The 72,089-nt window shown below is 36.6% G+C and overlaps 1 protein-coding gene across 1 annotated transcript; it reads left to right on the forward strand.

The window, feature by feature from the left end:
• The first annotated feature begins 20,481 nt into the window (after nt 1-20,481).
• LOC149202122 (endochitinase 4-like) lies at nt 20,482-21,823 on the forward strand. The gene is made up of 3 exons (XM_089399902.1): nt 20,482-20,871; nt 21,013-21,127; nt 21,279-21,823. The coding sequence occupies exons 1-3, from the start codon at nt 20,535-20,537 to the stop codon at nt 21,562-21,564; spliced, it is 738 nt and encodes a 245-aa protein (XP_089256028.1). The 5' UTR covers nt 20,482-20,534; the 3' UTR covers nt 21,565-21,823.
• Nucleotides 21,824-72,089: the final 50,266 nt, after the last annotated feature.

Below are 72,089 nucleotides of genomic sequence, written 5' to 3' on the forward strand. Positions count from 1 at the left end.
GGCAAGTTGGTTTCTATACATTGTTGTAAAACTTTCTCAAGATTTTGTAAAGAATTGTCAAAGGAATTACCATATACTGAAAAATCATCCATATATACCTCAACATTCGTGGACCAGATCAGCAAAAATTGCTAATACTACTCTCTGAAATGTTGTTGGAGCATTGCACAAGCCAAATGGTGGCACACTGTAAGCATACCTGCCCTAGGGACAGGTAAATGTTGTTTTGTCTTGGTCTTATGAGGCTATGTTGATCTTATTGTAAATGCTAAAACCATCCAAGAAGGAAAATGATATTTTTCTGGCTAATGTATCCAAGACTTGGTCAATAAATGGCAACGGAAAATAGTCTTTAAGGGTGGCTTTATTCAGTTCTTTGTAGTCAACACATACTCGCCACTTACCATTTTTATTGGGGACTATTACTAGTGGGGATACCCACTGGCTATCTGAGATGGGGTAAATGAAGTTGACTTTCAATAGCTTCTGCAATTCATCCCTTACAATTTCTTTAAGCATAGGGTTCATTCGTCTCTGCGGCTACCTTACTGGTTGAATACTAGTGTCTATATAGATATGGTGAGTGCAAGTTTCCGGGTGAATCCCCTGCATTTTAGTGTAGTCCCAAGAAAATTCCTTTTGGTATTTGGTGAGTAGATCAAGCAAATTTTGTTCTTGAGATGTTCCTAAAAATTCCCCAATGTTCAGTGTTTTTCTTGGGCTGATTTCTATAGTCTTTCTTTGTGTGTTTGTAATGGAGTTGATTGGAAAGATATCTTCAAATAAGTTTTTCACAGAATACATGGTACAAGTTTCTTGAAATCTTTGTGCCAATATTTGATCTGAAGTAGTGTATTGTTCGTTTCTCAACTCCTCTAAAACATCAGGTTGAGAGATAAACATTTCAACTAAATCTTCATTGTTGTCCTCCCCGAAATCATACATTTGATTGATGCTTAAAACAGACTATATTTCTTCCCTATCATTATATTTGTCATCCAGCCATAGGTTTTGTGTTACTGTTGGAGCTTGTGCTGATGGATACAAGGTAAGTTTCTTTTTCTCTGTGCCTCTAGAAATGATCATGTAACCAGATCTACACCCAATGAATGCATCAACAGTTGCCAACCATGGTATGCCAAGTATGAGTGGGTGTCCTCCTAAGTTTGATTTTGGCTGGAGTACTAAGAAATCAATTGGATACTCCCAAGAGTCCAGTGAAACAATTATATCTTCCAGTATCCCTTCAGGAATAACTTTAGAGCGATCTGCTAATTCCAAAACAATCAAAGTTGACTGTAAATTTGTTAGCTACAAAATTTTCATGGTGTCTAATTTCATTACATGTATTACAGCTCCTAAGTCAATCAAAGGGTTTGGAATTGAGATTTCGTTGACAATTGTTGTGACTCTAGGTATACCTAGGCCAGCATGTTTTTCCATGGAAATGACACTTGACATTAACCCAACTAAATTGCCAATAACATGTATTGTTTGTGGATCAAATTTTTTCTTTGCAAGATTTTTAAGACAAAGTTATTTAATGGCTTTGGTATAAATCGGAATATCCTTGATTGCTTGGAGTAATGGTATTTTGACATACACATTTCTCAATTCATCAAGAAAATCGAATTGTGGCAATGGTGTGGGTAATTTTGGTTGAAGTAGTCATTCTGGGAATGGAGGTGATTGTAGTGTTTTGATTTGTTTACCCTGTTCTAGATTGTTTTGCGTTAGATCATTTTGTTTGCCATGTGTTGGCTTTTCTTGTTCACCAATTTGAATCTCTTTTTTTACTGTGTTGGAACAGGTGGAGGTTCTTTTTGCAGAATTCGACCTGACCTTAGTTCAATGTTTTGCAGTGGCAGAGTTGGGTACAATGGTCTCTCTTCCACGCTATAAGCTAGTCTATATATTCGGTTGTTTAGGTTAGCTATGGGTTGAGCTGGTAGCTATGTGGGTTTGGGAGGTTGATTGGATGGTGATTGTAGCTGTGGTGAATTTATTTGTGGAGGAGCAAGTAAGATTTGCTGAGGATTTTGTTTTTGATAAGAAACTGGTTGTTGAGGGTATTATTGTGGATATGGCTGAGAATATTGTTGCTGATAGTGTTGGGGGTATGGCTGAGGAAATTGTTTTTGATATTACTGAGCTGGTTGTTGAGAAAATTGGTGAGGATAGGAATATCCTTTCCATCCTTGTTGTGGATAAGTCTGCTGCTATTGATTAAACCAATTTTTCCATGGCATAGGAACATTCCAAGAATTTTGAACAAACATATTATAATTTGTTGGATTTGGATTTTGAAACATACCTCGAGGTCTTGGTTGCCATGGCCTTCTAGCTCCCATGAAATAAATGTTTTCCATTTCTACGTTGGCTTCCAAATTATAGTTCTACAAAACTTTCATCTTTGTGAAATCCTTACTGTCATGATATTCTGTACAAAACCCACAAATCTGCACATTATCTAAAAGACATTATTTCAAAACATATTTTCGTCTACATTTGGGATAGTATATAGATAACTCTTGTTCTTGTTCATCTTGTCTTTTCTCTTTTTTTAAAGTGTCTATTTAATTCCCTAAGCTGCTTAAAATGTCTGTTTTGAAATTTTCAAATAGATTGCATAGTTCAGCTCTAGTAATATTTCCTGTGGCAGATATAGTGATCTTAGATGTCATAGCTCTTTTTCTGTTTCTTGCCTACTTATAGAGTACTTCTAACACAAGTCAACAATCTCATCAAAAGGTAAATTAGAAATGTCCCCTTTACCCATGAGATTGAGGTCATCTAGATACTCATCCCATATTCCCTTAAGAAATATTGTTCGAATAAGATCAACAGACATGGCTCTATGTTTTGATTTTTGTAGATTATTTGAGAATATTTCCATGTATTCCTCTAAGGTCTCATCTTCTTGTTGATTCATTCTAAAGATGTCATATTTAGAATCTTTTGATCAACAGTAAGGTTGATACTTGTTCAAAAATATTTTTCTCATGTTATCCCAGTTAGTGACTGAATGTTCACCTAATCCCATGAACCACCTAAGTGTTGCTACTTTTAATGTAGCAGGAAAAAGTAAAAGTCTATGTGCATCATCGTTATATCCATAGGTTCGGCATACTATGTCAAATTTGAACAAAAATGAATCAGGGCCTTCAGATGCCATACCATAAAAGTTTGGTAATACAGATGGTGGTATATTTTTCATTTTAATTTCCTCATCCATATACTTTCCTCTATCTTGAATTGGAAATTTAAATGTGGATTCCTCTACCTCTGGTGGATTTTGATTTCCTCCAAATAGAGTATCATTTTCTTATTTTTCTTCATTTTCTCTTTTTCTTCTCCTTTCTTCCATTTGTCTCTCATACTCTCATAGTTGTTCTGTAGTAGGTCCCGTGGATCCTCCGTCTTCAGCCATTGTGATATGTGACTTGTCTAAGGTTTCTATTTCTTCTTCCTATTTTAGTTCTTGAGGGACAATCTGTTGGATTTTTGCACTACTCTCTTTTAATTTCCCTACTGTAGAAGTCTCGGGTATATATTTTTTCTTTGACTCATGAGCTAGTAGAATTTTTCTTTCAACGAGAGTAAGTCTTTGGCCTAATCTTTGTTTTTCCTCAAGTTTTTCCACAGTAAATTTTCCAGTTGGTGTTGTGTACTCAATCCTTTCTAATGGTTCTGCTCCTAATGGTGGGTTAGTTGTTGGTTTGGGGGTTTTTGTGAATCTCCTTTCTCATCCCTAAATCTAGACATAAATAAACATGACTAAAAATTGAATTTAATTCTATGTTTTTGTTGTTGTTGTTGTTGTTTTTTTTTTTTTTTTTTAAATCTTTCTAATTGTACCTCCTCGGCAATGGCACCAAAATGTTTAGTCTTTACTTACTAAGGTAAGTTAAGCTCTAATTTCTTGTCAACCTGAGAAAGTACACTTCGAGGTACTATAGATCTAGGAAGATTTAGTGTTTTGATAATAGCCTAGTGAAGTGAAATTAACAATCCTCTCTTCCAAGAGGTGTCTCTTTGTCTTTTCAAACACTAGATTATAGATTTAAATGAAAACAAATCTGATGTGAATCTGATTCCCTATTTGACAAAACAGAGTATTAATGACTGGTTAAAAATCCTATCATTCCCTTACAAGAATCTTGCTCAATAGAATCATTTCCAATCTTTGGATCATAACAATTCAAAGCAATTTCAACACCTAACTAATCCAAGAAACAAATAAGATAACTTTCGAAACCAATGGCAGTTGAATCCCTTACAAGAATCACTTATCTAACTACAAATTGAATTTAACAATTACAAATTTGAATCATTTGGAAATCGAACCATGAACTATCTTTGAAATTAAAGCCAAAAAGCAAATATCGAAATTATGCAACAACAAGCATATATGTCAATCTTCAAGATTGGTATTGGTTGAGTCCTTTTACAAGGCTCTTTCACAACGAATGCAAATCATTTCCAATTGAAAACTTCAATCACATAACCTTTCTTATAACACATAAAATAACCTCTGAATTTTAAATCTATCTATGCAACTAGTAAAGAAACTTTAAGACAGAGTGTACCAACATAGTGATGAGGCCCCTTCAACACTTCACAAGCACATTGTAAAATGATTTAGAAGAATATGAATATTGGATCTGAAGGCATAAACTCGATAGTGAAGTCTTTATTAAGTCTGGAAATTAAAAATTCATAAATTGTACTTTCATGTGTCAAAATCTAGAAGAAACATAGTTTTTTCTCTTAGGTTATTTATCACAAATCCCATAACAAAAGAAGCTATTCCTGCTCCATATTAACCTAAAATAATTCTATTAATTACATCCCACAAGGTCGAAATTGGATCATTTCCGTCATTAATGTAACAATTCTCAAAAATAGAAATTATTTTGTTCACAAAATGTGGAAATTCTTCTAAAGTGGCCAGGTTTGAACAGCGTTGACCGGCCACTTATATGTGCCAAATCTGGAAGTGGATAGGAAATACACCATCCTTGTACATTTAGGTTCATGCCCATGATCTCCAAATTCGCCATCATTTTAGGCAACATATCAAATGATGGAGCCATTACAAGAAGTTACAACATCCTGTAATTTTCTGAAAAATTTCAATTTTAACACAATAATTTCAAAAATTAATTTCAAGATAGAAATCATGACTGTGACATTCTAACATTCAGTTTCTAAAGGTTATGAAGGAAATATAATGGTTAAAGGGTGAAAAATCATGACAAAAGAGGATTTTAGGTGAAATAATCAGTCATAATTTTGGTACCAACAGTAATTCTGCATCATATTTGACGATTCATAATAGAACCGATGGATGGATTCATTTCTTCATAGAAGTAAGACATTCAAGTTGACCATATCTATTCTTTACGCTCAGGATTATCCTTCGAAGAATATATAGGTAATTAATGTTGTCATGTCACTAATTGTCAACACTCTTGTGTTGAAATAACTGATTTCCATGCCCTAGGCAATTGAATCTGACTTGAGTGCTTCCGTTACAGTGATTGTTGATGACTCCTTGGCTCTCTAATTAGTGAAACAATAAGAAAAATCAATTTAGGAACAATGCTACACTATGGCATCATGGATGAGAAAAGGAGGTAGCTTGAAGAAAAACAAACCATCAGTGGGGTGAATGCCATGAGGGAAAGAAGGAGTCTAAGAGTTTAGTTTCACCCTCCAATACCACCAACCAATGCAGGATTTCGTGGCCCGAACTCAAATGTTGTTAACATTCAAAAGAGTATTTTGCAAACAATTTAATGAGTACATATGATCATCTTTCTATTGAGTGCAGACAAAGGACCCTCCATTGATGATTGTTCAAAGCCAGGATCTTCACATTCCCTATCTAATAACATGCAGCAACAAAGAATCAATTACTCTCACATTTTCTTGGGCCCTCCCATAAGGAGTTAGCCTAGACCTATTAGCTCTAATACCAAGAAAGAAATTAGAGATGCAAGCACAAACAATTATTTTTCTATTACACAAAATCACTCAATTACATCATGTATTTATTCTATTAAGGAGATCCAACCATTTCTAAAATGAGGGATTTTTGTTGAGAAAATATCTCAACTGTCCAATCCACTCAACAAACCAATCTTCTAATTGCAAACAAAACATTTCTTTTAAGGTTTAACGTGTTAATATTAGTGACAATTTCTTTATGTTGACATTAGTTGTGCAGGACTGTGTGTTGATTTCAACTTAATGAATTTTATCAATCTTTATTACATAATAATTATTGTCGTAGAAAATTTTCACTATAGAATATAGGATAACATATTAACTTAAGGTAGAAACAAGAAAGCAAAGTACTTGATTTCTTCCTAACTCACTTTTTCACCAATGTTTTTTTAGAGAGTACATATATCAAATAGCACATCTCTTGGTGAGCACTGTAAACCTAGGGAGAAAAGTAAACCCAACAAGCAAAACAAATCCAATGATCATAATTATGAGCCAAATGGAAAGTGGTACCCACCAATGGTAGTTACACATGGTATATTTACCCATGGTATTGAATGATGTAGCTCAATAAGGAACGATTCGCCCACCACAATGTAGTTGTAAAGGATTTATCCATGCTTTCTCCTCTTCTATCTACATTTATGGCTCCTAGATATTAGCTAGGTCATTGGTATTAGAACATGTTACAACTCAATGAAAATCATAGTTTTATAATGATTTCTAAGGTGGATCCATCGACTTACTGCAATAAATTTTTCCGTATGCAACATTGTTGGTTACATCAAATATTATGTGAATTAATGTGTTTTTTTAATTCCCATGATTGTAAGCATGAGTTTTGGGACATTTCTTGTCTCATTAGTCCCCTTCTAGTGACCACTGAATTTTTAGGTGAAGAGATGGTTTTGGGAAATGGAAGATTCTCTACGAGTGAATATTGTAGTAACCTGATGTGATGTCTCCTGGTTTGCACCTCAGGTCTAAGAGAATGGACAAAGTGACACATGCAAGTCCCATTATAAATTATTTTATATGTATTGATGTGTTTTTCTATGTGAGGCATCATATTTTATTTCCCATCATTTATGTTTGATACTACTACATAATATATATCTTAGGGGATGCTCGTCCATGGAAGGGAAAATCAAAATCTTTTGCTACAGAAACCCCTGGTGCTGAAACCCCAAGCACCAAAACCTTTCCTGAAGGCCCTGAAAAACATAGAAAATAGTAATGACCCATGCAGTGGAAGGTATATTTATGTTCACGATCTACCCATGAATTTCAATGAAGAAATTCTCAAGGAATGTCGATAGCAGAGTCCATGGACAAACACGTGAAAGTTCATGTCAAATTTCGAGCTTGTTCCTCCCTAAGAATACTGACGGGGTTTTCTCAAATACTAGGTGGTTTGGAATGAATTAATTCGCTATGGATGTGATTTTCTATAACATGGTGAAGCAGTACAAGTGCTTGATGAATGATCTGTCAATGGACGTAGTTGTGTATAATCCCTTTTATGTTTATCTCCATATATTGAGACATCTATACGGTTACAATATATCTATTAGGGATGTTTCTTACCTGCAAATCATGGATTGGTTATCTAGCAAGATGGAATGGGAGATCAATAAAATGCATGCCCATTTTCTTGTTGTGGAGATAATAACCTAGGATCTCAGGAAGTTGACTGATTCTGAGAGTAATTGGGGCAACAAGATCTATTTTTGTCTATTATGAAAAAAATGATCCTACTAGTCATTGAGGAAAATCATTGGAATCGAAACGACATGGAAATCCCTTATCCCACATACTTCCATCATGCCAAGTATTCTGATATCATTAAATGCAATAATGGGATGCAGAGCATGGATTGGGCATCATTGTTTTCATTTGTTCACACCCCTTGCCCCAACATACCAACATTGATCAAGGGGTGCACCATGGACCAGTGTAGAAAATTAAATTTAGGTAAGCTCTTGGAATGTGATCTCAGTGAGAGAAAATGTTACTCATCGAGTACTATCATGAATATGTTATAGGATTATGTGTTCTTCTTGCAACCCTTAGGTGATTCGTATATGTGCATATCCTTTTTCGGCTCCATGTTGGGTAGTTGTATTCCAATCTTCCACATTGACGTAGGTAGTTTGTAAAATTATTGTCAATTTTGATGAGATGATACAAGAACTTTTACATGTGGGCTCCATGTGAACAAGATCTTCACAATCCAAAAATAAATCTTATCATCGTAGTAGGTTCAGAACTTTATGCTTTGAAATGTTTCTATGCTCTTTTACAATGAAAATGGGAGTAGCTATTTATTTTGTGGAACTGAGAGTGGGAACCCCTCCTCAGAAAGTTCTCATGCTTTTAGACAGAGAAAATGATATTTTTTAATTGAATTGCAATCCCAAAATTAGATCTACTACTACAAATCCCCTTCCCACATTTGAACCCAATGAATCCTCATCTTTACAATATGTTCCTTATAATTCCAAAGATTGTAGTGTAGTTTTCATAACCTCCTTGACAGCATGTTATGGTTCCATGAAGGCTTGTAAATATATCCAAGGTTACATGGATAGCACCACCACCACCATCCCTTTTATCCAGGAAAGCATAGCCTTGAAGTCCACTAATAATAAATCTAAGTTATTGGGAGCAACAAGGGTATTGGTGGGATGTAGAATGGAGAACCAATCTACGGGTTCACCTATGAGCTCTAGAGGCATTTTTTATATGATCTCAAGATTTCACTTCATTTTCTAAAAAAACTCTTTGTTTATATGGAGGCAAGTTTTTTTTTTCTTAAGATAATATTTAGATCCCTTCATAGTAAAAAAATTGCTAGTCTTCAGAGATATCCTCCAATAATCCTCAAAGTTTTTAAAGAAGTCACTTTAATATTTTCCTCTTCTCAAAAGGAGGCAGATTGAGTTATTATGTTGGAATTGAAGGAATTTTGATGATTGGAAATAATATTCCATGTCTAGCAATGATTTGAAGATGGATAAGACTTCTGGCAATGGAAGAGACAAATATTTATCCAAAGGCTTCCCAACAATGTTGGTAACACCCATCTATTTACTTGTAGTAGCATTTGGGCAGTCATGGAGTCCTCTCAAATGGATTACATTGAGTAAAAAATTTCCACTAGAACCCCAATTCATTACACAATCCATAACTCTCTTTGTGAACATTCTTTTGAAATTTTCAATTGCACAAGCCTTCATATACCTTTCATGTATGTTCAAGTAGGGAATTTTCCTATTACATCATACTCTCGCGTGTGGTTTACTTATCAAATATGTTACCCATTGCACCTGGGTGATATTAGAGGAATATGTGTTTCCTTGTATCATTGTCATTTCTAGGGGTTCCCATGGTGACTAGGTTATATTTTATGACTATCATGAAGAATACTTGTGGTTGTGACAAAATACCCCTCATAATGCCAAGGTAGTGTTATGGTGGGACTATAAAATTATAGCAATAAGAAACAATAATTTTAAACTTGAGTACTTGGAGGAAGCTATTACAATATCTAATTGGATAATTTACAAAGATAAGTCACCATATTGATGAGCCTCGGCATTGCAACAAGAATGTTGCAACTCCCAAGGCTACTGACTTTAATTATCAACCCGGGATTCGTACAAACTTAAGAGGTGTCGGCACTATATGTGCGGCATACAATGTGTTCTTCCTTTGTTGTCATGATGTAATGGAGTGCATGTACTAAATTCAAATCCTAAACTAATTACAAAAAATGAAATGTTTGAAATGGAGCCTTAACCTATTGCAAGAAAGAAAGTACAAGGAAAGAGATGGAAATTCAATGCTAAATCACACCATTTCCTAATTAACTGCCAAGAAAATGTGCTTTGAAATAATGCTAAATTATCATGAAACAAGTGATACTATCTAAGCATGGAAGTAAGAAGCATCAAACATCACTAATGTACAACTAAAGGGATTGAAATAAATCTATTTTTGTCTTTTCGTCTTTTCATGCAAAATCAAGTATGCAAACTAATTTCTTTTGGTGATGTGGCCGGTGAATTAAGGATGTTGGAGGTTGGATGGAAGGGATAGGAGATTTTTGGATGGTGTGGGAAACCCTTGGGATGCTTTTGGTGGCTTCCTAGAGGTTTTCCATCAATTCGGCCTCAAAACAGGCCATTTCAGGAAAACCTATAGGATGTACTAAAAACCTACAGGATGATCCTGTAGTAATTACAGTAAACCTACAAGATACAGCCAAGAGAGAAATATTAGGTGTTGGAGGTAATGGAAGGCTTAAGGAAGGTGATAGATGGGTGAAATGGAGTGAGAAAATTCCTAGGATCACTCGGAACTCAAAACCAAAGTTGGGAGATGGATGGATTTGCTCAAAAAACTTGGAGAAGTTTCCTTGTGAAATGATGAAATTGGTGAGGGTTTAAAAATAAAATCCAAATTGGATGGGACAAATTTTGTTATTAACTAGGATGTATTAGGTCCCTATTCCAAGTGGAATCACTCAAAAATACCTCTGTTAACCCATGCAAAAAAAAATAAAAATAAAAATATTACTAGCCGAAAATCTAGAAATTCAAGAACTAGTGAGCTAGTAAATATAAAAAATGCATAACCGAATCAAGTGAAAATGAAATGGGGTGATTCTTGTTATGAACTAATTTTTTTTTTGTGATCTAATTCTAGTGGAATCAATTCGATTGAATCTCATTAGCATGCGCTAAAAAATAGCAAAAATTTACTATTCTTTGCTAAAAAGGAGGCCCAACAATCTAGATTTGGGAATAAGAAGAGCAATCCAAGCAACTAAATGATTCCTATGAACTTCCAAAACTTTTCCAAGGATGAAATAATGCTTGTGATCCTGCAAAAGAACTTACATCAACTATTTAACTCAATCCTACAACAAGAAATCATTAATTGTAAATGCAAAAATAGAAAGAAATAAAAACAAGAGATGCATGTGAATAAGCAATGAAAAGAGGGAAAGAAAATGATACAAAAGGGCTATGAGGTTCCTAGGATGGCCAAGACCAAGGAAATTCAGAGACCTATGGAGGAGAACAAGATTTAGAAGCTAAACATGACACCAATCTTCATTATTTTCATCAATAGAATTACATCCCTGCAAGAAAATACAATGGAGCTGCAAAATACAAGCTCTCTCCCCAATAACACTAATGAAAATATATCCCTCTAGAGGGAAATTCAACTTGGTACTTATACAAAATGATTAGGAATCATTCCCCATGAATGGAGGAAGCTTTCCCCACCAAAACCCCTTGATTAGTGGATCTAGTACCCAATACTAGGAATTTGCATTAAATGGCAGGGAACACATTCCTAGACTTTCTCAATCATTCCCTAGAGGAAAATTTGACTTGGTGCTTATAAAAAATGATTAAGAATCATTCCCCATGGATGGAGGAAGCTTTCCCTTGACTAGTGGATATACTCCCTTGATTAGTGGAACACATTCCTAGATTTTCTCAATCATTGGAGTTCCACAATTTGTGCCATAATTCCATAATATCTTGTTGTCTTATTATTTATTATTGATCCTCTAGTAGTAGGGACTGTGTAGCAAAGAAGGGAAGGTTGAGGATGGATTTTTTTTTGTCATTAGCATTTCTAGATGAAATCAGATGCACATTAGGAGTGTGACTAGAACAATGAGTTGGAAACTATTCGTTGAGAGGAAAAGTGGCGCAATATTGTAGCATTGGACATTGGATGTAGAATTTGACTTTGCAGTGGATTTTGGACTTCCTAGTAACGAGGAGAATCTGGGTATTACTTTGAGGGTTGAGGTGTGAGCCTCTATATTCCCTTGTTGTTGATGCATGCATCATATCCTTTTGTTTGTTGGTTGAGAAAATATGCATATGTGTGTATGTGTGTATTATGTAAATACTATATCGAGCTCTATTTATAAAGCTCCATAAACAATATGAATATTTGTTGGGTGAAGAAAATGTGTATGTGTGTATATGTGGTTATTATTGTAAATACCATAATGAGATGTGTTATAAAGATCCAGTAAATGATATGTTTGTCATGTTTCAGTAGATGGTCATTGTAAATACTACAACGAGCTATGTTATAAAGCTCCATGGGAAGTATGTTTTCTTTTCAATGGTCTTGCTGGTTATAGGTGTCATTGAACACCAATCATGGTGTTCCCCAAAGGGGGAGGATTCTATAACACCTCCGATTAAAAATCCATGTAAAAATATATAAGCCCAAGGTCATGGGACATGTATTCCAAGATGAATGTTGGGAAAAAAATCATAATGGATGTTCATTATGGCTAAGGAAATTGGCAAAGGAAATGGCAAAGGTTTTGGAAAGGAAAAATGGAAATTTGGCACATTTATTTATGAAAATAAAGGAAATTATGACAAAAGGAAGGTGAAAGGTCACAGGTTTTATGTGAGGAGGAAATTGAACGAAAATAATGGAAAATGAAGAAAATAGAGGCCTCATTGATAAAAATTCTTTTGAGGACCAGTTGGAAAGATTTTTTGGACATGTTTTGGTGGAAATCTCATTATTCTCTCTCTCTCTCTCTCTCTCTCGCTCTTAGATACTTCGAGTTTTCTTGGAGCATTTTAGCATTGGACCAAGAAAGGAAAAGAAGGCAAGAGGAAGGAAGGAGCAAGCAACGAAGAGCATGAAAAAGCAGTTACAAAAAGATTCTTTGTAGGTATCGATTTGCATGTGTGATTTCCTTGCTAGATTTGGCATGAATGGTATTGAATGTGGTTCTTTGTTTTATGGCATGGGTTTTGCCATTTCTGGATAGCCATGGTGCGATGGCGTTCTCATGTTTTGGTTGAGCTAGATTTCTAGATGGATTTGAAGTCGAGTGAGGTGGATATATGAAATAAATAACACATGCCCTAGTGATCCCTGAACTGGACTTTCAATTGTGGTAAAGCCACTAGCTTAGTGACCCCAGAACCGAATTGTGGGTTGTGGTAAAGCCAAGTATTGTGTGCCTCGGTGGGCTAGCAATCCTCGATTGGTGAATGGCAGGATATATGGTAAAGCCCAGAGGTGAGTGGTCTCCATAAAGCTTAGTAGTCTCGGGGTGGGATGTACTGTAAAGCCTGGAGAGTGGAGTCTCGATCAGGGTCTAGTGATTTGAGATGGATTATGGCAAAGCCAAGAGACTATTGTCTCGGCTATGGCATAATCATCCTTGGATCAGACTATGGATTCTAGTAAAGCCTAGAGACTAGGAGACAGGAAAATTCCTCATGGTGTAGGTGGAGAAATCTAGTGGAATCCATGCTTATTTTGGCCTAGTGATGTGGTGGAGATCATGGTAAATCATCTTATTACATGTTCATTATTTTGGCCTAGTAATATCAGGATGGGATGTATGGTAAAGCCTGGAGAGTGGAGTCTCGGTCATGGCCTAATGATCTGCGATGGATTGTGGTAAAGCCGAGAGACTGGTGTCTGGGTTATGGCATAGTGATCCTTGGATCAGATTGTGGATTCTGGTAAAGCCTTGAGACTAGGAGGCAGGAAAATTCATCACGGTGTAGGTGGAGAAATCCGGTGGAATGCATGCTTATTTTGGCCTAGTGATGTGGTGGAGATCATTGTAAAGCCTCTTATTACATGTTCATTATTTTAGCCTAGTGATCTAGTGTGGATTGTGATAAAGCCTGGTTTCTATTGATGAGGGTCAGGTGGTTTAGCCTCGAGATGCTCTAGTTAGTTCTTTTGGTTTGAGTCCCACATTCATGTTTGGAATATGCCACAGAGGTGATTGGATGAAGAGATATTTGGCTCAGCCAATCTATGGTCGGGTGGAATGTGGTAGTCCCATACTGGGTTGGCTTTTGCATTCATTAATAAGAGGTTCTTTCCTTGGTATCTTATGTGTAAATGTATTGGTTTATATGTGAACTCTATGGCTGATGTATCATTGATATTTTTGTGGTTATTATGTTGGTTATAAGCATGTATTATGACAATGATGATGTATGGCTCTCCTCATGTTTTGATTTGTAAATGAATTAACAATGTATCTATGAGCTAATATATGATAATTCAACTAATGATATAAGGGAACAATGCTTCTTAGCGATTCTAAGATAAGTATGAGACCCCTACACTTAGATATGTTGTTTAAACCTGTAGATTACATATTTGTGACATGTTTGGTGAATATCATGTCATGGCTAGTAGGCATCTGGTCTAGTCCTTGTTGATTTTTTTTCAAATATATCTTTTTTCTACTATGAAATTTCATTCCTGAAGGTGTCATTGAGTTCTACGCAATGACTTGGGCTATGGGCCTGAAAAAGTGGCACAAATTTCAGAGACACTTGAACAACACTAGGAAAAAAGTCCCTGTACGCACCCATGCCCTTGTTGTGGGAGTGTCCAAAGCTTTCTAAATGCACCATTTCGCATATCAAGGGAGCGTCAACGGGTTTAATGCACTAAAAATTTAGTTGGTATCAGGGGCTCACTACCAGAGTGGTTGGGATGGTTCTTGGGAGTTCTATAATTGATGTGGAAGGTCTGTGTGATGTGTTCCATCGGTTCCTGTTCCTTAAATCTAACATAGGGAGTCGAATCATATCATAGTAACTTCTCGTTTACCCCGATTGGATGGTTACTTGGGTAGATGTGGGAGGACGCTGTTACAACTTCAAATTCAAAAATAAATATTTCCTTGTCCTATGATATTATACCATCGAAGTTGCGAAGTATACATGAAGAGATGTTCTTCATATGAAGATTTGTATTAGTATCCTGAATGGGAAATCCAAAAGGATCTCCATTTTTTTCATGATTTTCATCCATTTCTTGTACCTCCTCTGCCACCTCTTCCACCTCTAGGAGGTGGTCTTCTTCTACTGGCAAAAGTAGAAATCCATGATGTGGATGGTGATGTTGTCCATACTACACCATGTGATATAGTGGGGATGGAACGTGTTATGCAATTGAAGTTCTTGAAGTTTGTTCTCTAATGATTCTACCTCTAAAATTCACTCTAAAATGAATGAAATTAAACTTATGCAAATCAAAATGGATACAACTAAAAATGAGATGCAATTCAACAACTAAGGTTAGGAGAAACCTCATATTGTGATGTGCAGGTTCTTACAATTTTTCTTACCATTTCTCCTTTTCAAAGTTGCGTAAATTAAAGAAAAATCTAAATTCAAGGTTAAATCCTATGTATACTTCCCCAACGACAATGCCAAAAATGTCAGTTAATTTAATTATGTCGTAAATTTTGTTACATTAAATTATTGATCAAAGTAAGTAATTAAGTAAGTAAATTATTGATCCAAGTAAGTACAAACACAATATTTGTTAGGATTTTAACTTTCAATTGTAATGGAAATAAATTCCAATAAAAGAAATTTCTTCTCTACGAAAATGAGTAAATTATATTCTATGAAAGCGAGTAAATTGACATGAAAGGAGCTATTAACTTATGAAAGAAATAGAAATCTAATCTACGAAAGCAATAGAAGTCTAATCTACGAAAGCGATAGAAATCTTAAACTAGGAAAGAAATGGAAATTTAATCTAGGAAAACATTGGAAATTTAATTTAGGATAACGAGCAAATCTAATCTATGAAAACATATAAAACTAATCTCTAAAAACATGTAAATATATGGAAAAAAAAAAAACATAAAAAACAAACTCACTTAATCAAATGTGATTCAATAATAAGGTTAACTATCACTATAGTTGTTTCGGACGTCAATGATCTAGATCAAATCCTAAATTAAGTGATCACTATAACGTAAATTATTTCTAAACTAAAAAATATTAGTGAATTGTTAAAGAATTGTTATGGCTTCAACAACTATAATGATTTTGGTTCAGAATGGGTGATTTCTTCTTTAATTTGATGGAAAATTCAAATTATTTCTCCTATCGTTATATTTGTTGGCCGCAACATGAAATTTGGGAAAGTAAATTTTAAATATCCAACCATATCTCCAAAATCTTATAGTGTTCTCAGTAAATTCTCACAATTATCCTAAATGGGTTCATTCTGAAAAAACCCATGTTTTACTTCTTTGAGCTATGTCTTAGTTTTTCTAGAAACCACATCAGAAGTTGACTACTAAAAAATTGCTGCTAATCTAGATCACCATCTTTGATCAAGTGTTGAAAGCTCACACTTGCAACACTAAGCAAAGTGATATTGTTGATTCGAAAAATAAACTAATTTAAAACATAAGATAACTAAACTACATACATTATAAAACTACATGAATTATAAAACGACTTCTTGTAAAAGAACAAGAATATAAAACTATAAACTAAATAACTCAAGAACTTCTGAAATGTTTTTTATTCCATCATAATTTGGTGTATGCTCCAAGAGTTCCTCCCTTTTGAATGGAAAAGAAACGAAAATCTATGCAAAAACTAATATAACTAATTAATAAATTTATATCCATAAATCTCTCCTAGATCACCAAATGTTTCATGTGGTTACAACCATGTGTTAATATCCATAGCAACCAATCAAAAAGCTCTAGGATTTAGATAAAAGCCCATCTAAAGGCTAAGGAATTTTTATATGACTCATGGAGTTTTTAAATGAAAAAATAATCATATTCTAAAAAGCATTTGAAAATATCCACATTTTAAATATGAAAACTATGATCATCTTGCTTTAGCTTCTCATAAATTTATATCCGCTAACAAAAAGTATATAGGTTTTACTAAATATGTACATGATCACATATTTTTTTGAAAAATGAGTACAGATGTCAAATAAATTTATAAAAATACATTTGTTACAATTATAGGGATAAAATTATTTGGTACATGCAATCAAAATTCAATAACAATTAGATCATGATAAGCATTATGGCATGTTTTGGGATTTCGGAAAAACCATGGTTCTAAAGTATTCCTATCATTATTTATTTGAGAGTTTAATTGGTTGATGAGGAACTTGAAATTAAGATTGGAATTTCAAAATTTGAGAGTTTAGTTATTTGGTGAGGAATTTGAAATTAAGATTTCCATGTTATTGTATTGCAAATTGTGATAGTTAAAATGGAATATTGAATAAAGTTGTTTGAATTTGATAATATTTTATTTATATTATTTTGAAAAATTATTTAAATAATTATATAAATGTAAATTAGTAAATATATTTGAAATTTAGCTTTCATAAAATTATTGATTCTTAAAAAAGATTGAAAACAAAGATCATAAAAAACAATAAAAAAAAAAAATATTTTATTTCACAATCTTAATAGATATATACAATTGCAAATACAATGAGAGTAATTACAAATATTATGTTAGATAAATATCATTTTTTTATATTGTAAACTTAAGTTGAAGCTTACTTATTAATAAAAAAGGAGGTACATTATGATTACATATTACCCAACAAGTTACCAACCCATCCAGAAGAACCATGTTAGTTGTAAAAAACACTAGTACCATAAAAAACTAGGATCCATCAGCAAGCAGGGCAAGAGTATACAACATAAAATAGTAACCAAGACCAAAAGCTCACTATTACTAAAGCCCACAGGGTGAGAGTAAATAGAGTATAGACAAAAAAAAGGAGCCTATGTGAATACCATCAATAAGTCAGCCAATTGCATGCAGCTGTAAAGACCTAAAGAGGAAAGTATCAAAGAGTTGCCACCAAACAAGAAAATCTAAGAACAATAACTATGGTACAATCTTGCCACAAGAACCCAAAATACCCATTAAATGCGCATAGATTAACTTGACCCTCTCATTGAAACTATCATTCGAACAAAAAACAACCAACATCCATCCATCGATAGTCAAAATGCAAAATAGCATGGTGAGAACTCCAGAAAGAGCCTGAGAATGAACATCACAATATACCATACCAACAAGAAGGGGAAGGCCACTAGATAGTTTGCATTTAGTAACAAAACATAGCAACCAAACTACAATCGATATAGTCAAAAAATGTCCTTGAACATGAGCTTCTAGAAGTTAATCATGATTTAAGGAGATAATGGTGAGATTTTACACATTGTCCATAGGATAGTCAATATAATCACGAGGATCAATAGGAGGGTTTGTGAGATCTCCAGACGCTGAATCTAAGACAAGAAAACCGTCAACTGGATCCATTCAAGAATCCAGATTATCAAGACATCATTGTTGATGACCTAGTATACACTTAATATCTTCCAATCTAGAGAACAAATTATAACTTTCAACCTGTTTATCTTTAAAAATGAAATGAAGCAAAGTGTCCATCTACTAGTGTTACAAAACAAGGGAATACAAAAAATGCAACCTTTTTTAATCTACATGGGTCTGGTATCCTCTTCAAAGTGAAACACGAAAACCGAAGCTTTGAATCCAAATGATAAGGATCCTCTTCACTCACTTTAGCCTCCAAGAGAAGAATTTCTCTACGAACTTCGAGAGGAACCAAATTGAAGAAGGTACTAACATAATCAAAAGAAAAAGGACAAGTACTTTTAAAACTAGTGGAGGTCATACCACCCCTCCTACTTTGCATTCTTGAATGAGGAGGCATGGTGCTAAATCAGAGAACATATCAGACAAGGAAAAATCCCTTGACCAACAAAGTAATGAGATGGGCACACAACTAAAGCTTGTTCACGTGAGTGCAAAACTAGAAAATCATCACCCTAATGCCACAATAGAAGGCTGAAGTCAGGTACATAGCCTAATTCCTTACAAGTAAGAGGCATACAACTCAAAAGTCCTCACCAAATCCTAAGCAAAATAAGGAAGAAAACAATATCTGACCGCCCTTTGCGAAAATAGTGGGCTACTCACCTCGAACAAGTTGAAAGCCAAGAATCAAGAACATTTCTAGGATAACCACCTAGAATTCTTGGACGCAATACCAAAGATTAATCAACAGAAATAACGTTGAGACTACACAAAAGAACAAATGCAAATGCACAAAAGAACAATATGTAAATGTAGGATAAAATCTAGATGCACCAAGGGAGTAAGCCAATTTAAACCCCACTAACAACCACAAAATAACAACCAAAGTACAATTCTCCAACACACCCATCAAAAGTTACACTACCTTGAAGAGAAATAGACCTAAAACAAAGAGTAAAGCAATTAATAAAAAATAAACCACAATATCTCACTTGCCAAAGCACACCATTTAAAACAAACACCACTGATATACAATAATTGAACACCTTGATAAAACCAACAATTATACCCACACCCCCAATTCCCCATTTGATATACAATAATTGAACACCTTGATAAGACCAACAACTATACCCACACCCCCACATAAGCACTAGCAACCACGACACCAGCTAAACCAAGGAGGAGGCCAAAGGAAAAGCAACCTCACCACCTTTCACACAAATTACGTACCCTTGACACAGAATATGAGCTTACATTTAATTGTGCAACATCGAATTACCGCTGCCCATTCTCTACCACGCATAATTAATTTACGCCATTTGTTAAGGGTCCACGCCTCACAAAGCACTCGCATTAATATTAGTGCTATCACCCCCGTCGTGTAAATAGACAAATACCATCACAAATACAATTGATGATGTGCGGCGAGAACACTTATTTTTGATCAATAAAAAAACGAAAACAATTACAAATACAATTGATGAGCTGCAGTGAAAACAATTACAACTACAATTGATGAGCTGCAGTGAGAACACTCATTTCGATAAATAAAAAAAAGTAGTGTCACGAAAACAACACTTATTTGATGAATATAAAAGAGTAGTCTCACGAAAACAACTACGAAGTACTCCTGCACTTCGTAATTAAAAAAAAAAAAAACAGAATCCCACTAATTCCACACAAAATAATGAAAACATAGAAAATCCATAAAGATCGAAAAAAGAATGTGGAATTCCACATAAAATAATAAAAAACGTAGAAAACCCATAAAGTTGATTGGAAAAGAAATTGTCTTATTCCACATAAAATAGTAAAAACCTAGAAAAATCATCCACATAAAATAATGAAAACATAGAAAATCCATAAAGATCGAAAAAAGAATGTGGAATTCCACATAAAATAATAAAAAACGTAGAAAACCCATAAAGTTGATTGGAAAAGAAATTGTCTTATTCCACATAAAATAATAAAAACCTAGAAAAATCATCCACATAAAATAATGAAAACATAGAAAATCCATAAAGATCGAAAAAAGAATGTGGAATTCCACATAAAATAATAAAAAACGTAGAAAACCCATAAAGTTGATTGGAAAAGAAATTGTCTTATTCCACATAAAATAATAAAAACCTAGAAAAATCAGAAAGATATTAAAAACTAAAAACTCCTTAAGATTGCAGAACGGCGCAGGTCGTCGAGCATTACATGAGACTGTAAAAGACAAACAATCTGGCTATAAGGCTATATAAGGAGACAATGTCTTCTCACTTTAGAGCAATGCGCTTCTGTTTGTCTCTAGGTCTGTCTCACCTATAACAAAAGTAGTGATCGATATTAGCCTCCAATATGGCAACTTATCTCGGGAGTGTTTTAATTCTATGGCTTGCTCTTGCGCTTTATGTTGTTTCCATCTGCGAAGGAGATGTTGGGGATATTGTTACCCAAGATTTCTTCAATGCATTATTATCTGCTGCTGATGATGTTGGGGATATTGTTACCCAAGATTTCTTCAATGCAATATTATCTGCTGCTGATGATAGTTGCGCAGGACAGAACTTCTATACATACAATGACTTCATCAATGCCGCCAATGCCTTTTCTGGCTTTGGCACAACTGGGACCGCTGATGACAACAAAAGAGAACTAGCTGCTTTCTTCGCCAACGCTGCTCACGTGACTGCCAGTACGTCTCACATACCTTGTCTTTCTATATATATATATATATTCTTTAGTATCATCTCTGAATTGGTTGTTTATTATTCTTTGGTATCATCTCTGAATTCGTTGTTTATCTGCGTTAACATATATAATGACTGATTGACAGGTTTATGCTATGTCGAGCAGATAAGCAAAAGCGACTATTGTGATTCCACCAATACGCAATATCCTTGCGCAACTGGAGAGCAATATTATGGGCGTGGACCCATTCAACTCTCATGGTATTTGTTTTTATATGATTTCCTAACAATTACAAGGGTCAACTGAAACTAATTACAAATCTTTTGAATCTTATGGTATTTAGGGAATTTGAATCTGTCCTGAATGTTGGGTTATTGACCATTTGAAGTTTTGTCGTGAGTGTATTTTCAGGAACTATAATTATGGTAAGGTTGGAAATTACTTGGGCTTCGATGGCCTGAATAACCCTGACATTGTAGCTCAGGATGATTCAATCTCATGGAAGACTGCTGTCTGGTTTTGGATGTTGGATAGCAATTGCCACTCTACTATTACATCCGGGCAAGGATTCGGGGCAACTATTCAAGCAATGCATTCCGGAGATTGCAATAGCTCTGGTGCAGTCTCCCGCGTGAAATATTACATCAATTACTGCAGCCAGTTTGGCGTAGATCCAGGAAGCGATCTTAGCTGTTAGGATTACTTACTTAGCTGCTGCCTCTTTATCTCCATCAAATAAATGTATTCAAAAGAGTTCGAAGAACCTACATTCTGTCGCAGCCAATAAACAGATTGAGGCTAAATATAATAGCTACTATTCGCGGAGTAAGTCTAAAGCTAATGTTGTTTCATATTTAAAATCCAAGAAGCTTATTCTACGTTATTTCCAAGGATATGTTGCCACCTAATATTGGTGGTTTTGTCAAATTAATATAGACAAAAATGCTCATATTTGGACTGCAGGACTCTTATTCTACATTATTACTATTTAAATGAAATATTGCCCATTAAATTGGTCGGTCGATTCATCATCAAAATGACCTATACATGATTTTTTTCCACACCATGATATTATTTATTTTATTTGTAAATAAATATAGAAGCAAAACATCTTTTCTCTCTTTATCAAAGCTATAAAGTACTTCAAATTCATTTTATTCGGATGTAATTACTTTATTTCAACGAATATATACCTTTGATTGAGAAATTTTAATTCGTAGCTGTATATATATATGATGATGAATTATTATCGTGGAAATTTCAGAGGTATGTTCAGCATGTATCTCTACCATGCCGTTGACGAGAGCGAAGGTTGTTGGGATATAGTATGAATATTTAAATAGTAAATTTATTTATGGTATATAAGTGTACTCTAGATGTTTTAGGTTTTGAGATTAGTTTTTAAATTTAAATATATTTTTTTTAAATTATAAAATTTATTTATAATAAAAAATTACTATTATATTATTAAATTTAAATGAAAACATTCAAACCGTTAAAATATACTCCTGATATATACGATTGAAATATTTAACGTCAAATATAACATAAAAAGTCATTTTAAAAACATTAATTAAAAAAAAAATTTATTATAGCGACTTTTTATAAGTAATTAATAAAAAAAAATATTATAGTGGAATATTTTAATATAAAGATGTTTTGAGGAAAAAAAAAAATTCCAGCTATTTTACATATTAAATAAAAATATTAATATTTTACTATTTTTAATAAACAATATTTTTGATATCATTTTTTATAATTTAAAATAAAATATGAATTTTTTTTTTTTATTTTAGCGAGTGAATAAAATATGTGAACATTTAAATTGCAATCTTTTATTTCAATAACCAAAGTGTAAAATTCTAAACTAAATTTAATTTTAGTTCATGCATAAATTATATATTTTCTTGACATTTTTTTTGTTGGTCAAATTTTTTATAATTTGTCAAATGATATAATAGATATTTATAAAGCTCATGGCTTTCTTGGCTTTGCTTTGATCAGGTTAGGTTGGCTAGTTAGAATAGCGATGCAAAAACTAAAAAGAAAATACCACTTTTTACATGATTGCTAGAGACAAGAAAGCTAGGTAAACTAGAAAACATGTAGAACAAGAAGACAATCAACGGTTAGTGTAGATCGAGGCGAAAAATCGGTGCATGAGCAGCACTCAAGGCCACAGAAGGACCAAGAACCCTATGAGCATAGAATTCCACATGAGTAAGGCACACCTTCAACTCCTGTAGATGTTCATTAGATCATCATTGGCTCTAGTGCAAGGACGTCAAGGAGTCCAGAATGTCCTACTAATTGTATTAAAGGCCATGTTAGAGTCGGTCTTGTAGCCCTCCATCAGCGATCAAAGCTCTTTGCATTTGCATTAGTAGGTGTCTCATCAGTGTCAATTTTTGCATTCCATTAGGCATGCCATAACCCTGATGGAGGAGCTGGTGTCTTTGTCCCCCTCTTGGCATTGCTGGATCAGGTCATTCTAGTTATTAAGCTCTTTCAAGCTTGTCTTGTCTTGTCTTGAGGTCAATTTCCTAGGTCTAGGGTTTTGGTCAAGTATGTTTACAAGGTCATGTTCTGAAGGTCAATAAGTGTTCAGCAAGCCAGAGGGATGATTGTAAAGATGTTTGTTCGAAGTTTTTATCTTGTACAGTTAATTTTCACCTTGGATTTAAAAACTCTGTTCTTAAAGCCAAGGTCATTTTTCAAATTTTTGTAAAAAGTGATGAAATTTCAAAAGACTTCAGCGGACAGTATGCAACCCTGGTCCCCTTGCCAAGATCCCTCAGATGATCTCCCTGCAAAAAGAATCAAGCCAAAGCACTAAATGAGTCAATTTCAGGACAAAGGAAACCAAAAAAGTCAGTTTTATAAAGTGTCAAAGAGAAACATTAGAAAGTGGGTTTGAGCATGAAATTTATTCAAATGAAACCTATAAAGACCCAATCTCCCTCCTTTTACTCTCATTGTGCATCCAAGACACTTGCAAGAGAGTTTGGGCGAGTGATTGAGTGAAAGGAGTGAAAGTTGAGCGAATTCGGGCGTTTGACAGGCGCGCGACCCGTCAGGCCAGGCGCGCGACCCGTCAGGCCAGGCGCGCGACCCGTCAGAGGAGCGCGACCCGTCAGAAGGGTTCCCGCAGTGTATTTTTATAACGGGCGCGACCCGTCAGGCCCGCGCGACCCGTTGGGTGAGGCGCGCGACCCGTCAGCGACCTCCCTTCCAAACCCTTTGCAAATTTGTTCAAGCACCCTCCAAATCATCAAATTGCTTGAGGTAGGTTCTCTAAACTTGGAAATGATTGCTGGTTATGCTTGAAGGACATCATGATTGTGTTTTTAATGATCAAATTTTGCAAGAGAAAACGCTCCATATGGCTGTATATTAAATTTGTAAAAATTTGCTAGGGTTTTATGCTGTTTCAATGGTTTTTCCCTTGTAATCATTTTTCCTCATTCCCATTTCATTTTCCTTGTATTTCCATGTAAATTTCCCTTTTAAATTTGTAAAGAAAACAAACCCTACCCCTTTTCCCTAAAAAATAAAAAATCAATCCCTAACCCTACCCCTCATAATACCCATGTAAACACATGTATTTAATATGCAGTGATGTTTGCAGTGTTTTTCCCTAAATTCCCTGTTGTATACATGTATTCCCATTTTCCTTTTAAAAAATGTCCCTCCCCTAACATTCCCCTCATGTTCCTTGTCCCCTTGAAACAACATATAAATCAGCATTTTACAGGCAGAAACAGCAGTACATTTTGTCCACTCTGCTCCTTAAACAATGTCAGAAACCGAAACCTATGAGTAGAGTGATGACCAGGCATCAGCTTCATAGATTGAGATACAGAGGAGGCCTAATAAGGGTGGAAAGGGTGGTCATCATAGGCGAGAGGAGCCCACCTCTTTGACAGGTTTACAAGCTTGTCCTATGGCAGTCTCATGTTTCCAGTACATGTCTTGCTATGAGTTTTGTGAGAGGATCTCTCGGATTCAACACCACAGAGAGTTGGCTCGCCTGTTTGTTTTACACTTGCATGATGGACATGTCAACCTTGCCAGGGTGGACTTTACATTGACACCTGAGGTGATTGCACAGGCTACAGGGATACCTAATGTTGGAGAGGTGTGGAATAAGTGCAAGGTGTTGGACAGTGTTCATTTTGAGCCTTTCGTTAGACCAGCACTCATGAGACACTTGACAGGAGTGTTTCCCTTCAGATTTCTCAGGAGTGAGTATGCTCCCATCATGAGGCTCATCATGCTCTATTTTACTTGTGAGGGCAGATTTTCACAGGTATATTCATACCATATTCGCCTCTTGATGCACTTCACCCGAGTGAGGATGATGAACATCCCTGTTTTCTTCTATCATAACATTGAGAAGATGGTGTCCATGATGCAGAGGAAGAGCCCGACACAGCAGTACAGGAGCCTTTACCATTATGGTTTGATTCAGCTAGTGGTATTACATCAGTTGGCTCAGCAGGGCATCTCATGGGAGGCGTTCATCTCTCGCGAGTTTTTCACAGCACCATCACCGCCACATCCTGAGGTTATTCATGAGGAGGGAGGACCATCACAGCAGCATGACATCCCCGTCACTAGACATGTCAGCTCTTCACCTTTGGTTACTTATCAGAGAGGCCAGAGGGCCTTATTTGCAGCAGCCAGGCGAGTACTTTCTCCATAGCATGTGGAAGGGGTCTCGCCTTCTTCATCGACTCAGCGAGTGTTATCTCCACATCAGGTGGAAGGGGCCTCGCTTTCTTCAGCAGCACAGGTACCAGGGAGGGGCAAGCAGCCCAAGATTGATGAGGGACCATCAGGTGTTCCGGATATAGAGCTTATTGATCTAGATGTCAGTTCTCCTAGCCGAGAGGAAAAGGAGATCATTCAGCACCTCAGAGCTGAAAATGATGCCTTGCAGAGGAGATTAGAAGGTGCACAATGGACAATCTCATACCTAGAGCAGTGCAACAAACAGTTGGAGGATGAGAAAACTCTTGATGAGTTGTGGAGGATTCGTAGTGACCGAGTCTTGAACCGAAGAAGACCTGGTGATCCATTGCCCGCTGATCGAGAGTCCATGCTCATCTAGGTAAATGCAAACTTGGAGAGGCTATTGGCTAAGGCCAACCAAGAGAAGAAATTGCTGAGGAACATGAAGAACCATTACTGGGCAAGAATGCATGTGTGCAAAGCAAAGATGAAAATGTTTCAAAGGCGGTTGACCAAGGCACTAAAACGGAGAAAAAGGCCCGATCGCCTTCATATCTTGGTCGAGGCTTCACTGAAGGACCAAGGCACTAAATAGCCCAGCCACAGCACAAATCCCAAGAAATTTTGAGAATTTTGGGTGAATTTTGGCATTTTCAGGAAATTTGCAGGTTTTTCCCATTAACAGGTCTCACCCCCCGCGCGACCCTTCATCATGGCAACTCCATTTTGAAAAAACTCAGCATTTCTATATTTTTCATGCAAAGTTACACATACTCATCAATGGACTTGAGATTTTATGAAGTTTTGGGCCTCCAGAAAGTAAAAAAACTAGCAAAAAATGACTTTCTGCCACTTTTTTGAGTTACAGAAAGCAGTCTTGGGAGATTTGATGTTTGACAAGGAAAATGAACTCCAAATTCAGAAATTACAGTTGGGTTGGAAAGTAGACTCATAGACCTTTCCAACAAGCCTACTCTTGCCCAATTTGGACACCTGCAAGTGCCCCAAAAGTGGCTCCAAAGGCGCGCTCCCTGTCAGGCAGATTTTTCGAAAATTCACTATACAGCTCAGAAAATCGCAGTTTGACCCTGTTTGACTTTTTGGGCTGGATTATGATCCTCTTTGATGTAATTATTGTACTTTTATGACACTTTTACTCTTATGTAACTCTTCTAGAAGATTCATTCATGAAAAGGGTGAAAATTAAATGAATGAATTGGTTTCCTAGCTTATAGAGGCAAGTTGTTTTGAATGCCTAGTTTGTAGTGCTTAGTTTAGAAGTGGTTGAAACAGCTCCTAGAAGGATGAGCTCGAACCCTAGAGGCAAGGGAAGAGGTTGGTTTACCTATATTATTTATTTTCTCAATCATTTTCAGGGACTGGAAGGTTGGACCCTTGAGGGAGAAGCTATCATTGTATTATTCACTGTATCTCTGCAATTTTTGCTTAAGGAAGACCAGGGTTTTGCAGTCCTCTTTGGGATTCTTGTGGACCTATGTGTTGATGGTGTGTTTCTCAATGTACTTGTAAGCTTGTTATGTGACTCATTTCCTTTCTTTTACTTCTGCACATTAAACAAATGAAGTGTTAAAGTAAGAATTCATGCTTGCCATGCTCTGCTTTTAAGTTTGTTTAATTTCAATGTTTTCTACTGTCTAAAGAGAATTCAAAGTTATTTTTTGCTCTCTTTAGCTCCTCACCTTTCATTCCTGACCATCCACCTCAATCAAAGGCATCAATACTATCTCCTACCTCGCCCCAAAGAACCCCCTGCAGAAACTTTGTCCAATCCCCGCACCCAAAATTGCCATCCCCTCAATTTGCCACCAAAACCCTAAAAACCCCAAATCAACCTTTTTGATCAGTTTACTAGCCTAAAATCAGTGTTACCCTATTGGTCATCTCATCTATTGAAGATTTTACCGAGATAGACCGGAGAGAGCCTTCTCCTGCCTCGTAGGGCTAGCTACGAGGCTAAATGGTTTGATGTTGCCTTGAGGTTTGCCTTTCTCAGCCTAAGGTGAAATTTCAAGCGCTAACAGGGCATTTAGGAACGCGACCACCTCATTTTTGTTGTCATATCACTGCTACCACATTTCCACTAAGGCGACTGATACACCTCTCAGCTACTTATCCAAGGACTCCATTATTGGTAGTTGCTCCACCTGACCAGATGACTGGGCCCGGTCTTGGGCCACCTCGTCCACCAATTCAATAGCCAAAACCCCATCTTCAACCGCTACTCCTCCCCAACCAAACCTTTCCCCTTCTTGGCCTTGAGGCCTTACTCCTCGTCGGGCTCTTCCATGTTGTCACAACATTACCACCAAACCACCACAACACCAGGAAGGGGACTCCGATGCAGGTCTAGCGGACAACCAACACCCACCCACTCCTTGCTCCAGCACCCATGTGAAAGAAAAACCAAGAAATAGCTCCAACTTACACAACTCTAGCTTACATGCCCAATACTTCAGGATTGTCCTTGCCCTAAAGGGTGGTGTGAATTATCACCAAGTCCATAAGAAGGAATCCCAAAGAAACCCCAATGACTAATATCAAACCTAATTCCTCCATCCCTATGCCTCGACTCAAATATTCACAGGAGAAAAGAACTCTCCAAGGGGAGGAACAAAGTAGAGCACACCAAACATATCCCTACCAGACAACCCAAGTAAAACTCAAACCAAATAGGAGGAACAACGCTTACCATGTCACCAGCAAAGTCTTGGTGGGTTAGCCAAAGACTGTGCTCCTCTAGTTGAACCAACACTACAAAAAATCTAACTCCCATTGCAAAATGGCACTTCGTTCTTTTACGAACCTTCTCCCTCGGATCCCACACTACTCTAATAGTCATCTGATCATACACATTCCATGGTGGATCCCACGATCCACTAGTAGCGTCCAAAACTGAGCTACCTAAACAAATGAGCATGCACATGTTGGCAACTTGTGCATACTTAGCGTCGATATTACCACCCTCTCTATCACTCATGCCAATAATCTAGTAATGTAAGAAACAACTTAGCACCTTAGGTTTATACCTTCTCTTCAACTTCTCGAAACTTCCATCATCCTGATGCCACTTGTCATGGATGCTCCACATCTTTAATTCACGCGACCTTCACATGGACAACATCCTCCTTGAGCTAGGCATCATACACTATGTTCACCACCCTCCATCAAGGTTATATTTTCTTGTCATCTACAAAGGTCTACTTGTTATTAATAATTATAATAATTATTAAAAATTATAATTATTGTTAGAAATTAATTTACGGACCAATGAAATACATAAAATATTATGGAAACAAAAATAGAGAAATGAATAAAACAAGAGAGACATAGATATACGTGGTTCACCCAATTTGGGCTACGTCCTTGGAGAAACAACTAGTCCTTCATTTTATATTATCCAACAAAATGAAGAGATGCAACCCACAACATATCCATTGTAATTTCCTCTTCGCTCTCACACATCCTCCTCTCTCTCTTGCTCAGAATAATAATGCATAGTCACAATAAAACTCCCTCATATAAATCGAGGGTTTCCTTCTAGGGAAAAAAACCCTAAATTAACATAACTTCTAACCGTCAGTTCATCTACCTAACAAGCGACCTAGATTGACTACGAAATTACAATATTTTACAAGGAATATTTTCATCTATTTTTAGTCGTTGCCCCCCCCTAATCACCGTTGATGGCTATCAGGTAGGCGACGTTGTCACCCTGTTTAGGAACTAGTGTCCAATGCGATTGAAACATATGAATCAAGAAGATAATTAGGCTCCACACCCAACAATTATTATATATGAATGATCTCATAATTTAATGTTAAAAAATAATTATTTTAAAATTAATGGCTATAAGTTTAGATTGTCATTCTTACTTCTAAGATTCATAAATTATGAAAGGGAAAAGGGGAATCACTATTGTTTATGAATGATTATATAGTTTAAGATTTGAAAACTAATATCTCTACATTTATGTTCTCATACTTCTATAATAAGTAAAGTATTAATCTAGATCCATCTTAACTTTGGATCTACCATGTGTCAATAGAGATCAAACCTCTTTTCACTCTAAACGAGGTTTGCAACTCACAAGATTCCCTCTTGACTCTTGGTAGATTCAAAGTTAAGATGGATTTAGGATGGTTTAATTATTAATTATAATTATAATCATTTTTTATTTTATTTTATTTTTACTTTTATGTAATTTGAGAGAGTCAAAATGGTTTAATTAATAATTATAATTTTTATAATTATTTATTTTATTTTATTATTGTTTGTTTTTATTTTTGTGTAATTTGACCAAATTAAAATGTTTACATACAAGATCTCTTACATAGTTTGAGAGTTGCTCTTATGATAATTTCACCACTTATGTGAGATAGTGAAAGGATGATCATCTAAGTTGGTGTGATTTGTTACATGTGAAGTTTTTAGATGGGATACAGATTAATTCATATCATATTGCTTGGATGGAGGCATATAAGGTTAAAAGGGATGAGAGGTTTGAGGCTTAGCTTCGGTTACTAGTTGGAGAGAATTTTCCTTCCCTATAAAACCTCCAAGCTATGAAAATTCCCTAAGGATTCAATCTTCAAGCCTTCACATCTAGGGCATGAGTTAGATAATTAGGCTAGTGATAAAAAATGTCTAAATATTATTTACAAAGTGGAAATAAGTGATATAGATAATTAATGAATGATGTCAATTATAAGTGAACATTAGACTAGTGATTTGGAAAAGTAATTCCTATAGAGGAATCATAAAATAAATTTTCACCCATGAAATGTGGGTTCAAATCACTTTATCATAGGTATTTTCATGAAAAAATATGTTGTTTTCCATTAAACATGATACACAAACATGGTACCACCCAAGGAAGTTGGTTTACACTTGGTGGTAAGAAACTAGGAAGGGTGGAACCTCTATTAATAATTTTCAAATGGATTTACCTTATTGATGACATTACAAGAAACATCCTAACTAATTATGTGCTAGGCCAAGAGGCTGGATCGCAAGCATAACCAAAACTATTTGTAGTTTCCCCTAGCCTGAGCACTAAACATTTAATGAAAGTTGTATATATTGAATAAAACAAGGTGATTCAAGGAAGATAAATACAACACATAAAAATATTTACAAATCAAGGATAAGAGGTAACCATGCTATTATATGACATTAAATTATCAATCCAAGCAAGTAAAATTGTGAAGTATACAACATTGTATATGGTAGGATTTTAGCTTTCAATTCTAATGGAAATAAATTACAATGAAAAAAATTTGTACTCTACGAAAGTGAGTAAATTGAAATGAAATGAAATATTAATCTATGAAAGCGATAGAAATCTAATTTAGGAAAGAAATGGAAATCTCATATAGTAAAGTGATAGAAATCTTAGTCTAGGAAATAAATGGAAATTTAATCTAGAAAAGCATTGGAATTTTAATCTATGAAAGTAGGAAAATATAATCAATGAAAACATATAAAATTATTCTATGAAATCATGTAAATATATGAAAACCAAAAGCATAAAAGAAATTCACTCAATCAAATGCAATTCAATAATCAAGCTAACTATCAATACAAATGTTTTAGACATCAATGATCTAAATCAAATCCTAAACTAAGTTATCACTATAACGTAAATTATTTCTTAACTAAAAGATATTAGAAAATTGTTAAACAAATGTGATGACTTCAAAAAATATATTGATTTAGGATTAGAATGAGTTATTTGTTCTTTAATTTGGTGGACAGTTCAAATTTATTCTTCTATTGTTACTTTTATTGGCCACAACATGAAATCTAGGAAAATAAATTTGAAATATCCAAGCATATCTCCAAAATTGTGCATCGTTTTTATTAAATTCTTGTGAATCTCCTAAAGGGTTCATTTTGTACAATACCCATTTTTTAGTTTTTTAGATTTGTCTTAGTTTTCCCAAAACCTATGTCAGAATTTGACTTCTTAGAAATTGCTAGATCACCATCTTTTATCAAGTGCTAAAGGCTCAAACTTACAATGCTAAGCAAAGTGCTACTACAATATGCAAAATAAACTAATCTAAAAATAAACAAAATAATCGAAACTAATTATATAACTACATCGTATAACAAAACAAGAATATAAAACTATAAATCAAATGACGCAAGAACTTATGAAATGTGTTTTATTCCATCATTATAGTTTAGATGTATGCTCCAAGAGTTTCCCCCTTTGAATAGAGAAGGAACACATATTTATATAAAAAATAAGATAACTAATTAATAAATGTCAATCCAAAAAATTGTCCTACATCCACAAATATCTTCTAGATCCACAAATGTCTCATGTGGTTACAACTGTGTTAATACCTATTAAGTAATATATCTACAAATCCTCTCACAAATATCTAAAATATTTGATAAAAAATCTTATCAAAACTTTCATGGTTCTTCTCCATCAAATGTGCTTGAATGATTATCTCAAATCTTCCTCGAATATTCAAGGGTTGAAGAGGATATTCAAATTTGAGGCTAAGTGGTGAAATATGGATTTTTTGGAGCTTTCACATATGCCTACAAACATCAAGAAACTCTTTCAACCTTTAGATATAAGTGCAAATGTGTTATTTTTCTGATATTTAATCATGAACTCACTCAAAATACTAAAACAAACACTTTCAAAATAGTAATTCTAAACCCATATATAATCACAATTTTTCTTTCTTAATGTAAGGTTATATGATAATGGAATATGATTAAAAGTGAAGGAAAAGAGTGCTAAAAATATGACGTTCTGGAAACCCAACATTTTCCCCCAACCAAATATGTTGCATGTCCTCATTGAAACATTCACTAATTCTCATAGGATGAAGTCATCTCAATTTATGTAGCCTTTTGTTTTCTTTTATGTAGAATTAAGGAGTGAAATATTTTGTTTTATCAACAAGTCATTTTGTGACTTTAGGTACATCTCCAAGATTTTCATCTTCTGAAAAGTCTTATTTAATTATTTCTTTTTCTAAAGAGCTTGTTATTGTGGAGTATTTTTTGAAATATATCTAAGTGGCAGCTCTTGTGGCTGGTTCTCTTATATGGAAACCATAAGTATTGCAAGTGTCGGTCCTTTTGTGGTAACACTTTTCTTTTACTCTTCTTCTTGCTACAAAAAATAATACTTCGAAATTAATTCAAAATGAAGACCCATTCATATATATATATCAACTGATCCTTGCTCATAATCTAAATCATTTCAAATCTGATTTGAAAATGAGATCTTAGATTAATATTAAGGTATTATAGGCTCATGTGCAAGATTTGCCTATATTACTTAGTGCAACGGATCGAAAAGATTGCAAATAATATAGACAATGAGCAGTTAGAGAACACAATAGACACACACACACATAACAAAGCAAATAATCAAGGAGTTCACCCAAAACTCTTGGGCTACGTCTCCTGGTCCAGCTTTCAGTGGTGACCTCTCTATTATGTCTTCAAGAGGAGTTTTTACAAATGTGGGCTCAAATTGAGTCTCAACACAACAGGAACAAACAACATGGTTTTGCTTGAATCCCTCAAGTCTTTCTGAGTACACATACTCTCCCTCTCACTCTCTATCTTTGTTTTTTCTTTGTCTCAGCACCACCTGTCCCTGTTTCTGACACTAAGTGGATTTTAAGCCTATCGAAATTTGTATGTTTGTTTTCCCATCCGGGCTCTCTAGCTCTCAGCCTCTGTCCGCTCAATTCCACTCTGAGCATTAACCAATCATGTTGTAATGTCTTCAGGTATGGTGGCCACCTGTTATGAAATGGAAAGGACCACTGGAGCATTAAAATCCCCAAAAATATCGTTTCTCTTTTTACACAAAGAAATACACAGAAACACTGTAAAATCTACTAAAATAAACGTCTATTGGACTTCAAATATTATTAATTCCACCTTAGACTCCATTGGTCCACCTTTGTGTTTCTATCGCAAGTCGCTAGTCACAGGTTCGTTTGTATTTGGGTTTATAATGAAAAACCCCAAATACATAGGAAAACTCGTCAAATGGCTGCATATCAGACTTCAAATATTATGTATTTGCATCTATAAATCCCATCAGGTCTAGTCATATCGCATGCCGCATCTCCTTCTAGGTCTCCAATCGTTGATTGCGCTGATCAGCCTTATTGGCTATTGGCACATCGTTATTGCATGATCATTGGCCTCTTGGTATCACCCCTTATATAGTTGCAATGCGATATTGTAATGTGATACATCACAATCGCATATCACCAAGCCTTCGAGCCACGGGTTAAGTCCTTTCCTGTGTTATATTAGTGATGCGATATTGCACAAGTAGATTTGATCTGCATGCTTGATCAACGGCCCTCGTTTAATCACGCTGATCGATATCGTGATTTCCATAAGGCTGCTTCCGATTAACTCCACTTGCCACCTCTGATTGTGATATGCCAATTAGATCTGGACCATTGATCAGCCAAATCCGACAGCTCCTATGCAATGTTGCTTAAGCCTCCGATAGACTTTATTTTCACCATTTCTGGGTGTTTTCTTATCCGATAGTGTTTTCTGCCATTCTTGAAGGTTTATCCTTGGGATTAGTTCTTAAGTATTGAAGACTTAGATGGTTTTTAGGATCCATTTTGGATCACACCTTCCCACTGAAAAGCTTTTGGACCACCAAAAGTTGGTTTTTAAGCATTGATCAAATGAGGATACAACTTCCTCACTTGCCCAATGTCTATCCATTGTGCACTACTTGGTTTTGAACCTTTGAGTCTAATTCTCAGGTACTCAACATCCCCTCTACACGTAGTTCTCACCTTCCTGTCTAGAACTGCGTCTTCCTGCAACTCATTGAGATATTCAGGCAGCAGATCATCAATAGATGGCAACTGACTTTTCTCTTCAGGAACTTCAATCAATCAAGGTTCATACAGTCTCAAGTTCTCTGCATTGATTGAATAGATATGCATATAAGCTGGCAAATCAAGGCAAAAAGCATTTTCATCAATTTTCTCAAGTATCTTGAAAGGCCCATACCTTATTGGTTTCAACTTCTTACCTTCACCTTACATTCTATCTTTACTGATGTACATCCAGACTTGATCACCAACTTGGAAACTATGCTCAATTCGATGCTTGTCATGCCTTGCCTTGTACTTGGCCTGGCTTTTTTCTAGTTGTTCCTACACTGCCTGGGGAATTTCTTGGATCTGTTCAATGAGCTTAGTTTCTTTATCCACATCACTATGTCCATCAACTGCTATGTCTTTACTAAAGACAAAATCCAAGGGAGACTTTGGTATAAAACCAAAGCAACTCTCAAAAGGAGATCTCCGAGTAGAAGAGTGCTTAGCACGGTTGTAAGCATGTTGCACATAAAACAAATGTTCATCCCAAAGCTAATTTGAAAATCACTCATGAGTGACCTTAGTTAATTAATTAATAAATGAAGGTATTATAGACTCATGTGTTGGTGTGTGTCTATGTTATTTTATGCAATAGATCGATCAAATTGCAAAATACACAGACACTGGAAAATGGAAAACAGTACAAGAAAACATAGTAAGCAAATGTAAGAACACAACAATTAATAAGGAGTTCACCCTATTTTCCAGGGCTACATCTCCAGTCCATATTTCAGTGGTGGCCTTCTTTTATTGTGTCTTTAAAAGCAGAGTTTTTATAGTGAATAGCTCAATTTGAGTCTCTTGAAACAGATGATGTTTGGTAGGGTGGTTCTTGGATTCCCCAAGCCACTAAAGTGCACACACTCTTTTCCTTACCAAATCTCGACCTCTTTGGTCTTTAATGGGAGGAGCCCAATGTGGTACTCAATTCCTGATAGATCCTCTCAGGGATTGCTTGAACCTCTCAAGCTTTTTGTCTACTCGATGCTGCCTAAGGTCAGCTCGGCTCTCTGTTTTCTACTTCATGATTCACTGTATTTTATTTCTTCCCTCTCTGTCTTTGTTCTCCTCTTTTCCTCTTCTCTGCTCACTCTTCTCCTCTCTTCTTCTCTGTCTGTTCATGGTTTTAAGCTAATTTGTCTTTGACTGTTCGCTTCCTCTTCTACCCCTTCGGTTCACCTGCTACTATTCACTTGGAGTTCCCTGCCTCTGCGTCATTACCATCGTCCATAGGGAAGTGGCCACTTGTCCTCTCACAAGCTATGCTAGCTCTTCCTCGATGGTTTGGATTTTTAGTTACACTGTGGAATGACTCATCTGCCGACTCAGTGGTCAAATCAGACGTCAAAATTTTCTATGTCATGACTTAATTCCCCTGTCAAATCTGGTTTCTTCATCGGGCGCAATCTCTACCGTCAGATCTGGAGCCCCCAACGGTGTTCGCTCATTTCACCCAGTTGACTTGCTCGATCGTTACCAGACGATGAGAGGTGGTTTTCTCTCTCATATGCCAGACACGCATCGTGCGCTGAATGGAATCCCTTGTTTTCTGCCAATTCCACTTACCACTCGAGGATGCCTCTGATATACCGTTGGTTTTGGAGTATGGGACTCGCCTTTTGCCTTAGGAATTTCCCCATGGTTTCTTGGCTTCCCATGCGACTGAGGGCTTTGGGGATTTTCCTTCTTGAGGGGTTTTTCCTAGCATTAGAAATGCCTCCATTTCCTGACCCAGACTTCCTAACTGCTAGTTTTGATCTTGGGGGTCTCTCCCCCCAAGATCTGAAAGATTTTAATTGCCAGAAGAAAAATAGGAGAATGCCTAATAAACAAAACCACAAAGAAACTTTTTATTAAAACTGATAATAATTGCAAAGGCTACATTGTGGCGGACAATCTCTCCTTTTACAAAATGTGACTTGTTACTTCTAGTATCTTTCAGTTACAATACCACGGGTCAATTCCATGGGTGAATGAATACCATGGGTGGATTTTACAATATCACGGGCGGATGCCGTTTACAATACCATGGGTAAATTCCATGGGTCGATGAATAATATGGGTGGATGAGTACCATGGGTTGATGCCATTTTCCATTTGGATCAATCGAAAATAGTTGTTGCCCCCCTGGATGCCTTTGACGGCTATCATGCAGGTGACATTGCCACCCTATTTAGAAACTGGGATCCAACGTGATTGAGACCTATGAATCAAGAAGATAACTAGGCTCCACACCCAACAATTATTATATATGAATGATCTCATAATTCAAGGTTTAAAAATAATTGTTTTAAATTCAATGGCTATAAATTTAGATTGTTATTCTTATTTCTAATATTCATAAATTATGAAAGGGAAAAAGGGGAATCACTATTGTTTATGAATGACTATATAGTCTAAGATTTTAAAACTAATATCTCTAAATTTATGTTCTCATACTCACTTCTAAAATAAGTAAAGTAATAATCTAGATCCATATTAACTTAGGATCTACCAAGTGTCAATAGAGATAAAATCTCTTTTCACTCTAAAAAGAGGTTTTCACCTTACAAGATTTGATCCCTCTCGACTCTTAATAGATTCAGAGTTAAGATGGATTTATGATGGTTTAATTATTCATTATAATTATAATCATTTTTTATTTTTTAAAATTTTATTTTATTTTTATTTTTACTTTTATGTAATTTGATAGAGTCAAAATGCTTTAATTAATAATTATAATTTTATATTTCATTTTATTAATTTTTATTTTTTGTTTCTATTTCTGTGTAATTTGACCAAATTAAAATGTTTACATACAATGAAAGGGGAATCGAAACATAAATTATCAAAAAGTTTCAATATAAGGAAAGAAAAATACTTTACAAATGCAATATACACATAATTTTCATCGTTTTCTCTCCACAAAATAAGGACAATATCCATAATAGTTCTTTAAAGTATCATAGACAATGTATGCGGCTCATACTATGATACAAGGCTTATGAAGATAATATTTCTCCTTTCTATGGGATATGGACATTATTTCAACATATGTCCTACTTTATGGATTTCTATGGGGCATTGACATTATTTCAACATATGTCCTACTTTATGGATTTAAGACGAAACATAGAAATATATGTCTATAGAGCTTCTTTTAGAATACATAGGCCCTACACAAGACCTTAAGTCACCATATTGGTTGGGTATATTGCACTAAATAATTCATCAAGATCTACACTCTGACCATCATTAGAATCCCTTCGATACATTTATAGGGTTACATATTGCCACTTTTCATCACTATTAGACATTCCCTATCATTTGGAACATTTTTTATTTTTAGAATGTCCATTATTAGTAGGGTTTCCATCTATGATGACATATAGTGTTGAATAGACATTCGTTTAAGGATAACATTGATAAGTCTACTCCATAATTTCATACTACCTCATGCATAGGACTTCCTAGAGTGAGTACACATTCACTCCCTACTTGGTAGAAATCAACCAAAATTTTTATTTCTCCTCCCCTTGTTGTTTGACATTTAGTCCTATTTTGGAGTTTAACTAGTGAGTATTTTGTGTGTAAGAATGATTAGTTATTTATAACTTATTTCTAGCTTTGCTTACTTTCAATTTACTCCATTTTAAGATATTTTGTTAATTTTTGGTTTCCGAATCTAAATTTGACTTGCCTGCCAATTAGGGAAAGTTCTTTTGAGTTATTCTAAATGCGTGCACATGGAACCCCAACCAAATTGTAATTGGTTCTTCCTCCTAAAGAGTCTACACATTGTATTTATATTCTACATTAATAAATCATCATATTTTATCAATATTTCAATTTGTATCATTGGTTCATTAGTCAATATCTTAATAGTTTTATTCCCTATTCTTTCTTATTTTGTAAGTAGCTTGTTATAGACAATTTTGTGCCTTACAGCAACAAGCATGAATTGTCAATAATCCAAGGGATCCAAAGTTCCCTAAACATGATGTTCCTACCCCTAGAGGAACAAGGTCAGCAAACCAACAGCTCTCAGATCAGTTCTCCACCTGAAAACACTCAAAATCAAGCAATCTTGAAATCAAAGCAGGTGCTCCACTGGGTTTCTGCGCTGAAACACAACTTCTCCATGGTGTACCTACGTTGCAAAGTAGGCAGAACAAAGCCCACCTGCGTTGGGCGAGTTTGGACATGTGGCAGAGTGAGTCATAGCTTTGGAATCTTCCAAAATTGACACTTGGATCAGGTATTTCGCCTTGTGATGAGTCAGAGGCTTTGTTTCTCCAAGTGGAAGCAAGGTTCACCAAGTGGACTCAAGAACTGAAGATCAACTAAAGATTAACTGAAGAGAGAGAGGACACAAGGCAGCTACACATCAGTTGCAAGCTGACTCATCCTTTCTCAATTCATCTATATATTGAGCTCTCTCCTATGAGCTCAGGGGGCTGGAATTTTGTGCAAAGTAATGATATGCTGTTGGTTTCATCATTGAGCTATTGGGTGATTGTTTGAGAGAGGTGAAGAAGAGCAATTCTTTCTGCTGGGAGGTGTTGCTGGGTTGGAGCCTGCAATGGTTGTAATCCTCTCAGAACCTTTATTTCTTCATTAATAAAAGCTATTGAGGTTCTTCTATGTGCTTTTGTTCAATTATATATTGTAATGATTGCATGTTTGGTTTACACTAATCCATGAACCAGTTATGATTGCATGCCTCTTGTAGTTTCCTTCTTTGTCATTATGCAGGATCTCATTGTAGCTGGGCGAGCAGAAGGACAAAGAGCTAGGAGCAAGCGGCCAAAGAGGAGAGTTTGGATTCGACATTAAGCGCAAGGCAACGGTTAGTGCTCTCTCCATCCTCTTTTGCTTTCATAAAGAAGTAAACCTTCAGTAGTTTGTTTTACAGTTGTTGCTAAGGAACTGTCACCCTTAGAGTGGGTTAGGGTCATCCGAGTCGGATACTTTTCCCTACAACAAACTGGCGACTCCGCTGGGGATCATATCCGTTTGATTGTGTTTGTAGTATTTTTGCTATTCATTTCCTGAACAAAAGAGTACCAAATCGAAAAGCTTTTGACTATATCAAAAGCGAAGTAGAGGGGCTGCTACTCTTGCTCATTCTCTGAGCAGATTCATGATTTGAAGAGCTGATCTACAAAGATCCTTGTAAGCTCTTAGTGATAGCTTTGCACCTTCTAAATCATCCCTTTGAGTATGCTTGACTGAATGCTTCTGATTTGAGCAAAAACCGTGCATTTTTGAGAAAATTGTGACCCGGAGACTGTGAAAACGCAACTCTCGTTTTCCAAAGCAGGTAGTACACAGGCTACCTGCTTTGCAACGCAGGTCCCGAACTGACTACCTGCGCTGAGAGCCAGTTTAGCTGTGCAGAGCCTGCGTTGACCCAAATTTGCTTAGTGCATTTGGGGTTTCCTCTTTTCTCTTGCCTGTTTTCACTTAGTTTTGCTGCTAAGTGTCAGTCTTGTACCTGTTTTGAAACCAATATTGCTTGCCATCATTCCGCCTCTGTTATATAACGAAATTGTACTTGTTCTTTGTATTTCTTATTCATTTACAATTTCCCATAACGAAGAGTAAACTAGTCATGTTTTTGGCCTCTTAGATCTGAACCTGTGTTAGGCGTTTTGCTGGTCTAAAGAGTTAGCTTGTTTGCTGTCCATAGCTGATTAGTCATTTTACTTTCGTTAGTTTGGTTTGATTTCATGTATTTCCAGTGATTAAGCAAGTGAATCTTAAGGTGTCTTTTGATTTTGGACAAACTTGTTTACTTTCGCTTTAAATCGAAATCAAAGTTATATAACCACTTTCTTTTTGTAATCCATCCACATTAAGAAAGGGAAAAGAAAATACATGCATTGTGCATTTTGCATTTGAAAAAGTTTGCATGATGATTTAGGAGAAAGTGCATTAGTTTGTGCTGTATGAACTGTGTGAAAAGAATTTTCTTTTCTTCTCCCTCAGTAGTTAAGATTTTCATCAGTCAAAAAGGTTTGAAAAAGCTTGCTTCTCATCTTAGGCTGCATTTAGGAATTTGTCATATACATCTCGTGGTGAACCTTGAAAGGAAAACTTTAAAAAGATCAACTTAAAATATACTGAATGAACCTAACAACGCATTTGAAACATAACGCAAACATCTAGAGGTCTAGGTAGAGATGTGTTCCGTCGTCGTTAAACATAGTGACTGTCGATCTCTACGAAGGTGGGTGATTCCTCGTGAGAGTCGGTGGCACTAATACGGACTTGTGCTCCCACGTACCGTCGAGTATATATTGGGAGACCCCTATAGGCAATTATCCTTTATCCATAGGAAGCTGTGTCGGCCACCCTACTAATCGCGATGCAGTGAACACAGCATTCACGAAGATTGACCACCCGTACCGTAAAACGTATTCTGTGGTTTCGCGAAAGGTTTGGCACACCCTCTGCCTAGATCTCCAGAGCAGTTTCTTTTGGCCCTTTTCAAACTCTATAACTGAAAAGGTCCAACCGAGCATTTGTCACTTCGGGCTCGTTAATACATCGAAGGCGACTAGAGTCATCTTTAGCTTTTTCTTGACTCTTAAAACATGAAAAAGCAAAGTTATGTTTAAAAGCGTCTAATAAAATTCATTCAAATCGGAAACACAAATTTTCCCCTTTATATTTTAGTTGATCGAGTAATCCGCAATCGTGGAATAAAGTCAATTGAATATCCGTCGTTCTCGGAGGCTTGCGAGTCAACCGTCTTTGTCTCCGGAATTGAAAACAATCCGGACAAAGCGAGCTCGTCGAACCAGTTCAAAATCTCCTTTAAAAGTTAGAACAAGCGTTCCAACAACATCTGAGATTCTGGTCACTCCAAACATTTCCGGAAACCCTGCCTCTATAGAAGAAGTTCAACCGCCACAGAGGGACAGTAATACTGATCCTAGTCTGGGGGAAAATACTTGTATGACTGAACCAGTTCCATCTGTAACCGGTCCAGAGAGTTTTGTTCCTCAAACATCCGTCGCGGTCGATACAACCCCTTCTTCGGCACCGGAAATCTTTTACGGACCTGACGGTCTTCCTCTTCCACCTGGTCTGATTGCGATAGAGGAAATTATAGAAGAACCGCAAGTATCCACTCCAAGTCAGTTTGGAGTAGGGGTCGCTCTATTTCCTGCTACAACAGAAGTTTGTCCATCACCAGTGGAAGTTCTTGTAGAATCACTAGGTGATCAATTGGATAGACTAAAAATGACTGAACAACCGTCGACATCTAGGACTGTGTCGAATGACACGGCGACGGTAGAATTACCTGCTGCAAATCCAACAATGTTCGCCGGCATACCATCTGTCCCAACTAGCTCGCAGTCGCTAGAAGGAGTCCAGCAAGAGACTATCTCGACAGTATGGTCTGTTCCTGTTTGTTCTGGAGTAATGTCTGGTAACTCTCATGGTGAGGCTCATCAAATTGACCCTTTTGGGAATCTAATTAGGCCATCCAGTCCTCCAAGGCAGGCAGTTGCCTTGAGTTCTGGGTTGCTACCGTATGGGGGGCAGTACCCAACGGGAGCTCTCAACCTTATTCAAGTTATGGCGGAATTGCAATGAGTAGTTGGGTACCTGTGCTATCCCAGCCACCGAGAGTTGTATATTCTATGCAACAGGGTGTACCTGTGACAAACATCCCAACTACACCTGCTATTGTGACCGTGTCGCAAGTTCAAACAATGCCTGTTGTGTGTCAACCTCAGATTGCTCAGGTTCTCATGCAACAACCACTTGACCCTGCGACCCAACCACAATCACCTACTGGTGGGACAACACAAGTACAGTTGGGTACAACTACCCCACATCTTGGTCCAATGGTTAGTGCAGCGCAACAACCCATGGTGTCGCAACCGTGGATAATGCAATACCAACAGCCGCAATTCCAACAAGTGTACCAAGGTTCTGAACAGCAAATATTTGCGAATACTGGACAACCATATATTCAAAATGGTCAAAATCAACCACTTTATAGTGGTCAAGTCCATCAACCGTATTCATCATACCAACATCAGCTCCATTATGCTGGTATGCAAAGACCGACTGTTCAGGCGATTCCATCGTATCCTGGTTACGCTTCACCTAACTTGAACCAGCAGTTACCATTCGTGGCGACTTTAGAGTTGCCTGATTTACATCGGTTAACAAACGATCCAATTTCTTACGCCCCTTGGTGGCCAGTGATTCCGCACAAACTTCCATCCGACATTCCTAAATTCAATGGAAATCCAGGTGAAGACCCGTCGAATCATGTTATGACATTTCATCTATGGTGTTCGTCGAACACTTTGAATGATGATTCGATAAGGCTTCGCCTCTTTCAGAGGACATTGACAGGTCCAGCGGCAAAATGGTATATAGAATTGCCTAGAGCTTCGTTCGACAATTTTGGCTCCCTTGCCACGACATTCTTAACCCACTTTCAATTACCAATAAGGTATGAAACAGGAACAGAGATATTGACTAACTTCAAGCAGACAACCGCAACTCATATATGAGATCATACACATGAGTGGCGACGTCGACGAAGAATGGTTAAAACATACGTTCCTGATCAGCTTTTAGCTGAGTGGTTTATAAAGTCATTACTTCCGGCTATAACGGAAGATGTAGCAAAGGGAGGAGTCGTAACAGAAGAGCAAGTTATCGCTCGTGCACAATACTTGGATTTAGTATATACTCAGTCCGGCACGCTCTATGACAAAATACCAGACGCCCCTAGACCAGATTTTTCAATCCCTCCTCCTCCTCCTAAATCAAACAGTGACTCTCACGCCGGCGACGGCGTGATTGGCATGGCGAACACGAATCCGAAAAGGACCAATCAAAAGAAAGCCCGTAATGATTCGAATCAAAATGCGCATGAAGAAGTTCTTGCTTCGGAAATAAATGCCGTATCGACAGATAACGGCAAAGAAACCAATCAACCAGGAAGCAAGAAGAAACAAAACAAAGGGAAGAAGAAGAAACAAGGAGAGTCATCTCCTCAAAGAACTTCTTCAAGCCCTCCTCGAGATAGGAAGCCACCTTATGGGTGTCAGATATGTGATGAGGATCACTGGACGAGAGAATGTCCATACAAATCTGATCTAAAAAGATTCTTAAAGAGTTCGCAAACTCCAGCTGTGTTAACTGATCCGTTTCCCGATCGAGGAAAAAACCTGGTTGGTAGTGGAAATGCTTCCCCGTCGCAAGTGCTTATGTTATCAATATCGAAGCAACAGAATGATGCTTTGATTTCGACAAGGAACAAAGATTACGGGAATCCACAGGTGTCGAACGATAAAGGTAAAGATCAACCTAGCAGTTCGACAACAACTTCGGCAGAAGTTGTACCCCCCATCACACATGAATTAACAATAAAACCGCCAAAGGGAGTAGTACACAAGTCGACATTTAATCCTCGTGCCAGAGCGGCACAGCATTATAATATAGTGGAAGATTTGGCGCAATCGCCATCTCCTATGTTGACTCTTGAAGTACTACAAAATTGCCCATCCCAAAGGCAGGCATTGTTATCAGCAATTGGTGGGGTGGATCCTAAAGATTCCAATCTTATATCCTTTGATCACAAAGGATATGATCCTCAGTTACCAGCTCAACTAGCTTTCCTCGTCCAAGTGAAAGCCCTCAACAAAACTGTTCATCGAACAATTATTGATGAGGGGGCATCGACATGTATTATGTCGATGAGTTGCTGGAAAACTTTAGGATCTCCAACCTTGTCGCGATCATCGACAACATTAAAAGCATTCGACGGAAGGACATATACCCCTTACGGTATCCTTAGTAACTTGAAAGTTGAACTAGGGGGCAAAACAGTAGAAATAGATGTTGAAGTCATCGATGGCAATCTTGACTATAACATCCTACTGGGAAGACCATGGATTTATGCCATGGAAGCTGTTGTGTCGACCTATTTTAGGAAAATCGCATTCCCCTTTCAAGGAGGGATTACGATCATTGACCAACAAAATTTCCTCCCTAATGGTTCACAAGTTACAGGAAGCGTTCCTATGATCCATGGAAGCGACCATTCGTTTCAAAATATCAGAGTAGGCCTACTAAAAGATCCTACATTAATGGGAACTTTCGCCCTTCCGCCACCATTCATTGTGGGAGAAGTGGCGACGGTAGGGGCCTGCAATATGATATCTTCCGCACAAAAGATGTCAGAAAACGATATCAACATGGATCATGTAAAGGTTTTGTCCCCAAGCCCAATGGAAGTATTGTAGCAATCAATTTTCTTGGCCTGGGGGGCAACCCCAAATCAACGCTCATCAAGCGTTTGGATAGATAGGTCTAGAGAATATGGCACCCCTTCATGTCCTTGGTCGCGAGTGCATGGAACCGACAAAGGAATAGTCCAATCAATGGTAATTGACGGGGCACCATGGAATGATTCCCACCATTGTTCCCTTCTCCCGGGTTGTGGAGAAGATACTCAAGATGACCTTTATCATCCTTCAGTTTTCGATTTTCTATCGAATACTGTAAATACAGTGGGCTATGAGGATAGTTCTTTTACTATGTCAACCTCATTAAAAAATGAAACAATCCCCTTTCCAGATCTCAATGGTAAACCTTCATTCCAACCAACAAAGTTGAATGCAATGAAGCTTGGGGGGCATGCACCTCGATTTGCGTTATTATGCCGGGGGCATGCAAGCGTAAGATCGAGCAGTTTTAGCAATGTTCATGCTCGTTAAAAAATAAACGCAAGAATCGAGCAGTTTTTGTGCAGAAGTTCATGCTCGTTAAAAAATAAACGTAGATTGTGAGCAATCTTTCCCTAGCAGTTCAAGCTCATCCAGAAAAAATGAACCAGTAAACAACCTCGAGAAATGTAACCTTTGGAAGCCATATTAAAAGTCCTTGGTCGTGTTTATATGCCATCACCTCCATCTGTTCATTTGACCAATCGTTCACCTCCATATGTTTGTTTACCCATTTTGAGGAACAGCTGCGAAGAGTGATTTCACTTAGCCATCCTTGTGACACTGCCGTGATTGGAGAATTCCAACCTGCACCTGGAATCTGCTGCTATCCCTGTTCATCACTCGTTCCTCAAAAGACGAGTCTTCTTTGAGCTCTTTTCACTGACTCGTAAAATATGAAAAGTTTGCCGAGTTTTGGCCTTCCAGCTCGTTAAAGCGACCGAAAGCTATCCCTCCTCTAGATTTTAATCTTTTTGGACCTGAGGGATTATTGCACAAAAAGATCGAGCGCTTGTTTTGTTCGGCTCGTTAAAGCAACCGAAAATTCATCCCTTCTGTATTGTTTTATACTTTTTCGGACTTAAGGGATTAGATGACGAAAAAGGAATTTTGGAGTTAACTTTTCGTACCTTTTCAGACTCTCTAAAAATGAAAAGGACCGAGTTTTCCTTGTCGTTAGACTCGTTAAAATGATTAAATAGCGACAAACTTGTCTTTAGACGAGAACGAGTTTCCCTATCGCTAGGCTCGTTAAAACATAGCGATAGGCTTGCCCGAAGGGCAGGTTATAGAACAAGCATATGTTATCCTCCTCAAGCTTGACAAAAATAAAGAGGTACTGGTCAGCAATGACTGGGGAAAAATTGGGAGAACCTCACAGTATTAATGGTAGCAAGTCGCTCTTGAACATGACACTTTGTCCTCCGTCCGCATCGGGTTGGGTTGTTTCATTCACCGGTCGCAGAATCATGGTCCTCGCCACACCATCCACAATTGGGGTAATGCTACCAATCCATCACATCAGTGTCGTTATATGTTCAAGAGATGTGGTTCTGTAAAGAGTCAACCCTGTTCCACCCACTGCCATACATTATCCTTCATCCACTTCATGACCGCCACCCTGAATCATACATCACAGTTTGTTTTCACCTCATCATAATCACTAGCTCCGTTCCGTGTCACTGATGTGGGATTCATTAAGGCCCTCCTTTGACGGATCGCTCCTTGTCGACATCAGCTCATTATCCAAGGAGTTGATCTAGGAACACCCCCCTCAGTACTTTGAAGCTTGCATGCCTCAATGGCAAGTTTCTCACTTCCGGCGACAGGTATACATCAATGACCTTCGACCAGAAGATTTTGCATGGTGGTCGACGCCAAGTCCTTTATTCCCACCATGTAGATTGTACTGTCGTACCTTGAGGGTCATCATCCTTATCGGTGATTCCTCTCGCGCTTGTTAACGGTTTACATTATTGACCGGTAATCAAGCGATGTCTTTCCATGTTCGACTTCAAGAAATTCTCACATGGATCGACTTGTACATCGAGTGAAGATCGGAAGAGATTGAAGACCCCGGATCTAGTTTCATCCATCCGGGCTACGATATATATTCAGGACATAAAGACATTTGATATGTACATCATTGCAACAGATGATCATCCTTCTCAAAAGATGATAAATTCGGCAGAGAATTATCAGTGAAGGATGATAAATTCGGCAGAGAATTATCAGTCTAGCATCAGACGATCGCCTGTTCTATGTACCGAAATGTATTTATAAAGCTGAGCATGGGAATGCCCGCCTCATCTAGATCATGAAAAATGAATGAAAAATAATGTATTGTATTGTATCTTATTACAGGACACTTCTCAGCAGATTATATGAACTTCGGATCCTCTCAATAAAGCATTTCACCCGATAAACGACCTCATACTTTAGGGGGCATCTGTTATAGACAATTTTGTGCCTTACAGCAACAAGCATGAATTGTCAATAATCCAAGGGATCCAAAGTTCCCTAAACATGATGTTCCTACCCCTAGAGGAACAAGGTCAGCAAACCAACAGCTCTCAGATCAGTTCTCCACTTGAAAACACTCAAAATCAAGCAATCCTGAAATCAAAGCAGGTGCTCCACTGGGTTTCTGCGCTGAAACACAACTGCTCCATGGTGTACCTGCGTTGCAAAGCAGGCAGAACAAAGCCCACCTGCGTTGGGCGAGTTTGGACATGTGGCAGAGTGAGTCATAGCTTTGGAATCTTCCAAAATTGACACTTGGATCAAGTATTTCGCCTTGTGATGAGTCAGAGGATTTGTTTCTCCAAGTCGAAGCAAGGTTCACCAAGTGGACTCAAGAACTGAAGATCAACTAAAGATTAACTGAAGAGAGAGAGGACACAAGGTAGCTACACATCAGTTGCAAGCTGACTCATCCTTTCTCAATTCATCTATATATTTAGCTCTCTCCTATGAGCTCAGGGGGCTGGAATTTTGTGCAAAGTAATGATATGCTGTTGGTTTCATCATTGAGCTATTGGGTGATTGTTTGAGAGAGGTGAAGAAGAGCAATTCTTTCTGCTGGGAGGTGTTGCTGGGTTGGAGCCTGCAATGGTTGTAATCCTCTCAGAACCTTTACTTCTTCATTAATAAAAGCTATTGAGGTTCTTCTATGTGCTTTTGTTCAATTATATATTGTAATGATTGCATGTTTGGTTTACACTAATCCATGAACCAGTTATGATTGCATGCCTCTTGTAGTTTCCTTCTTTGTCATTGTGCAGGATCTCATTGTAGCTGGGCGAGCAGAAGGACAAAGAGCTAGGAGCAAGCGGCCAAAGAGGAGAGTTTGGATTCGACATTAAGCGCAAGGCAACGGTTAGTGCTCTCTCCATCCTCTTTTGCTTTCATAAAGAACTAAACCTTCAGTAGTTTGTTTTTACAGTTGTTGCTAAGGAACTGTCACCCTTAGAGTGGGTTAGGGTCATCCGAGTCGGATACTTTTCCCTACAACATAGCTAGTCTAGTATTTTTTCACACTTGGATCCTAAGATTGTACTTAAAATGCAACATGGTATCACAATGTAAGTGAGTTTGTGAAACGTGATGACATCCTATTGCATATTTTACAATATTAATATAGGATATAAAGAATATACCAAGTCATAGTAATCCTCATTCATTTCAATTACTTTGATTGGAATCCAAAAGACTTTTTATTGCTTCATAGTAAGGGAATCTATATGATTACAATGGGTACCAAAATTGAGACTACATCAACAATTGAGAAATAAAAATAATTTGATAAGATGGATGAAGCCTATGGGATATTTTGTTTGTCTATCTCTTCTGGTATACTCTTTCATGTTGAGTCAAACTCAACACCCAAGGAAGTTTGGACAAAACTATAGGGATAATTTTGCAAGAAAGATGAGTTGAGGGAACATTAGCTAGAGATTGGGTTGATTTCTATAGATCCCAACCATTTCAAGACATTATAGAAATTCTTCTCAATATTAAAGACTCTAATGACACAGGTAAGAGCTTGTGGTATAAATAGGAAGGAGGAACAACTTATCATTTTCGTACCTTCTAAACTAGGTTCTCAATATTTTTTCTTTGTCCCTTCTTTCCCTACTGCTAAACTCTCTAAGGGTGAGAATATGAAGGTGCCACCTGTAGATGATTTCTTTAAGTTCTTGATACTTGAGAAAAATAAAATCATAAACATTAGGGCTCTTAATCCTTCCACTCTATTGAAGGTGTTGGATATCGCCAACATATAGTGGGTCTCCCTGATGTGAAGTCCTAATTAGATCTCACACCATTTGGAGTAGGAACCCCATCTAGAGTATCGGCCTAGGTGCCATAACATAAAGCTTCATCTTATTTTCAAGGGATAACATAAGAGATTATATATATAAACCTTGAATAAGCAAGTAAGTTGACATTATGAAACACTTATTGCAACATGCAAAAGAGGACTTTCACAGTGGGAGAGGCAAAAGTGAGCCTCTAGAAGGAAAGTAAAAGTACTAAACTAAGAGAGACACATGGAAGCATAAAAATATTTGTTAGTGAAATAGTTCACATAATGATTTTAAAGTGAATACAACACACATTTAACAAAATGAGTATTAAAGCCACCAAAATAGTTCAATTTCTCTAGTATATATGAGCAAAACATATACCGTAAACATCCCAAGAATAGTCCTAAAACATTTACGATACAGGCATGAAAATGTGTTGACTCATAGAGATTCAATTAGGTGAAAGATCCAATTACACAGTTACAATGATGAGACAATAGCTCCAATAGTGGAACATTAAGTCACTTATTGCTTCTCCAAAGAATATACTTTCTCTCCTATGCCAAGTAAAGAAGCCAATACTAGCTTTCTAAATATAAAGCCTCCAAAATCCTTTTGCTCAAGTTATGAGGTTTATTTTATAACAAGAGGAAGTACCTTTCATATCCTCATGACTCTTGGACTACCCCCATAACTCTTGGACTTCTAAACAATTCTTGAACTTCTAAATGAATTTTGGATTTCTATACAATCTTTGTTCATATGTGACTATGTGAATCTCCATTTTCCACATATGACTCTTGGACTTCCACTTATTTGTCTTTTACAATGATTACAATACTACATCATAACCTCCACATCATCATACGATGAGACTTGGAATGTCACTATCTCTGATGACTAGGACTGATAGTGATTGATGATTGTAGCTAAATGATGTCACTACCTTCGCTCTCTGTTTATCTTCTCATCATAGTGTTTTCACCCTCCAAAGGGTCTTCAATATTGGAGTATTTGGGGTGTTTTGATCATCAATTTTCAAGTGTGTTCTTCGTTCTTTCCATGCTTCCTTTGTTTATCCTCTTTTCCAAATATTCCTCGTGTGTGCTTTCCATGAGGTTCTTGGAATACCTACTTCTACAATCACAAATGATAAGCATCTATCAGCCTAAAAATTTCCTAATCTACCATGTTTTATGCATATTGTTTGTTTATGCCTTTTCGGTGCGCTCAAAATGGTCAAAGGTGCTTCTAGGTGCATGGGCACACTTTTAAAGACTAAAGGGGTGAAGAAGGGAAGCTTCAAGGCTTCATAATTTGTTCATGTGCTCAAGGGAATAAGGCGGTCAAGGCAAGGCACATGTCACAAGTTTGAAGGATGAAGGGGAATGTTTTGGGCTTCATAAGTACGTTATGTGCTTAAGGCAGAGAAAGAGGGTGCATTCCTTTCAGTCAAAGGAGTGCTCTCAATGAGCACGCATTCCTTCAAGGCAAAGGAGTGCTCTCAATGAGGGTATACCCCTTTAGGTCGAAGGAGTGCTCTCAAGGAGGGCACGTTCCTTCAGGTCGAAGGAGTGCTCTCAAGGAGGGCACATTGCTTTAGTTCAAAGGAGTGCTCTTCTTTATGGCCTAAATCTACGTCAGGTTGAGAAAGGTAGGATCTAGGGTACCATCAAACCACGCTTAACCTAGTAGCTAGCCCTACTAGGTCGGGAGAGGGCTCTCCCCTTATCAATCTCAGGAAAATATGATCAATGAGGTTTGAGATGACTGATTAAATACTGATTTTAGGCTATGTATATGCTCAGAGGAGTTTGATTGAACTTAATGTTGGTTTTTTGGCTCAAATGTGAAGGGCAGATTTGGGTCCAGGGAATGGACACAGTCTTGTAGAGATCTCTATGGGGCGAGGTAGGCAAATGGTTAAGTACTTTGAAATAAGTGAGATGGAGAGTCTTAAGACTGGTGAGGAGTTGGAGAGGGCATGAAAGTCTCAAGGATCCTCTTCAAACAGTTGAAAACATAAATAACTAAACAAACCCTAGGTAGAGCACTACAACATCAATGAATTCTACCTTTATCCTTGATTCATTTAGTTAAGTTGAACAGAAAGAGATGATGGCATACATAAACACATGTAAACTTGCATTACAGAAGGAAAAACTATACCAAATCAAATTGCCACAAGAATCGCACAAAGTGCTGCAAACCCTAGTCTATTCTTTTGCCAAACTGCAGAGATGAATGTATAATAATGCTCAAAGCATTCACAAGAGTCCAACCTTTACAAATGACTGAAAAACTACTAGATATAGGCAACAAACAACTCATGCTAGGCTTTAGGGGTCGAATTCATGAGTTTAGGAGCTATTTCAACAAGATCTAAACTAAGAACTGAAAAGTAGGCAGTGGAACGACTTGCCTCTAAAACCTAGGAAACTGATTCATTCAGTTCAAAACTACCTTTTCATGATGTATCTACCTCCATGAGTGAACTTTTAACATTTTTACATCAAATTCCATCAAGTTACATCAAATTACATCATGAGTTTGACTATGAGAGAGAGAGAGAAAAGTCAAAATAAGAAGAAACTAGGCGAAAAACAGAGTTCTTTTGGCAAAAAAGTCAATTTTCCATCCTATGCACCGCACCTCTATCCCTGTGCGCTGTGCCTTTTTGCAGCTGAATTTTGAGGCCTTCCCGTGCACCAAATTTTCTCCAAGTGGGCTTTTTGGAAAGGTCTCTCTGTCTACTTTCTATAATAGATAGAATTTCTAAATTTGGTTTCCATTTGCCCATCCAAAAGTGATTTCTCCCAACACTACTTCCTTTGTGTCCAAAAAGGGGCATAAAGGGCAATTTTGAGGTGTTTTTGACCTTTCTGGAAGCTCAAAACTTGACAAAATTTCTTGGACATTTATGAACAATCATATTTTTGCATGAGGAATTCAAAAATGCTGAGTTTTCCTCCAAAGGAGGTCCCTAGCAAAAGCGTGCACTAGGTGGCGTGGCACACCAAGCAGAAAAATCTGTGTTTTTCTCCAAAAATTCAAAATTGACAAAAAGTATCCCAAATTTCTTGAAATTTAGGCTGAGTGTCCTGCATGAAGTGCTATGTTTGGCTAAGGAAGCCTCAGCCAAAATCTTAAGCTTTTCTTGCGGTTTCCTCTTCCTCAAAGCTTTCCTCAACTTCGCCTTAAAAACATATTTTCACTTACCTGAAAAGCCCATCAGTTATGCATCTAAGAGGTCTTGGTTGTTACTATTTATCATGAAATGTGAAGTGAAAGAATTTGATCTACTTCTTTTCCTCTTGGTTGTATGACTAGAGGATGAAATTTGAAATTGGAACCTTTGTACCTTGTTATTGCTAGAAGTAGGAACTCTATCATGATTTATTGGAACATTGTTGTAAGCTACTAAAAACACATAGCCTTCATTCATATCTACATCGTGGAATAATTTTTATCTATGAATAAATTTGCTTGATGAAGAACATATAAATAAATTTTTGGATTACCATCCATTAATGAATGTCATTAACCAACACAAGATTACTAATCATTAATTTCAGTGAGAGTTAAGATGCCCAAGTACATCTTACTAGGTAGTTGAGTCACCTAGAAGATTCAACAAACATGGAATGCTAGTGTATTCCCTTAGTTTATTGGTGAGATAAATTTCCATTAAGCCATCCAAGCCTAAAGGTACTAAAAATATATCTAGTCTTGATCATATATGGTATGCTAAAATCGATGGGTCAAGACCTTGTAGAAGGGGGGTTGTGAGGAATCCCACATTAGCCAACTTGAGAATAGAACCAAAAGTAATTTTAAGAACCATAATTGAAACCAACATGAAATTACAAAAAATATTGTGAATCTTGCTTTCTAGTTGCCTAAATTTCAAGTAAATCTTGTGTTCAATTCTACTAATAAACTAGTTTCTGCAACAGGATTTCTCTCTCTCTCTCTCTCTGTCTCTCTCTCTCTCTACTTTTTAATTCTGTCATACTCTACTTGAAAAGGAAATACCTTTTAAGTATAGGAATAGTTCCAATGGATTCATGTGTGCAATAGGATGATAAATAAAAATATATGCAGGATTGAAGGATATGATTTGATATATACCGGAATTTGAAAGACCAAATACTTTGATTGAGATGATGGCATGAATTGTTGAAGAAGAGGGTGGTTGATCAAGAGCTCAAAAGTTATCAAAAATTCAAAGTGTCAGAATTTTGATAAGCTTAGTTTCAGATCAAAGATCTGTTGGCATTATGACACAGGTTTGGCACTATGACACAGGTGTTGTCCTTGATGGCAACTCACTCAGATGATAGATCACAGTTCAGGATCACAAAATGAAGGAAAAATACGTATACGGAGGTTCCCCTTGACCAAACCACATATACACGTGGGTTTGCAGACCAAAAGGTGCGTATGTGTATACACGCAATTTCATGCAAGGAAAAGCACGTACATGTTGGAAAACTTGGTTTCGTTCTGTGGTATTTGGTCCTTGGTATTCTGACCCATGGTATTGGTCCAAAGTATCTTGTCTGAAGTATTGACCCCAGGTATTTGGTCCAAGGCATTTATTCTAAAGTGGTTTTGGACCATGGTATTGAGTAATGCCTAAGACTATAAAAGGAGGAGGAGATCATTAGGAAAATGTACTTAAGCAATTGAATATCTAATGCAGAGCAAGATCTAGAATACTAGTCATTGGGTTATGGTGCATAGCTAGATTTGAATCAAGGAGGAACATGGGTGCTCGAAGAAGGATAAGTTCTATTGATGGGTCAAGATCTTAAGGCTTGAACAGAAGTATCTTTGTGTGGTTTTTATCTTTTATAATTGGCGCATGTCGTAATCTATAAATCTCATGATTTGGGTATAACTAATGTCTAAATAGTTGTAAAGGTTAGATCATCTTTTACATATTTGTACGCAGGTTCAGTATAGCAAAGGCGTGTATACACGCTAGTTCGGAATTTAAAAATAGTGTATATGCAGGTTTTCCTTCATATAACAGCGTATGAATGCAGGTTCGACACATTGAAGTAGCATATGTATCATAAAATATGTTTTAGATACTTTTGTTTGCTATTGCAGTGTTCTAGGTTCTGGCTTGGGTTCTGGTACTGTTACTATAATCTGGTTACATCGTTCAGAGAAGTGATTGTTTGATTCAGTTTTGGTTGGTGAAAAGGAGATTGATTGATGCAGATATATTTTGATGTTTGACTGATGTTGTTGATGGATCCAGTCTAAAAATTTATGAACGTGGTCCCTGAAAGAAAAAATAAGGTTGTAGCCTTCTGTAGGTCAACACCTGTGTACTAGTACATCAGCTAGTACAAGAGCTAAGCGGGTTGTAGCTCCCTTCCAGGAGAAGTTGGACAATGAGAGAAGGTTGTAGCCTTCTGCAGGTAGAAACCTGCGTACTGGTATAAGACTGCACCAATACAGAAATATTGTAAAAATAAGTTTTTTATTAAAAGAAGATAGAGATGAATTGCAGCAGGTGGTTTTCACCCACATTGGCTTTCCACCTTATAGCTTTTTTTCTTGTGTGTGATTGTCTGCTTTGTTTTTACTGTACCTGGTTATTTTTATATGGTTCTGATGCATAGATTAAAGATCAACATATGAAGAATTAACTAAATTATAAGTCTGCACGATATACACTAGTTTCCTTAACTACAGTTGCGTATATACGCTACGCAACTTTCATTAGCTGAAGTAGCGTATACAAATCTGATTGTGAAAAGAAATATTATTGACTTGCTAATATTGATTCACCCCCCCCCCCCTCTCAGTATTATTTCCCACAATTGGTATTAGAGCAGGTCCTTCCGAAGAAGCTTGATCGCTTGAAGGAAGATCTATCATCATGAGTACCTATGAAAGAGAGGGATCCATTAGACCACCAATATTTGATGGGAGAAACTTCGTCTATTGGAAGGTAAGAACCACAACCTATCTTCAATCTCTTGGAATAGATGTTTGGGCAATCGTGGAAGGAGGATACACATTTCCATCAGTAATTCCTATAGATACTGCAAGTAAAAAGCAGTATGAAACAAATGCCAAGGCTGTCAACGCATTATTGTGGAGTCTATCACAATCAGAATTTTTCAAGGTTATGCAGCTCAAAACCACCAAAGGAATATGGGACACGATCGTTCTAAGCTATGAATGAGACAATCAGGTAAAATGTGAAAAACTACAATCTCTCATAATTCAATATGAAACTCTCAAAATGCACAATGATGAAAGTATAGCTAATTACTTCTTACGTATAGATGAGATTGTTAATCGCATGAAAAACTTGGGTGAAGAGATAAAAGAAGTTACTATAGTTGAAAAGGTTTTGAGATCCCTATCTTCTAAGTTTGAATCAAAAGTTTATGCCATAGAAGAAAAGTAGAATCTTCAGAGTATTACTATGACACAGCTGCACGGAATCCTAACTACTTTCGAAATGAGAAAAGGGGGTCCATCAAATATGAGAGAAGTTGCATTCAAGGCTTCGGGAAGAGAAGAGCTCAATGAATCGGGACACATTTCAGAAGGAGAGGAAGAAGCAAACTTTGTCAACAACCTTCAACGGGGTTCTAGAAGATTCAGAAGTAAACTACCTTTCAAATTCTTTCCTTGTGGAAGAGTCAGTCATTATGCAACCAAATGTCCTCATAAAGATAAGCTCGATAAAGGTAAGGAACCGGCATAATGGAATAGAAAACAGAATTTAAGTAAGAAGAGCTACTATACACATGAAGATAGCGATGGTTTATCAAATAGTGAAGAAGATGAACATGGTAATGATTATAGACTTTTGATCGCTTTTGAAGATGATGTTTCCTTGGATGCTTTAGATGAAGATGGTCTCTATGAAGAAATTTCTAACTTACAATCTGTTTAGAAGAAAAGAGTATGATTATAGATACTTTGACATTCCAACTTGCTGAAAGGGAAAAACACAATGAAAAGTTAGAGCGTGAAATTGTGGGTCTAAGAAAAGATATTGAGAAAACAAAAGCTCTCAATATTAGATTTGCTAAAGGATCAGAAACTTTAGATGAAATTATCAAAGTGTAGTGCTCTCTTCTGATAAAGACAGGTCTTGGATATACAGAAGAAGCATCTCAAGCACAAAATCCATCAACCTCCAAAAGCTATCTTGATGCAGGAAAGAGAAGTGAACAGGTTGACAATCGTCAATAAAGGCATAAAGCGGATCACCAGGTAAATCAGGTTCAATCTACTTCAAAGATGAACAAAAGCTACAACCTACCTCAAGTAAATCATTTTTCTTCAAGAATGAATGTCAATGGAAACTATAATCATCAGGTCAGTAGATTCAATAATCGTAAGAATTTCTTTAATGGCCAATGTTTTTCATGTCATAACTTTGGACACAAAGTTGCTCAATGTGTTGCTTACAAGACCATCATGAATAGAGAAGCACAAAATCAAAGGAATGTGACTGGGATCATGAAAAATACCTACAATAACTTTCTTTCTCTTGAAAATGAAATAGAATGCTCTATCTGTAACAACATTGGTCATAAAGATTCTGAATGCAGGAGTAAATTTCGGCAATCATCTCAAAAGGAGCAAGCTTCATTGGGTCCCAAAGCATGGAGAAAGAAAGAATCACAAACATAAAGATGTGGTATAGCCTTGTATGCAGAAGGACAAGAAAATCAATGGTATATCGACAGTGGATGCTCGAAACACATGACAGGTGATAAAGAAAAACTTCAGTCATATAATACCTTAGAAAAGAAAAAGAAGGTCTCATTTGGTAATGAAACTCCTGCGGTCGCAAAAGGTAAAGGTTTCGTTCTCATAAGAGAAAAAGTTAAAGTTGGGAATGTTATGTATGTAGATGGTCTAAAGCATAATCTATTGAGTGTCAGTCAAATGTGTGATCAAGGAAATGAGGTAGTATTTCGATCAAATGGATGTGTTTTTTTTTAAATTGATATAGGAGAAATAGTGATCAAAGGTGTAAGAACTCCAAACAACCTGTACATACTCAAGGGGGGACAACAACAGTGCTACCTAAGCAAAAATGATGAAAACTGGCTATGGCATAGAAGATTGGGGCATGTAATCTTCCCACAAATAAGAAAAGCATGTAGATGCAAGGTTTTTTGTGATCTTCTAGATATCAACTTTCCAGAAAATACAATATGCAAATCATGTCAATTTGGTAAGAAAACCAGAACACATTTCCCTGAGAAGGAAGGATTAGCTAGTAAGCCTCTTGAACTTGTTCACACTAATTTATGTGTTCCATATAGGAAAAAGTCACCTCGTGGAGAAGAATAATTTATATTGTTCATTGATGAATTTTCCAGAATGTGTTGGATAGGACTTCTGAAGCATAAAGACGAAGCTTTCAAAAAGTTCAAAGCCTTCAAATCTTTGGTTGAAAATGAAGCAGATCGCAAAATCAAATGCCTTAGGTTTGATCGAGGAGGGAAATTTACCTCAGATGAATTCTTCGACTTCTACGAAGAACATGGAATAAGAACTACTTAGCAAAATGGAGTGGTAGAAAGGATGAACAAAATTGTTTAGAAAATGGCTCATGCTATGCTAGATGAGTCTGGAACTCCTACAACATTCTAGGGTGAAGCTGCATTTGCTGTTGTCACTATTCTCAACAAAACAAACATCTGGGTAAATAGCACTCAAACTCCTCATGAGCTATGGTATGGTAAGACTCCTACTATAAAATACTTCAAATTTTTTGGAAGCAAATGTTACATCAAAAGGACTAATGAAAAACTTGGCAAGTTTTAACCTAGAGTAGATGAAGGCATTCTCCTTGGTTACTCTTCCTGAAGTAAAAGATATAAGTGTTATAATAAAAGACTTGGGAAAATTGTTGAAAGTATTGATGTTGTGGTTGATGAAGCGAGAAAAAATCCAAAGCAAGTAAAAACCGAAGATTATGAAGAAGATGAGGACTATCCTTCCACATCAAATCAAACTAATTCTGAAGAAGAAGAAGCCAATGAGGCACCGGAAGAACAGATAAGGGTAGAAGAAAAGACTATATCTAGGTATGTTCAGAAGAATCATCCAGAGACTCAAATCTTAGGGAAAAAAGAAGCAGGTGTGTAGACAAGAAGAACTATTATAAAAGCTTCAAGCTATCTAGCCTTGCTTTCCTCCGTTGAACCAAAAAATGTCAATGAAGCATGCAAAGATGAATTTTGGGTCAAGGCCATGAATGAAGAACTTGAGAAGATTGAAAAGAATAATACTTGGGAATTGGTTCCTAGACCTAATGATAAGAATGTCATAGGAACCAAATGGATTTTAAAAAACAAGCTGAATGAAAATGAAGAAGTTATTAGAAATAAGGCCAAACTTGTTTGTAAAGGGTATGCTCAACAAGAAGGTATAGGTTTTGAAGAAACTTTTGCACCTGTCACTAGACTTGAAGCCATAAGAATGTTCCTTGCTCTTTCTAGCTTTTAGAAGTTCAAAGTATATCAAATGGATGTGAAATCTGCATTTCTTAATGGATACCTAGAAGAAGAAGTATATATTGAGCAACCAAACGGATTCATCCTTGGAAATCATCCAAAACTTATATGCAGACTCAGAAAGGCTCTCTATGGTCTAAAACAAGCTCCAAGGGCCTGGTATATCGTTTTGACAAATACCAACAAGGCTTCTCAAAAGGATCAGCTGATAGCAATCTATATATAAAAATTCACAATGATAAATTGCTAATACTTGTCGTGTATGTTGATGATATCATTTTTGGTAGCAATGAAGGAGCCATGAGTCAAAACTTTGCTTTGGTAATGTAAAAAGAATTTGAAATGTCACTACTTAGTGAGCTCACCTATTTTCTTGGTTTGCAAGTTCAACAAAATAAAGATGGTATTTTTCTATCACAAACCAAGTACCTCAAGCAGATCTTGAAGAAATATGGCATGGAAGATTCTAAACCAGTATGTACCCCTATGGTAACAGGATGCAGCCTCAGCAAAAATGATGAATCAGTAGCAGTACATCAACCAACCTACAGATCCATGATTGGTAGTCTACTCTATCTAATAGGTTACCGACCAGACATCATGCATGCAGTGGGAATTGTCGGAAGATTCCAAGCAAATCCAAAGGAAGCACACCTTCAAGCAGTCAAAAGGATTTTCAAATATCTTCAACGAACACAAAACTTTGGTTTGTGGCATCCTAGAGATACAGATCTTACAATTCATGCTTATATAGATGTAGATTGGGCAGGAAGCGTGGATGACAGAAAAAGCACTAGTGGTGGTGCATTCTATATGCGCTCTAGATTAGTGTCTTGGTTCAGTAAGAAACAAAGTTCAATTGCATTGTCTATAGCTGAAACAGAATATGTGGCTGCTACATCTTGTTGCACACAACTCCTTTGGATGATGCAAACATTGCAAGACATTCAGATCACATGTACTCCACCCATCTCCATTCTATGTGATAATACAAGTGCAATTAGTATTTCAAAGAAGCCAGTCATGCATTCCAAGACCAAGCACATACCTATCAAATATCATTTTCTCCGGGAACAAGTGTTTGAACAAAAGGTCAAATTGGAGTATTTTCCCTCCAAGGAACAGGTTGCTGATATATTCACCAAACGACTGCCTAGAGAGACATTTGAATACGTTAGACAGAAGCTGGGAGTAGTTGATGCATCATCTTCCTGTTGACACTTATATGTTTCAGATAACAGTGGTTGTATGTGACTTTCATGAAGCGTATCTACATACATACACTAGTTGTTGTGGATATAGCCGCGTATATGTTGGTTTGAAGAATATCAGTGAACCAGACTCGGGATGAAAAGAGTCTGATATGGGTCTAACAAGGATCATCTGGCACAGGTTCAGGGGGAGCATATACTTCTAATAATGCATTATCATTGTTGGCATTACCTTAAAAGATCTTGGTACAATTTCACAGTTGTTTTTTATTCAAGTGGAACAGGTGCAGAGGGAGATCATGGTTGTTGGTCTGGATGGTGATTTATAGATGCTACTAATGATAGTTGTTGATGACTATCATAGTCTTGTTTTAGATATTTTGTCTCTATCTTATGTATAACTTTTATTATCAAGGTCATGTAATGACCTATTTTGTTTCCCCACTATGCCTGGGATGGATGATGTAATTTTTTTGTTTTATCATGTATAAACTTTTGATGTATTCCCACTTGGTTGGGTGGATGTGTAAAACTTGGTATATCCCCACTTGTTTGGGAGATGGATGTATGTATGAGTCTTTGGTGATAGGAAGGTCATTTATGATGTATAGAGTCATGTTCTTCTTGTAGAACATCTTTTTGCATACCTTTCTTGCAATCAAGGGGAGCATGAACAACACACTTCAGCATATCAAAGAATTCAGCATTTACTCAGGGGGAGCATAATCCTTTGCCCTTGATGACAAAGGGGGAGAATGACTTGGGGTTGCCATCAAGTCCAAAGGGGGAGATTGTTGGCATTATGACATAGGTTTCACACTATGACACAGGTGTTTTCCTTGATGGCAACTCACCCAGGTGATAGATCACAGTTCAGGATCACAGAATGAAGCAAAAAGATGTATATGCAGGTTCCCCTTGACCAATCCACGTATACACACAGGTTCGCAGACCAAAAGGCGTGTGTTCGTATACACGCACTTTCACCCAAGGAAAAGTGCGTACATGTTGGAAAACTTGGTTTTGGTCCGTGGTATTTGGTCCTTGGTATTTTGACCCATGGTATTGGTCCAAGGTATCTTGACCGAAGTATTGACCCCAGGTATTTCGTCCAAGGTATTGATTCTAAAGTGGTTTTGGACCATGGTATTGAGTAAGGCGTAAGACTATAAAAGGAGGAGGAGATCATTAGGGAAAGGTACTCAAGCGATTGAATATCTAATGAAGAGCAAGATCTAGAATACTGGTCATTCGGTTATGGTGCATAGCTGGATCTGAATCAAGGAGGAACCTGAGTGCTTGAAGAAGGATAAGTTCTATTGATGGGTCAAGATCTTAAGGTTTGAACAGAAGTATCTTTGTGTGGTTTTGATATTTTATAATTTGCACATGTCATAATCTATAAATCTGATGATTTGGGTATAACTAATGTCTGAATAGTTGTAAAGGTTAAATCATCTTTTACAGATCTGTACACAGGTTCAGTATATAAAATCCATGTATATATGCTGGTTCGGCATTTCAAAATAGTGTATACGCATGTTTGCCTTCATATAACAGCGTATGAATGCAGGTTCGACACATTGAAGTAGCGTATATCTCATAAAATATGTTTTAGCTACTTCTGTTTGCTATTGCAGTGTTTTGGGTTCTGGCTTGGGTTCTGGTACTGTTACTGTAATTAGGTTACAACGTTCATAGAAGTGATTGTTTGATTCATTTTTGGTTGGTGAAATGGAGATTGATTGATGTAGATATATTTTTATGTTTGATTGATGTTGTTAATGGATCCAGTCTGAAAATTTATGAAACATGGTCCCTAGAAGAAAAGAGAAGGTTGCAACCTTCCATAGGTCAGCACCTACATACTAGTACATCAGCTAGTACAAGAGCTAAGGGGGTTGTATCTCCCTTCCAGGAAAAGCTGGAGAATGAGAGAAGGCTGTAGCCTTCTATAGGTAGAAGCCTGCGTACTAGTATAAGACTGCACCAATATAGAAATATTGTAAAAATAAGTTTCTTATTAAAAGAAGATAGAGACGAATTGTAGCAGGTGGTTTTCACCCACAATGGATTTCCACCTTATATCTTGTGTTCTTGTGTGTGATTCTCTACTATGTTTTTACTATAGCTAGTTACTGTTAAATGGTTTTGATTCATAGATTAAAGATCGACAGCTGAAGAATTAACTAAATTATAAGTATGCAGGATATACACTAGTTTCCTTAACTATAGTTGTGTATATACGCAAGTTTCATTAATTGAAGTAGCATTTACAAATCTGATTGTGAAAAGAAATATTATTTACTTGTTAATATTGATTCACCCCCCCCACCCTCTCAATATTATTTCCAACAATATCTTGTCATTATAAATCCAATGACATGAACACGACTCAAATTCAAGCTTGTATGCAGAAGTTAGAGCAAGTCAAAGTTTAGGGTTGTCTTGATGACATGGCAAGTTTGGATGACATGGAATAGCCCTTTAGCAAATGAGGAGGCACCAAATGGAAGCCTGCCATTGGCCCTCGCATAGCGTATTCCGCAGGGCATGTGGTTTGAGTAAAGAATCGGCCCGCAGCAAAGCTTATGTACGATGCTAAAAAATCAGCCCTGGCATAGAGGGTTGCGGTGTGATATATTGCAATCGCATATCACACTTGGTACCCACCAATATGTATATATATGATACATGGATAATGTAAATTGCAATGAGACCCCAGACACAAGATTTTATGTCATAGTTTAGGTCCCCATCCAGTCCACCAATATTGCATCACATAACATTTTGTCGTTAACATTGCGAAATGTGATAGACTTCCCGGATGTGATATTGTTATATGTTGTATTTTATAACCCCGGTGGGTTCGATACTATCGCAGTGTATGGATTTTGTTATCTGCTGAGGGAAAGTGTCAATTGCGATGAGCGATGAGTTTTGATAGAGATAAGGCCCTAGATGCGATGTTTTATGCATTGAGGTTTATAACCCTAGTGGGTCCACTAGATCAATGATCGCATTTTCTGAAGGAGTGTTAACAAGAATGTCCCTCTGTCGATAGCTAATTGCGATTGTGATAGCTGACAGCCTATAAAACTGTAGCCTTTTCCGGCACACGACCACTTTACATGTGACCACTCGACCCTTAACCGCGAGATAGGAGAGAATGATGGAAGAACTGTTGATTTCAACAAAACTGTCAGTTTTAACCATAGATAACGAATTTAACTAGTATAAGCCAGATTTGGAGGAGAAATTGTGGAAAGATTGATAGAAGTCATAAATAAGACAATTTTCAACCAAATGGGATGCAAAACGAGGCTAGATTGTCATTTTTGGACATTCTAAACTCATTGAACCGGTTTCAGGATCAAAGGAGCACTTCTGGATATGATTTTGTAAAGTGAAGCCGATGGGTGCCCTAGTCTACCAGAGTGTTGATTCATTTTATGGAGGAGTTCCAAGATGGAGATGACCTTCGAGGGGTCTACCAACCTCCATATGTTTTCTAAAATAACCATTACAGTAGTTTTGTAGCTTTATTTATTCTTTTCTCTACATGTGCATGGAGAAAGAGAATTATTTAAGTACTTCAAGTGCATTGTTGTACTTGCTTATGCTCCTAGTAGTTGGATTATGGGGTGTTGATTTGAGAGCCCTTAGCTTGCTGAATGTTTCATGACTAACTGGAGGTTGTCATATGTTTAGAGTGAGAGTTCTTTGCAGAATAATATTTCCTTGAAGGGGAAACTAGCCACTCTTTTTATCAGTACATTTATGTACTCTTTAACATTGCATAATTTTGAGCATAATGAGAAGGGATCATGCCTTTAGAGCCAATCCAAGGAGATGTATCCCAGGAGAGGTGAACTCCTTTATCAATGGTGGGTGTATTATTGTTTGATACGTTCTTCCATTCAGTGTTTTGATTTCAGGTTTTCAGTTTTATTCATGAACCTAACTTAAGTAAAAACACATAAAATTCATGCTTTTACTTGTTATTTTGGAGTCAAACCTCAAGCACATTTTTATATTCTGATGAGGGGAATTAGCACAACAATGCTAATCTACCCCAATTCAGATCAGGTTGGTATCAGAGCTATGGTTTTATTTTTGCAAGGAGGAATTGACTATTGTTTGCAAGTGAATGTGTTTTAAAGCTCATTGAGGAGAAGGTTTTGGAAAGGAGAGCAAGATTGTTACAATCTCTACTACCAAGTTCTACCCCAAATTTCAGTAGAAGCTTCGAGAAAGGCATGTCCCAAGGAGGAGATCCTGCAAGAATGTTAGAGGATGTGAAGGATTTTAGAAAGGCTTTCTTAGACATGACAGAAAGTTCAAATAGAGGGTTCATTTGCCTGGTTGGGTAAGAAATGGGCGGACTATTTGTCCAACTAAAGTTTGTAAATTTTTGTTTTGCACTAATTGCATATCCCATAGTTGGGTAATTTGTAAAACTAATGTTCATATATAAATAACTTATATGCAACAATGTTTTCTTTAAGAATTGCAATGCTAGTTTGGCTTTTTGATAGTCAAATTGAATGGAGAAATTTGGGAATCAAGTTTATTCCATTTTGTAAAATGCATTTCTACTTGTAGTTTGAAAAATCATTTAAAAACTGTTGCATGAGTAGTTCCAACACATTTCATATGTTTCAAATGTGTGTAGCACTCAAGTTATACAAGTATCCACTATGTGAAGCTTGTCCGGGTTCATTTGGCAAAGTCTTTTAGGATCTTATCCTTGATAAGTATTTTACAGATAAGCAATTCCAGGGGGCTCATATTCTTGGAATTCTTCTTCGGAAGGATGTTGTTGTGGATGCCCATAGTGACATGGACAGGTCGAGAAGAACAACAAACTTGAATTCTTTTTTCGCATAGCAAAACATGTAATTTGAAAGATATTGTACTGCAGGTTTGGAGGGGATGCAGGTGTCAGCTCATCGCTTATGGATCCAAAGAACCAAGGTGAAGGAGAAGGAAGGATGACCTGTAGGATACTTGAGGTGCAGACAAAGTACATATCAGTTGTAGATTATGTAAAGTTTTGGAGACCAAAAGATTTTTAATGGGGAAGAGTGATCAAGAGCTCAAAATTTGTCAAAAATTGAAAGTTTCAAAATTTTGATAAGCTTATCTTTAGATTGAATAACTCCTCATTTTGAATCCAATGGCATGAACGAGACTCAAATCTGAGCTCGTATGCAGAATTTAGAGCAAGTCAAATTTTAGGTTGACTTGATGATATGGCAGGATTGGATGACATGGCATATCCCTTCAACAAATGAGGAGGCGCCAAGTGGCAACCCTCCATTGGCCCTCATATATTGCATATTGCATATCGCAGCGGTAAGTGGTTTGGTTAAATAATTGGCCTTCAATAGAGCTTAGGTGCCATGCCAAAGAATCAACCCTCGACATAGAGGGTTGCAATGTGATATACTGCAATCGCATATCGCACCCAGTACCCTCCAATATGTGTATATAAGATACATGGATTAACGTTGATCACGATGAGACCCCAGACATGGGATTTTATATGTCATAGTTTAAGTCCCCATCGGGTCTGCCAATATTGCATCGTGCTACATTCTGTCATTAACATTGTGAAATGTGATAGACTCTCTGGATGCAATATTGTTATATGTTGTATTTTATAACTCTGATGGGTCCACTGTTATCACAGTGTATGTAATTTTATATCCACTGAGGGAAAGTGCCGATTACGCTGAGAGATGAGTTCCGATAGCAATAAGACCTCGGATGTGATTTTTTATACATTGAGTTTTATAATCCTGGTGGGTTTGCTAGATCGGCGATCACAGTTTCAGAATCACTGTTAACAAGACCGTCCCTCCACCAATAGCCGATTGTGATTGTGATATCCAATAGTCTACAAAACCATAGCCTTTTCCACCATACCACCACTTTGCATGTGACCACTTGGCCCTTAACCGCGAGATAGGTGGGAATGATGGCAAATTGCTAGTTTTAATTGCGGATAATGAATTTAACTGGAAGTAAGCCATATTTGGAGGTGAAAACTATGGAAAGAGTGACAAAAGTCATAACTAAGACAATCTTCGACCAATTGGGATGCAAAAGGAGGCTAGATTGCCATTTTTGGACATTCTAAACTCATTGGAATAGGTTTCAGGATTAAAGGAACACTTATGGATAGGATTGTTGTAAAGTGAAGCCTATGGGTGCCCTCGTAATCTAGAGTGTTGATTCAGTTTATGGAAGAGTTCCAAGATGGAGATGACCTTGTAAGGGTCTACCAGCCTCCATATGTTTTCTGCAACAGCCATTACAACAATGTTGTAGCTTTATTTCTTCTTTGCTCTATATGTGTATGGAGAAAGAGAATTGTTTAAGTACTTCAAGTGGATTGTTGTACTTGTTTATGCTCTTGGTAGTTGGAGTATGGGGTCTTGATTTGAGAGCCCTTATCTTGTTGATTGTTTCATGAGTAACTAGAGGTTGTCATATGTTTAGAGTAAGAGTTCTTTGGAGAAGAATGTTTCGTTGAAGGGGAAACTAGCCACTCTTTTTGTCAGCACATTTATGTACTCTTTACCATTGAAGAATTTTGAGCATAATGAGAAGGGGTAATTCCTTTAGATCTAATCCAAGGAGATGTAGCCCAGGAGGGGTGAACTCCTTTATCAATTTCTGCTATATTATTGTTCGATACATGCTTCCATTCAGTGTTTTGGTTTCAAGTTTTAAGTTTTCTTCATGAAACTAACTTAAGTAAAAACACATAAAATTCATGCTTTTACTTTCTATTTTGGAGTCAAAACTCAAGCACATTTTTATATTCTGATAAGGTTAATTACCACAACATTACTAATCTGCCCCAATACAAATTAGTGGTGCTCTAGATTAATGATTATCAAAAACCGAAGTTCAATACAGTCGTGATTCCCTTGGTCAATTCACTCATCTAGGTCATTCCGTATGTCTTCTTCATCCATGACATTTATATCTTCTACTATTTGTTGATTAGTGTCTTTAATGCATAAAGGATTTGATGATAGGTATAGTAGAAATTCATTGATCTCAGGTTGTAATGGCTACTCTCCTCTTGATATGTTCTTACATATCTCACAAATTTCTTCAAATGATAATTAGCATACATCCCCTTTACACATTAGATTAACGAGATCAATCCACTCATCTCTGATTGTTGAAAGTAAAATGGATTTTAGTGTATCAAATACAAGTTTATTTAATTTTTCCCCTTTAATGTTATATACAAATATTTCTATAAAGTCCCTAATATTTTCATCTTCCTTTTGACTCATTTACAAAATTTCCTCTTTATTATCATGTTGTGTACAATAGTATTTAAATATTTCTAAAAAAAAATTTCATATCATCCCATGATCTTACAGAGTTAGTACCTAGTCCCATAAACCATTTAAGAGCTCCAGAATTTTAAGTAACTAGAAAAAATTTCAAATTTTTAGCAATTAATAAGTAATCATAAGATATATAAGTACTTTTGTAACAACCCTGGTTAAAAAACCATGTAAAAATATATAAGGCCACGATCATGGGATAATTATTCCAAGCTGAATGTTGGGAAACACATTCTAGTGGGTGTTCATTGGTTTATTATGGCTAAGGAAATTGGAAAAGATAATGACAAAGGCCTTAGAAAAGAAAAATGACATTTTTGGCACATTTATTTATGAAAATAAAGGAAATTCAGAGAAAAGGAAGGAGAAAGGTCACAGGTTGCATGTGAGTATAAAATTGAACAAAAATAATGGAAAATGAAGAAAATAGAGTCCTCATTAATAAAAAGGCTTATCAAGATCAGTTGGCAAGATTTTCTGGACAAGTTTTGGTGGGGCACTCATTATTCTTGGAGCACTTCAGCATTGGACCAAGAAAGGAAAAGAAGGCAAGAGGAAGGAAGGAACAAGCAACGAAGAGCGTGATCAAGCAGCTACAACAAGATTCTTTGTAGGTATCGGTTTGCATGTGTGATTTCCTTGATAGATTTGGAATGAATGGTATTGAATGTGGTTCTTTGTTTTATGGCATGGGTTTTTCCATTTCCGAATAGCCATGGTGTGATGGCATTCTCATGTTTTAGTTGAGCTAGATTTCCAGAAGGATTTGAAGCCAAGTGAGGTGGATATACGAAATAAATTACACATGCCCTAGTGATCCCTGAGCTGGAATTCCAATTGCGGTAAAGCCACTAGCCTAGTGACCCCCGAACTGGATTGTGGGTTGGGGTAAAGCCAAGTACTGTGTGCCTCGGTGGGCTAGGAATCCTCGATCAATGAATGGTAGGATATATCGTAAAGCCTATAGGTGAGTGGTCTCCATAAAGCCTAATAGTCTTAGGATGGGATGTACTGTAAAGCCTGGAGACTCGAGTCTCAGTCAGGGCCTAGTGATTTGAGATGGATGATGGTAAAGCTGAGAGACTATTTTCTGGGTTATGGCATAATGATCCTTGGATCAGACTATGGATTCTAGTAAAGCCTAGAAACTAGGAGACAAGAAAATTCCTCATGGTGTAGGTGGATAAATCTAATGGAATCCGTGCTTATTTTGGCCTAGTGATGTGGTGAAGATCATGGTAAAGCCTCTTATTACATTTTCATTATTTTGGTCTAGTAATATCAGGATGGGATGTACAGTAAAGCCTGGAGAGTGGAGTCTAGGTCATGGCCTAATGATCTAGGATGGATTATGGCAAAGCTGAGAGACTGGTGTCTGGGTTATGGCATAATGATGCTTGGATCAGACTATGGATTCCGGTAAAGCCTAGAGACTAGGAGACAAGAAAATTCATCACAGTGTAGGTGGAGAAATCCGGTGGAATGCATGCTTATTTTGGCCTAGTGATGTGGTGGAGATCATGGTAAAGCCTCTTATTACATTTTCATTATTTTAGCCTAGTGATCTAGTGTGGACTGCGATAAAGCCTAGTTTCTATTGATGAGGGTGAGGTGGTTTAGCCTTGAGATGCTCTAGTTAGTTCTTTTGGTTTGAGTCCCACATTCATGTTTGGAATATGCCATGGAGGTGATTGGATGAAGAGAGATTTGGCTCAACCAATCTATGGTCGGGTGAATGTGGTAGTCCCATACCGGGTTGGCTTTCGCATTCATTAATAAGAGGTTCTTTCCTTGGTATCTTATGTATAAATGTATTGGTTTATATGTGAACTCTATGGCTGATGTATCATTGATATTTTTGTTGTTATTATGTTGGTTATAAAGATGTATTATCATAGTGATGATGTATGGCTCTCCTCATTTTTTGATTTGTAAATGAATGAACAATGTATCTATGACCTAATATATGATAATTCAGCTAATGATATAAGCGAACAATGCTTCTTAGTGATTCTAAAATAAGTATGAGACTCCTACACTTAGATATGTTGTTTAAACCTGTAGATTACATATTTGTGACATGTTTGACGAATATCATGTCATGGCTAGTAGGCATCTGGTCTAGTCCTTGTTGATTTTCTTGCAAATATATCTTTTTTCTACTATGAAATTTCATTCCTAAAGGTGTCATTGACTTCTGCGCAGTGACTTGGGCTATGGGCCTAAAAAAGTGGCACAAATCTCAGAGACAATGGAACAACACTAGGAAAAAAGTCCCCATATGCACCCATGCCCTTGTTGTGGGAGTGTCCAAAGCTTTCTAGACACACCATTTCCCATATCAAGGAAGTGTCCACAGGTTTAATGCACTAAAACTTTAGTTGGTATCAGGGGCTGGTTACCAAAGTGGTTGGGATGGCTCCTAGGAGTCCTATTGTTGATGTGGAAGGTCTATGTGATGTGTTCCATCAGTTCTGCTTCCTTAAATCTAACAAAGGGATTCGAATCATATCATAGTAACTTCTCATTTCCCGCTGTTGGATGGTTACTTGGGTAGATATGGGAGGAGGCTGTTACAACTTCAAATTCAAAAATAAATATTTCCTTGTCCTATGATATTATACCATTGAAGTTGGGAACTATACATGGAGAGATGTTCTTCATATGAAGATTTGTATTAGTATCCTGAATGGGAAATCCAAAAGGATCTCCATTTTTTCATCATTTCCATCGATTTCTTGTACCTCCTCTGCCACCTCTTCCACCTCTAGGAGGTGGTCTTCTTCTACCTGCAAAAGTAGAAATCCATGATGTTGATGGTGATGTTGTCCGTACTACACCATGTGATATAGTGGGGATGGAAGATGTTATGGAATTGAAGTTCTTGAAGTTTGTTCTCTAATGATTCTACCTCTAAAATGAATGAAATTAAACTTATGCAAATCAAAATGGATACAACTAAAAATGAGATGCAATTCAACAACTAAGGTTAGGAGAAACCTCAGAATTTGATGTGCAAGTTCTTACAATTTGTCTTACCATTTCTCCTTTTCAAAGTTACGTAAATTAAAGAAAAATCTAAATTCAAGGTTAAATCCTATGTATACTTCCCCAACGACAATGCCAAAAATGTCAGTTAATTTAATTATGTCATAAATTTTGTTACATTAAATTATTGATCAAAGTAAGTAAGTAAGTAAGTAAGTAAATTATTGATCCAAGTAAGTATACAACCCAATATTTGTTAGGATTTTAACTTTCAATTGTAATGGAAATAAATTGCAATAAAAGAAATTTCTTCTCTACGAAAATGAGTAAATTATATTCTATGAAAGCGAGAAAATTGACATGAAAAGAGATATTAACTTATGAAAGAAATAGAAATCTAATCTAGGAAAGCAATGGAAGTCTAATCTAGGAAAGAGATAGAAATCTTAAACTAGGAAAGAAATGGAAATTTAATCTAGGAAAACATTGGAAATTTAATTTAAGATAGCGAGAAAATCTAATCTATGAAAACATATAAAACTAATCTCTGAAAACATGTAAATATATGAAAAAAAACATAAACAACAAACTCACTTAATCAAATGTGATTCAATAATAAGGTTAACTATCAATATAGTTGTTTCAGACGTGAATGATCTAAATCAAATCCTAAATTAAGTCATCACTATAATGTAAATTATTTCTAAACTAAAAAGGATTAGTGAATTGTTAAAGAATTGTTATGGCTTCAACAACTATATTGATTTTGGTTCAGAATGGGTGATTTCTTCTGTAATTTGATGGAAAATTCAAATTATTTCTTCTATTGTTATATTTGTTGGCCACAACATGAAATTTGGGAAAATACATTTTAAATATCCAACCATATCTCCAAAATCATATAGTTTTCTCAGTAATTTCTCACAATTATCCTAAATGAGTTCATTCTGCAAAAAACCATGTTTTACATCTTTGAGCTATGTCTTAGTTTTTCCAGAAACCGCATCAGAAGTGGATTAATAAAAAATTGCTGCTAATCTAGATCACCATCTCTGATCAAGTGTTGAAAGCTCACACTTGCAACACTAAGCAAAGTGCTATTGTTGATCTGCAAAATAGACTATTTTAAAACATAAGCTAACTAAACTACATACATTATAAAACTACATGAATTATAAAACGACATCTTGTAAAAGAAAAAGAATATAAAACTATAAACTAAATAACTCAAGAACTTATGAAATGTGTTTTATTCCATCATAATTTGTTGTATGCTCCAAGAGTTCCTCCCTTTTGAATGGAGAAGAAGAAAAAATCTATGCAAAAACTAATATAACTAATTAAAAAATTTATATCCATAAATCTCTCCTAGATCACCAAATGTTTCATGTGGTTACAACCATGTGTTAATATCTAGCAAGTAGTATTTCTACATATCCTCTCACAAATTTCTAAAATATTTGATAATATGTCTTATCAAAACTTTCATGATCTCTATCAAATGTGTTTGAATTATTATCGCAAATCTTCAAGGGTTCAAGAGGAAATTCGAATTTGAGGCTAGATGGTGAAATATGACTTTGCTCGAGTCTTCCAATATGCCTACAGACATCACAAAATCCATCCAACCTTTATATATAATTGAGAACATGTTAGTTTTCTAATATTTAATCATAAACACACTCAAAATACTAAAATAGATGCTCTTAAAAATAATAAGTATCAATGCATATATAATCATAAAAATTGGTTTTAATGTAAGGTTATAAGATAGTGGAATAAGATTAAAATTTAATGAAAAACATATCAAAAAATGACACTTTGAAGACCCAATATCACATATGAAGATGATGCCAAAATAAGCCTAGTATAATACCTCTATGTGGGTGGGCATAATTGAATATTAAAATATGAAATCTA

The sequence above is a fragment of the Pinus tabuliformis genome, chromosome 2_1, assembly GCF_031772625.1.
Source record: "Pinus tabuliformis cultivar Carrire ecotype Pingquan chromosome 2_1, CPIR1, whole genome shotgun sequence".
NCBI lineage: Eukaryota > Viridiplantae > Streptophyta > Pinopsida > Pinales > Pinaceae > Pinus > Pinus tabuliformis.

Coding starts and splice junctions, on each gene's coding strand:
- LOC149202122 (XM_089399902.1), top strand. CDS start 20,535: ATGGCAACTTATCTCGGGAGTGTTTTAATTCTATGGCTTGCTCTTGCG. Junction 20,872..21,012: donor CGCTGCTCACGTGACTGCCA/GTACGTCTCACA, acceptor ACTGATTGACAG/GTTTATGCTATGTCGAGCAG. Junction 21,128..21,278: donor GGACCCATTCAACTCTCATG/GTATTTGTTTTT, acceptor GTGTATTTTCAG/GAACTATAATTATGGTAAGG.